Here is a 65,055-nt window from a genome sequence, read left to right on the forward strand (position 1 = left end):
GTCTGCAGTGCTAGGTGTTGTGCCTGCACCTCAGAAAGATAGATCTGAAAATGACTAAAGCCCCCACATCATCTCCTGTGAGAAAAATCAAGAAATAAAAGGGAAAGATAAACAAGGCAATTAGAGACTCCGGGGAGGCTCTATTGGATAGGCCAAACTTCTGTCTTCTCTACAGTGGTGTGCATGGTTGTATGCATGCATACTTGTGTATGTGTGTGGGTTACATGTGCACATGTGTGTACTAGTCTAGAGGTCAGAGGTCAATGTCAAATATCTTTCTTAATTACTTTTTTTTTAAGACATGGTTTTCCATTAAATCTGGTGCTCATGTGCTGGCTAGACTACTAGTCAGCAAGCCCCAGGGTTCTTCCTACTCTACCTCCCCATCACTGGAATTATAGATGTGCACCTTTTACATGGGTTACTGGAAAGCAAACTCAGTTTCTCATGCTTGTTCAGCAAACACTTTGCATTCTGAGACATCTCCCCAAATCCCTCTCCATAGATTTTGCTGATGAACTGCAAACCTCCTGGGCACAGTTCTAAACACAAGAAAAACCTATTTATACCGACTTGTTGAAGGAACATAAGGGACTTGGTAGAGATAACACTAAACTAAACCCATGCAGCAGCTCACAAAGCAGCTTCCTTATTCTTCAGTCTATCGCAATTAGGTGGTGAGGTTTTGGTGAGAAGGTGACAGAGCTCTGAACCCCAGGAAAGCACCAAGTTGTTGTACAAAAAACTGGGGTTCAAATTCCTGTTCTTCCCTGGGTCTAGCTATGTGGGGCTCACTGATTTTAAGACTTTATGGTTCTTGTTTTCTTTACCCATAATACAAATGATTACAGTAACTTCATCAATGGGATGAAACAATAAGAAAATGAACTCAAATGCAGAGAAGAACTCCATGAAATGCAATGCATACCACAGACTTAAGAAAAAGGTGCTGTTGTCACTCTGAACACTGCAGGCCTGGGCTGGCAGGAGCAAACCTCGCCCACCACCTACCTGGTCACTGCCTTAATGCTGTCTCAGAGGTCTGCTCCACACCTTAGCGGAAAGTCTGGCCTCCCTAAAGACAATGTCTCTGATGATGACCAAGAGGAATGTCCAAGTCTTTCTTTAGGACTTGTCTTTGGTTCTAGAATAAAGCTGCTAAATACACTTTGAAGTTCCTACCCATACAAGCAGGGTTTATACCTCTGGTCTTTATTACTTACCTTTCTTGTTGCTGTAACCAAAACCCTAATACAAACCAGTTTAAGAGAGTAAGGAATTATTTGAGTTTACCATCCCAGGGAGATATAGTCCATCATGTCATGGAAGCTGGAGGTCAGCTTTTTACATTGTCACAGCAGCCAGGAAGCAGAGAGCCCACAGGAAGTGATGCCGAGCATTAAACTGCAAGGCCCTGATCCTTAGTGACCCACTTCCTCCAGTAAGGCCTCACCTCCTAAGTGTTTCTCAGTCTTCCCAAAGGGCACCAGCAGTGGGGAGCCAGCTGTTCAAACAGGAGCCTGTGGGTGGGTGGCCCTGCACATTCAACCTCATCATAAGTGTCCTATCTGCATTCTACAGACAGGAAGCCTGAAGTTTGGGATTCATTCTCCTCCCTGAGTATTTGAATCTTGGCCCTTATGTATGTCCTCTGTCTGGCAATTAAATTGAATCGAATGAATTGAAATAGGAGGCTAAATGAACTGAATTAGCTAGCCCTATCCCTTCTCAGCAGAGAAATCTGAGCCTGGGGCCAGACTTCCCATCCTTCCCAGAGAAGCAGCAACCACTCAGCCCCAGCTTAGGAGCTCTTCAAGTCAATCAGCTCCCTGGCCCCTCTGATCCACATCTAAACAATAAGGCAGACAGGGCCTTAATAGGAAAAATATTACTTTTAAATATTATCGGTAAAATAATAACATCTGAGCCAGCAGAACCTTCATTGATAAAGACCAGTTAGTGATCACGTCTGTGAATGAGCTGAAAAAGAACAGAATTAATTCCACCCCAAACCTGCTGCATAGATATTTTCCTTCTAGGAGGTGAGACAAGCATGACCTTATACGATACACATGCATACTAAGGTACTAGGTAGATTATTTCCAAGGCTCATTTAATGGATATAGGCTATAAATCTACCACTGGGACTGATGGGATATTAAAAATTACTTCTGTGGTGTTTGATATTTGCAAAGTGACTTGCAGTATTTATTAGGTCATGATTCTACATTGAACAGCATTTCCCTGCACTAAAGGAGAGCAAGCAAGGATGAAATGGCCATGAAGATGCTCTGGGAGGGCTTTGCCATCGTCTTGGTCGGGCTTTAACTGTTAACTTGACACAGCTTAGAGTCTCCTTGCAGGAGAACCTCAGCTAAAGGTGGGAACTGCCTGGATCAGATTGGCCTGTGGACCTATCTATGGGGTTTTGTCTTGATTGTTAATTGGTGTAGGAGGGACCAGCTCACTGTGGCAGGTAATCCTGGAGTGCAGAAGGAAACTAGCCGAGCATGAGCCTGTGTGAGCCAGCAAGTAGCATTTCTGTGTGATTTCTACTCTCTTCCTTAACAGGACGTCCCTTGCTCAGAGGTGATGCTGTGCAGTACAGCAAACAGAAATGGCTCTTCAAGTTCATACTGGAGTTCTTGTCCTGACTTCCCTCCATAATAGACTATAACCTGAAGGATAAAACAAAATCTTCCCTCCATAAGGTTGCTCTTGGGCATGATATTTGTCGCAGAAATAGTTTCTGCTCTGGGAGAACCCAGCTCTTCTCTCTGCAAAAACAGGGCACCATGTCAAGCCATTCATGCCACATTGGGTCAAACACTCATTGGAAAGGGCAGAGCCATATGTATATGTGGAAGAAGATGAACAGGGTCACACATGGTGACAAACCTGTGAGAAAGGACAGACAGGGCCATGTGTTCACTGAGAGGTCAGACTAGCAAGGGCTGTCCTCTTTCTTGCTATGAGCCATGACAATTCCCCAAGACTCTTCTTTGCTCCTCAATGTTCTATCATCCTAAAAGTATTCTAAAAATAAATTTATCAGTTAAAAAGATACTATATGATAGGAGAATGGTAAGAAATTCTGATGACTTATTTTAGAAGACTAGAACAATGCCTTCCAAGTTGTGAAAGGATAGAGTCTGCTAACCACCTCTCCATAGCCCAAGGGAAAACACCTTTCCACAGTGAAGGTAAAATAAATAACTTCCTTCTCAAACAAAGCTGAGAAATGTACTTAATACACCACAGAAAATGATAAAGAATATTGAAATTCTTCATTTAATCCACAATTAATCTTTATAAAATAAGGAAATTAGCAACAAAATAAAGTAAGTAGCAACAAAAGGAGATCGTGCTAAGAACAAGAGAAGATCATCAAGATGTAACAATCTCAGTGTGAATACCACAAGTAATAGGTATGAGGTGAGAAGTAAGAGAGGAAGCATGGGACTGGGGAGACTGCTCAGTGGTTAAGGCCACTCAGAAAAAGGGAAATCAGTACATCTGTAGACTTTATGGGCCATGGGTCTCTGAGATTAGAGGAATCTTTGAGTCTAGATGGAATTTAAGGTTTTAGGACACAGATTCTATTGTCCCACTTTACCTTGGGGCTTGGAGAAGGTAAAGGTAAGATGTACAATGTGGTCAAACCCTTTACAGGAGTCTCAGGGATCTCACAGACCTACTGGAGCTTTAGAGGCAGCCAAGGTGTGAGCTTCCAAGACTTCTTTAACAGTGAGTCTTAGAGTCTTAGAGATTCTCTTTCTTCTCATGCCCATAGTTACTCAAGTCAGTTCCCCCTCCCCTAGTTTTTACTTTCTTCCTCTGAGACAAGGTCTCACTCTAGCCCTGGCTCACCTGAAACTCTATGAAGATTAGGCTTCAGACTTACAGAAAGCCACATGCTGGGTTTAAAGGAGTATGGCATCATATCTTAGTCCCATTCTTTTCAATGAGATCCTTTCACATATCACCTTTTTGGTTTTTGTGGGTTTTTTCTTTTAACGTGTGTGTGTGTGTGTGTGTGTGTTTTCTGCATGAGTATCTGCACCACTTTCCTACTTGGGGTCCAGAAGAGGGCATTGGATCTACTGGAACTGGAGTTATAGCAGGTTGTGAGCCATCATGTGAGTATTAGGAATCCTAACTAAAACAAGTGCTCTTAACTTCTGACCTATCTCTGCAGCCCCATTTCAGACATTCCTACTACAGTCAGATTGTCCCGTCACATCTCACAACTTCTCTTGACTTTCCAAATACTTTGGCTTCCAATGTGCATATATTAAGCCTTATTACATACAATGTAATATATAATACCGTGGATCCACAATTACAAAATTTTTAAATAAATGACAATTGAAAGAAGTTTCTTTCAGATTGTTTTCTATTTTAATAATGCCAAATACATGTTTAAAGACTGTGATCAAAGTTGGGCAAATTCTGCTGAGATTTTGTAAACGAACTGTAGGATCCAGAGAACTTGAAACTGTAGAATCTGGTGCCATACATTTCAAACATTGTCGCCTCTCAAGAGTCACAACTTCAAGTGAGTCCACACAACAGAGAGGGGAGGGACAGTATTCTTAAAACCTGTCTGGCTTTAAACCTATTTATAAGAACCACATCCAATATTTCATGAGTTCTAACCAACCATAGTTTAAATATCTTACATTTTGAATTTTTTTTTGAAACTATGTGATAATGTAGACATGTGGCTAGGACTCTTGGCAAATACTGAACCAAAAGTTTAATTTATTGTCTTTGTGGACATCTGTTCATGAATCAGTTGGATTCTACCTTGGTTCATTCAGAAACTATTCATTTTACACCTAAATAATGTGAAAACAGATGTTAAATGAGAAACAAGACATACTCTGTCCTTTCTAATAGATAGAAAAATGCAGATATTTTTGCTAAGAAGAAAATAGGCCCTTAGGAAGGTGGCATTAAGGTTCATAGTTGAAGGACCAAAAGGGGGCTAGTTGGGCAGTGAGCTGGCAAAGTGCCCTCATTCTCTGAGGACACAAGGAAGCTCAAATGAGCCAATGCCAGAAAGAGGTCAGTCTCCCCCCAGAGGCAGGTACGTTGAAACTTAGCGAAGAGAAGGAAAAAGAGCCATGGGTGAGACTGGGCATGAGGACAGAAGACTGACCCTATGGGGCCTCCTAGAAAAGACTGAGTGGTAGCAGAGGGATAGCAGTCATGAGTATTAAGTCAGGGAGTAACCAATTACTCTTTTTAAAGAATGTATACAATCTTGGATCACAAAGAAATAAAATAAAAGAAGCAAGAAGACCAACACCTGGGCTCTGTGTCCTTGGTTTGATTATTTGATCTCTTCTAGCATCTCCCTACCCCCATCCCTGATTCCCCTGCCCTGGTTTTACTCTATATACAGTTTTGTTTTTTTAATTTTTATTTGCTTTATAAAATGTTATTGTTTATTTATTTATTTGCCTGAGACAGGGTCTCACAGTGTAGCTCAGCCTGGTCTTAAGCTCTCTTAATCCCTCTACCTCAGCCTCCCATGTGCTGAATTACATGTGTGCCCCTGTCTCTGGCTTGTCAACTAACAATTCTACAATAATGTACAGGATTATAATGAAGACTAAATGAGGCCATGCAAATAACGTGTTTAACACCATGCCTGGCCACTAAAGATGACAGGAAATTGTGGGCTCTTATTACGGCTGCTATTCTTTGTTCCCAGAGCACTGGTTACTCAGAGGTAGAGGACCAAAGTTGATGGGAAATTATGAGAAAGCAGAGGGCAAAGGAGCGTGAGCCCCAGCTCCACACTGGGATCAGAGAAGCCCAGGGAGGATACATAAGCAAGACATTGCTCTCCCTGCACAATCAGGATGGTATTACACTGTGATGTTGGGGCAGAGCCAGCTGTTAATGCTCAAGGAGCTGAGTTGGAGTGGGAGTGGGCAAGAGCCCATTCTGCCCCATGGGATCCTCATGAGATCTGAACCATCTTAGAGTACAAAGGAGTGACTAAAACTTTTCAAGCAGGCCAGGGGCTCCCAGACATCACCAAGGCAGCAGCCACGGAGTGAACAAATGTCTAAATTTTAAGTGAAGTAATGGTAAGAATAAATATTTATCATTCATTTATATTTGTTGTTGTTATTTGTTTGTTTGTTTTTCAAGACGGAGTCTCACTATGTAGCTCTGGCTATCCTGGAACCTACTATATACACCAGGCTGGCCTTGAACTCACAGAGATCAGCCTACCTCTGCCTCCTGAGTGCTAGGACTAAAGGTATGCACCAATGCCCCCAGCTCAATCATTTATTTATTTATTTATTTTTCTGTTGGTTTTTAACAGTCAGGAAGGGAGATAACTACAGTTTTCAGAGGCTTAGTTGTGGGGATAGGTTCTGAGACATGCGCCTTGTTAGGCCATTTTGTCATGTGAACATCAAGGCATGGACTTATGCTAAGGTATTAGGACATTAGGTGACATGATCTCATGATTGTTAACAATGTCAGCTTGACAGGACCTAAGATCAGCTAGGGAACAAGCCCCTGGCCCTGTCTGTGAGGAAGTTTCCAGACTATTTTAACCCACCTTAAATGTGGGCAGCATCTTATAGTTTTCTGGAGTCCTGGGTGAACAAAAAGTTACTTTGGTGGGGAATTTTGTCATAGCCATGAGGGAAAGAAATGTAAATCTTTGGGACCATCATCATGTATGTGATCTCTCATTGACCAAATGTTCTTATGTGGTACATAAAAGCTGCTTAGGAAGGAACTTCCCCATTGTGGGCTGAATGGTTTGAGTTCGTCAGAAGGAGATGGGCAAACCCCAGCTGCCTCAGGTGGCAGTGCCATTTTTGCCAGTCAAGTCAAGAAGGGGTAGTTTGTAGCTAGGTAGCCACACTCTACAAGAGAACCACACAGGTAAAAGAAACATCCCCATAGCTGGACACTGGTAGAGATGAGGCAGGGCCAGGAATTCCCTTCCTGAAACAACAACTGAAAACAGTTTTTTAATACAGGGTTTCACTGTGTCACCTTGGCTAGCTTGGAACTTGCCATGTAGATCAAGCCAGGCTTAAAGTTGCCTACCTCTGCTTCCTGAATGCTGGTATTAAAGGCACGGAACATTATGTCTGACAAAAATCAGTTTCATAATCATCAAATACTTACTGCATACTGCCTTAGTTCCAGGCTCTTCTATTGTTGTATCAGGCATCCAGGCATCCATGAACAAATAGCCTTGTCCTGCCCTTATGGAAGTTTAGTCAGTGCAAAAGGCATCACTGAGCAAGCCAAATACACCAGGTGGTGCCACTCTGAGGACAAGCACAAAAATTTCCTTAAGAATTACTCAAGAGGCCAAACTGGATTATGCCTCTTTGCCTCACAGTGTAAGTACTTGTTCCAGAGTCCTTTCAGATACATGCTTGGGATTCTTGAGCCCATGCAGCCTAGGGTCTCAGGAATCAAAAGTGTCTCATAGAGAGTTGGATGTGCTGGTGAGCAGGGCCTAAGTGGTCTCATTCTATGACTGTCACTAAGTGGAGTGACTGCTCCCATGGGCATTCTGGTAGTAAGTTTATTTCAAGCACAGAAACCACACACAACAGCCAGAAATGGGCATCTGTGGTACTGATGTGCCTCTGTTGTCCTCTTGAGCAAGGGTCTTACTTCGCATGTTTCCTCCACCTTTCTTGGGAAAGGCAGGGTGCAGTAGACAATGTCCAAGCTCCCTTTCTCTCAGGACATAGTCATTCTGCTGGTCCCATGAAGACGTTATTTGGGGAGGTTGGAATATAGATTGGAAAGTAGCTCAGTGCATGCCTCATACAGAGGCAAAGCCACTACATCATTCAGATGTCTTGTCTCTCTAGTGGAGCCCAGGTACCCAGAGTCTTTGGTCATTTGCTCGAGAGCTACTCATCTATCTAGTTCCTGTGATTCAGTGATGTGGTGGTGTCTCGGCATGTTTTGCATGGGAAGTCATGTACATGAAAGGTCTCTTGAAATCATAGAGCTCTTCATGATGAGGTTTTCCGAAAACTCAAATTTACATCTGCAAATGTCAGTGTGCTTCTGATTTTAACCTGCGTTTCACTGGAAACAGCATCTCTTCTCATTCCTTCTGTGTTGAACCACACAGACTTGCTGCGTCTTCTTTTGAAATGCACACATGATCCCAGATAGATGGATGGTCCATTTGTCATTTGCTTGCTCACCTGTGTACTTGTCCCTCTGTGACTTGCTTTCTCATTGCCCATGCCTTTTGGTTTTTTTCTCTGTCTAATCTGACACATCATTCCCAAGGATAAGGCTGGAAGACACCTCCATGACTTGGATGTATATTACCTACACTTTGGGGGTGTTTGTTTCTCATGATGAAGCTTTGGAACATGCTTATTGCAGTGGTAGTTTTGTACAAGGATGGTCATGGAGTTTTCAGATGTGAAAACCTAGGCTTAGAAACCAAGAAGTTCTAATTAACATGTTAAGGCATCCTCCAATCAGACCGCACCTTGACCTAACCAAAGTGAATGCTATGAGGAACCAAATACCACCAGCAGCTCAGTTCAGGCCCACAGCACTCTTCTGAAGGGACTAGTGGATGGTTTGTCCTGTGCAGATACTCAGAGAGTGAATGTACAACACTGTTTAGTGAACCGGGCAGATGACTAACTGGGAAAAGCACAGATGTGAGGGCCTGAATTTGAATCCTGAGAACTCATGTAAGGTTGGGAGTCTATAACCCAAACTCTCCCACAGAGAAATTGAAAGTAGAGACAGGAGAATCCCCGGCAGTTCCCACGGTAGTTAGTCTGGCATCTGCTTCTCAGTGACAAACAACAAAGAGACATTGTGCCAAGGTGGAAGCAAGGACTGATGCTTGAGCTCTTTCTCTGGTGACGTGCACGCACATACACGTGCTCTCTTCCTCTCTCTCTCTCTCTCTCTCTCTCTCTCTCTCCCTCTCTCTCTCTCTCTCTCTCTCTCTCACACACACACACACACACATACACTGTTTGAGTTGTAAAGCTTTACTTCATACACATTTTCAGAGGCAATTCTAGCCATGCCCTACTTGACTCCCCAGCCGAATATCTTTTATTTTTCCAAGCTCATTTCCAGGTGCTGGTCCCCAAACACTCGCAGCCTCTTTTCTTTTACCTGAGTTGCAGATTCATTAACCCAGACTTTCTCAAAGTGTTATTATTAGAACTTTAATCACCCATGTCCTCCTTTCAAGTTATTTCTAAAATTAATTTCTGGCAATAATAATTATGTCAATCAGGGGCCAGCCAAATATACCTGTGGCCCCTGGGCCAACTCAAGACGGGAGTTTCCAGCCATAATCTATTTTTTTGGCTCCTATTGGCTGTGCCACTTTCTCTGCTTGCTCCCCTCTCTCTGCTCTGCAGCAGGTGGGTCCGTGTCTTTTCATCTGTGGAGGGCAGACTCTGTAAATTATATCTTAGGTGAACTTAGACAACAAAGAGAGGGTAAATAAATCAGAGCTAAGTCAAGGGCTGAAGTGAAAATGGCAGTGGTTTTGGCAGGGGCCCCACGAGGAAAGTAATAGTGAAGTGGGAAGAGAGAGAAACCAAGGGAACCTTACAAAGATGTTCTTAGCCACCTGTGGTGTTCTGGAAGAAAATGGCCCACAAACAGAGTGGCACTATTAGGAGGAGTGGTCTTGTTAGAGTAGGTTTGGTTTTGTTGGAGGAAGTGTGTCACTGTGAGGTGGGCTTTGAGGTCTCATATATGCTCCGGCCACACCCAGTGTCTCAGTTCACTTCCTGTTGCCTTTGGACCAGGATGTAAGGACTCTCAGCTCCAGCTCCATGTCTGCCTGCCTGCTGCCTTACTTTCCACCATGACAATAATGGACTAAACCTCTGAACTGTGAGCAATATGTCCCAATTAAATGTTTTCCTTTGAAAGACTTGGCCGTGATCATGGTGTCTATTTATAGCAATAGAAACCCTAACTAGGGCAGAACCATTGTTTTTAATGTGCTCTAGGAGAACACTGATGGACACACAAGACTGGGTTAAAGAATATCAAGTTCATTTCAGTAGTGTCTTGCCTGTCTTCCATTCTGCATAATGCCCCACCCTTTACTAGAGGTTGCCTCCACCTGTACACACAGAACAACCTTAAGATGCAAGACCACCTTATCTATAGTCAAGTAGTATTTTACTGGCCATGCTTTTGTCAGCCCTGGTCAACATAAGATCATCCAGACTGACCCTTTCTGTCTTGACATTATTTATTCACCCAACAAACATGTAATGGGTGTCTGCTATTTTCAAACCAATGTGCCTGATGTTAGGGTTACAATTACTCTATTCTTTTTTAAAGATTGATTTATTTTCATCATATGTATACAGATGTGCCACAGGCATGTCTGTTGCTCTCAGGGGCCAGTTCTCTTGCTTCCATGTAGTTGTTGATGCCGAGAATTGCCTACTCGTCCTCACTTCTATGTCATGCCTTCTGCATCAACATGCTCCTCATCCCATCCTTCAGTGTGCTCAAGTCCTGCATTCTGGAGGAAGACGGAACACAGGCCCTGCAGGGACTCCTTCACCACTGTGGAGCTCTTTGGTGCTCTTCCCTGTCTCACTAGAGTTTCTTGAAGAGTCCTTGTTGCTCTTCATGCCCTCACCTCCCTGCCACTCTACAGCTGTTCTCTTGGAGAGTCTCTCTCCTTTGACCCATGCTTCTTAGCAACCCTTAGCCAAAATATATCAATGTCTTCCTCTTCTTCTCTCTCTCTCTCTCTCTCTCTCTCTCTCTCTCTCTCTCTCTCTCTCTGTGTGTGTGTGTGTGTGTGTGTGTGTGTGTGTGTGTAGGGTCCCTCAGTGAACCTAGAGCACTGGTTCTGGGGATTTGAACCCAGGTCCTCATGCTTGCATGACAAACACTTTACTGACTGAGCCCTCTCCCCATCTTCTCTAAGGTCTTCTTCCCAATCCTCCATACATTTCTTCCCAAGGTCTTCCCCTTCCACAAATGCCTGAAAGACATGGCCACTGTGATCTTTTCTAGAACTGTCATTAAATGTATGTTCTTGGGTGAGTAATTTCTGTCTTGTCAAAGAAACATTTACTGCATGCTTTGTAGATGCTATTAGGCATGAAAAAGCCATCAAGAGATGTGGATTATATCAGGAGTCAACTAAACAGTATCCCAACCAGCTACTGCCAACACTTTGTAGAGTGGGGCAGAATATAATTAAGAAAATAAATATGATGGGGGTGCTTTTTTATTGAGCCATCTAGCAGATGTATTTTGTAATTTATTAGTTCTTAATTAAGACTAGTTATAGCTTAACCACTTAAACTGGCTACTGGCTTCCTGTTCAACAGAGCAGATTTAAATAAAACCTATGTAGTATATGGACCAGATCACGGTCAAGGGGTCTGGGTTGTATCTCAGGGGTAAGGTGCTTGTATATAATATGCAAAACTCTAGGTTTGAGTTCCAGTACTGGAAAAAAAAATTTAAACCACCATAACATTGGATGGAAAATGTAGAATCTCTGGTTGCACTTGACCTATAGAGCGTTCCTCCTTCAGTCATCTAGGTTCTTTAGAGTTGGACAGACATGGGCCCAGATAATGGGCCAGTAGCTTCAGTGTAGCATAACCCAGTGAGGATGTAGATGAATACTGTATTCATAGCCAGGCACACTGCACACCCCCAAGAGAGAGCTGGGGGAAACAGGGACATCAAGAGGCTTTGAAAATAGAAAGAGTTCTGCTTTGCTGTTTGCTTTCTTGAACCCTGGTCTCAGTCAGAGAAATCCAGTGTGTGGGGCTGTATGCTGGGATTTCACAAAGACTCCACAGCATGCCAATTAACTCAGGGAAGCAGAGGTAATGAGAACTAGCAGCAATAAGATGTCAACAATAATACTGGGACTTGAAGCGGCTTTCTTTAATGCATGATATATAATTGGGAAAGCAATCTGTACTTAACTGTGGGAACTCCTGACAGGTTCAAAATCCAGAATGCTTAGGTTAAGAATAGATATGCACTTGGGGAAAGGAAAATATTACTATCTTCCTTCCCTCAGGCAGAATGGGCATAAACCGGAGGCTGTGAAATCTATCTGTACTTTTCTGTCTGTTCTTCACATTGCTTCACAATCCCATGGCCAGAAAACTTTCCCAGATTTTCTATTTTCCCCTAATAAATGGTAGAGATAGTTGTTTGTCTTCTGTGTCAGTCCTAAGTTTGGTAAATGTATCTTCATCATCCTTTCAGGGTAGTTGTAAACTCCTGGAAGTTAAAAATGGTTCATGAACTCAGTTAAGTATGTTTTTAGCAGGGCAAGGTAGAAATGAAGGACAGAATACAATGCTCATATCTTAGGCTTTGTCGTGCTGCCAAAGGGGAAGAAGAATGAGTGGGTATGAAAAAGAGTCAATAGAATGATAGATAGATAGACAGGCAGATAGGTAGATGGATGAGAGATGATAGAATCTCTTTCCTCTCATCTATCAGAGAAAGAGAGAAAAATTTCCATGGATCAGCTTTTGCCATATGAAAGATGGTGAAACTCAAAGGAATCTGTAGGGTCAGGAGGTCAGCCAACAGGGTGGAAGCCTAGGGAAGTCAATGTTGGGACTGAATTCAAATGCTTTCTGGCAGAACTCCCCCTTACTGAGGGAGACCAGTACATTGATTCAGACAGACATTGGGTTTATTGGACAAAGCTCACCTACATTCTTGAGAGTGACCTCTTTACTCAGAGTCCATCAATTCCGATGTTGATCTCATCCCCAAACATCCTCACAGAAACAAGCTGAGTCACATCTGCTCACAAATCTGTGCTCTGCAGGCCTGTCAAATTAACCCATAACCCCTAACACCTAAGACACTGGTTCTCAATCTCCCTAATGCTGCAACCCTTTAATACAATCTCTCATGTGGTGACTCCCAACCATAAAATTATTTTCATTGCTACTTTGCTACAGTTATGGATGGCAATGCAAGTATCTGATATGCAGGCTGTATCTTCATTGTTACAAATTGATTCAAAGCAAAGCAGTTGGGACTCTCAGGCTGAGAACCACTGATCTAGGGGAAACACTGGCTGGATTGAGCTCCTGAAGGGAAGAAATCTGCATTCTTACAGTAGTAAGGTACAGAGTTCCCTCTTTGAACTTCTAGGTTAGAAGTGACTCTGAGCATGTCTGCTCAGCATTAATTCCCTCAACTTTCCTGAAAGCCCATTTCTGGCCTCTTTCATCTAGGAAGTCCTCAGTTCTGGGATTAAAAGTGGGGACTCACATCAGAATCAGAACACTCTTCCTAAAGACCTGCCTTCCTTCCCTGAAGCAAAGGCTGTCTGCTGAGAACCCTCTCAGTAAGCTTCAAGAACAAGAATGCTTAGCTGCCAAGAACAAAACAGGCCTGTCACCAGACATGTGGTTAATTACATCACAGTGGAGTGATGGTGCTCACTTTATGGTGACCAGGAAGCAAAGGACAGAAGACAAAAGGAATAGGCATAAAATATACCCTTTAATGGCTCACTCCTGATAACTTATACACTACAACTAGGCTCCACCCCCTAAGGTATCTACTACCGCCAAGTTACCCATTGAACCATTAAGAGTTAATCCTAATAAGAGGTCAGAATTCTCATGATCCAATCAACCCAAAGCTCCTGGGACTCTCAGAAGATCAGTAGAAAATGAAAGAAAAATAGACAACTTTTATAGAGTTGATTCCATGTGCCCTGGCAGTCTGGAGGCTAAGGGATAAGGAAGATATCCACAAGATCAAGAAGAGAATGGGTTAAATAGCACAGGGCACTTGTAAACAGCTTTTGTGTCTCTGGTTTCAAAGGCTCATTCTGTTGTTTTCTGGCTGCAAGAGTTTGGGAAAATCACTTAACCCTTGCTGTTCCCACATCCTCATCTTCAAATGAAAGCTGCTTTAGCAGTGAGGCCCATGTGGAGATTTAAATGAGTCCCATGTTTGTAAATAATCACAGTGCTGCTCAGCAAAGAGCAACTTGCCCCCTAAATGTGGTTCCTTTCAAATCTCTTCTCCTAACCCTAGATCTTCAAAATCAGGTCAGTTGATACTTGCTTATAAAGACAACAAAGCATATTAGGGCACACTAGGACATCTAGAGAAAATGTTACATCTGCAGGCAAGCAAGAGTTGCTAAGGTTAAGTTAGCAAACAGAGTAGACTTAGGTATCCGGAACTCAAAGTGCTTGAAAACAGGTTGTTAGGGTTTCTCTTCTTTTGGGGGGTTGTGGAATACTTATCTACAAATAATGAACTATTTTGGGGATAGGACCTGATGTGGTTTGAATGAGATATATCCCTCATAGGCTCAAGCATTCCAAGACTTGGTCTCTAGTTGGTGGCTCTGTTTGGAGACATTATAGAGAGTTGCAGGCTTGCCAGAGTAAGTGCATCAGTAGGGTAGGCTTTGAGAGTGTTTAAAGCCTTGATCCACTTCCTGTTTGCTGTGTTGTATATTTATGGTTAAATACGTTAGCTCTCAACTTCCCTTTCTGCCAAGCCTGCTGCTTGCTGCCATGCCTCTGCCTACCATGATGGACTTTATCCCTTTAGAATCGTGAACCCAAATAAGCTCTCTTACCTTAGTTGTGGCGTTTGATCACAGCAACTGAAAAGTAATCAATATAGCCAAATCTAAAACCATGAAATTTCTATATTGCGTGTGTATGCCTGCTCGTATTTGGATGTGTTCATCCTTGATGTGTGGAGGTCAGAAGCAAACATTTGGGCATTTTTCAAAAATGTAATATATATGGGTGTTTTGTATGTATGGATGGCTGGATGAATGTGTGTGTGTGTGTGTGTGTGTGTGTGTGCGCGTGCGCGCGCACGCGAACTGTGCTGTCTGGGTGCTAGGAATGGAATCCAGGTTCTCCAGAAGAGCTACAAGTGCTCTTACAGCTGAGTCATCCATCTCTCCAGTCCCTGGGATATCTTTGTAACTCACTTCTCTACCTTACTTTTTTGGGGGTGAGGTTTTCAGTTAGACAAGCTGACCAGTGAGCCTCTGGGATCTGCCTGTCTCTGTCCTTAACCCTGGGTTTACAGGCACACACTTACATGCCTGTCCTTTTAAATGGGTTCTGGGCACCTAAACTCAGTCCTTGTGCTTGCATTCAAGAACTGGACTATTTCCCCAGCCTTCGTTTATGATTCCTAAAGATTTTAAGTGTGTGTGTGTGTGTGTGTGTGTGTGTGTGTGTGTGTGTGTGTGTGTTACTACCATGTGCTTGGGAGGAAACATACTATGGGTGCACATGGCAGAAAGGACAGAAGCAAGAATTCCCTATCCAGTCATTCACAAAAGCTGTGCCCCCATTGTATCATCACCTCAGAAAGGTAGTCTACCCCTTGACACTATCACACTGAGGATGGAAGCTCAACAAATGAATAGACCTTCCAGGCCACTTCCCCCAGGGGCTCCTGCTAGCCTTGCCCCAGGCAGGCTAGCATGACTATATTCCCCTTCTGTTCCTCAGCACAGCTCCTACTTTGTGCTGATTGAATATTGTCTTTATTTTGGGATTTCATATTGCCAAATTTCGTGTAAGCCCCCGCCCCCAACTTAATTCCAAAATCTCCAAGAATCTATCTTTTCCTTCAGGATGATTTTGAAGTCTTCACCATTCTACCATCAGACACCTGACTTAACCTTTAGAACATGTACCCCCAAAGTATCCGTTTTCTGTCTCAGATCTTGGCCACGGGTTAGCTTCAGCCTTCAGCTCTAATACACAACCCAAGGCTATGGTAAAAACATGTTCCTTAGAGTTTGTAGGAACAAAGCTACAAACCAACACAAGCATATTACAAATCCCCAGGCAATGAAGACGCTTCATGCTTTCTCTGGGATTCAAGTCAGGCTGTGCTGTGTATTTGATATAGGTTGTTATCATGGCCCTTGGCTGATTGAGTTCACAAATTTAAACTTAAAGGCCAAATTTCAGAAAACATTTTCACACTATGACTCCAAATCAGGAACAAAATCAACAAGGTACAAAAGCATTGTAGAATAGAGTACAAAAATCTGAAATCTGACTTCTTCCTTGAGCCTAAGCTATGTAAACTGTGCTGCCTAATTTAAAAAGCCTCCATGTCTTTGCATGTGTTAGTAATCTAGTAATTATTCCATGCTTCAGGTTTGATTGATGATGAGTAGTTTCGTCTGTTTTCCCTTTTTTGTTTTCCAGCCTGGATGACTTAGATTTCTATTCAAGGGAATTGCAATAACTTACTAGTTTGAAACTATAATAAAACAATCATCTCATTAAATGAATTACATTTCTCTCTCACATAACCCCCCTCAGGGCTTTGTGAATCACAATTTAGAGGTTGTAAGTACCTCTAGGCAGAGGCGCCTCCCTTCTAAAACAAACACACCCCTTTTAATGCCTTTAATCAGCAGAGAAACTGCCCCTGTCATCCCCATCTCTCCCAACAACCTTATCACCATTTTGTTTTTGTTTTTCCTGGATGGGGGGATTTGTTTTATATACACGCAGATAAACAAACACAGGGAATCTGGCTGGACAGACAAAAAACATACTCAATACTTAGAACTCTAAACCTTGAATTGGAGGACCCGTGCTCCAATACTCAGGGACAGTCTGTGACATTTCATGTACAAGCCTGCAACATTTGAATGGGGTCTTTCCTGGCCTCTATGGCAAGCACAGACAGGCTAACTCGCTAGGCGGTTCTTAAAGATCTAAAGACCAAATGTTGTGTCCTGGACACTCATGTGGTGACATTCAGGGGTATGTGTGTGTGGGAGGGGCAGGGGAGGTATTTGTGTATTTGTGTAGAAAACGGCTACACAATCTTTTTGCAACAGTGAGCTTGTGTGAAAGAACTCAAGGGAGTTACTGTCAGTTGACAGAGGGCCAGCGAAGGTGATGGTTGGATACCTTCTGATTCTAGATCGATACATCAGTGGCCAAAGAATGTCTGGGGTCTAAAGCATGCCTTCAAACACTTCCCATTATTAAGGACAGCTGAACCTTCTTCCGCAGAGCAGATAATGTTTTATTCCACTTCAATTACTTCACATTTTGGTCTTCCTCTCTGAGCTAGGAGGGGGTAGGGAGGTATAAAAAGCTCTATTGCTTTAGGATTCTTTGATGCATCTTCATCGTAGTTCATCTAGGCTTTTCCACTCCTTTGAATTCCAGGGTCACTCTTCTGCAGCTTCCCTGATATTTTTCTGGCGAGGCGCTGGCAGGCTTGCCCAGCTTCCCAGTTCTCTTCCCCGGACACAGGCCGCGACCAGCGACCCCTCTGAAGGCCAAAGTTCGGGGAACCGGGAGATAGGGCGCGGGCTCCTCCACGCTCCTCAAGCGCCGCTCATTCTGGATGTTCACCCTAAGCTCGGGCTCCTTCCCACCCGTGCTTGCAGTTCCAGGCTGGCGCTCCTTGGCTCGCCGAGGGCCCTGCGCCACCGAGGGCCGACGGCCCAGCACGATGGGGCGGATGGACTGAGAGGAGCGCCAAGACACCGTGATCGGGGAGGTGGCAGCGGAAGAGGCCGGGATCGCGGTGGGCGGTGGTGGGGGCCGGTGCCGGGGCTGTGGCGCTAGCTGGACGCTCGGCGAGCCCGGCCACGCCCAGCCCTGCGGGATGGCGCCCACGCCGCCGCTCAACACGCGCCCCCAGTGGCCACTGGAGTAGAGCCAAGCCTCCTCCTCCGCGTAGCTCTCCGGGGTGCCACCTTCGGGTTCTGAGTCGGGCTCCTGCGAACAGACTGGGGACGGCGGGGGAGTGACCGGGGCACGGAAGCAGGGGAACAGGAGCACGGCGCGCAGCCGCCGCGCGGGAGAGCAGTAGGGCAGCCGGAGAGGCAGCGACATCTGCGGGCCGGGCCGGGCCGCGCGGGGCTGCGGGGAGGCCGGCCCTGTGCGCGCTCACGTGCCGCGCGGCTCTGTCACGGCCATGGAGGGACCCGGCTTCCAGTCGCCTCCGGCCTCGGGAAAGTTGGCCGGACACTTCTGAGCCTCCACCCGCGAGTCACGAGGTGGAATGGAGACCCCGAGGCCACTGCACCAGGTGGCGTGGGAGGGTCCGGTTCGCAGGGGGAACCAGTTTCAGCGGGAGCGGCCAGTGTGAGCCATTGACACTTCAGTCTCGGGAAGGGTTAATCGGGTCCTGCCGCCTAGGTTTACATGTAAATAGAGAGCTGCTGCTCCGCGCGGGCCCGGGCTGGCTCTTTTAAGTTTTTGATTGGTTGCCAATGACATCACCGCCCGCGTTCTAACACACCAAACCCACAAGCGCGTCTGAGCGGGCCTCCTTCCCGCGACGAGGCCACGCCTTTCTCTCCGCCCCCTCGACCGCCTATTGGCCACAGGCCACTGTGAGGTAGCGGGCGGCGGTCTCTGGATCCTCATTGGCGCAGTGCGACGTCGCTCGGCGGCAGCCCCGCCCCCTCAGGAGCTTACATTTACGCTGTAGCAAAAGAGAAAGTAACTCTGTGTTGCTGCTGGGGATCAATGAAGCTGAGTGAATGGGGGCGCACTGCACGAGCGCATAGCTGGAGCGGGCGCCAGATGGTGGAGGGCTACGCTTATTGATGAAGTAAGTGGAAGTCATCACGGCCACTCAGAGCCCTAGGCTGAAGGGTCCCGTGTGTGGTGTGTGTGTGTGTGTGTGTGTGTGTGTGTGTGTGTGTGTGTGTGTGTGTGTGTGACAGAGAGAGAAATGCACATCAGGTAAGGAAAGGTCCTAAGGTTTAGACTTTTGGATCTGGTTGTCCTGGGATGAAGGGGGGGGGTGAGTTTTGGTGCTGTTAAGATGCTTTGTGGCAGTTTTCAAAGCCCAAAGCTTAGCTGATGCTCAGTGGTGGCGAGGAAGGGGGATGCTAAGTGCCCCAGGAGTGGGGAAGGAGCATTCTCTAACCACTTAGGTTTTGTTTTTTTTTTTTTTGTTTTGTTTTTTGTTTTGTTTTGTTTTTTTCCTTCTTCAGTCCCTGTTCAGTGGTAGAAGGGAGACTAGTGAGGAACAGGGTAAGGGAGAAGCGCTATTTTTGAGGGAGGTTTCCCGGGGCCAGACTGGATGGCTTTGGAGCTATCTGCTGCAAGGATGCAGATCTCGGTGCACTCCGTGCCTGTGTGCGAGCCGCGCACTCAGTCTGGAGGTGCTGGTACCAGCCTGTCTCTGGGAACACGTTCTTGGGTCCTACTCCTAGGGAATGGGCTACTGATCCAGGACGTCCCCTACCAGGTAACATAATAGCAAAGACTTTGACTGCATCCATGATATAGCTGGGACACGGTTAAGCGTCTGGAATAGTACTCGCTCTGAAAAAAAAAAAAATACTACGCAAGGGAGACAGGGAGGGAGGTGGGGAGGGAGGGACGGAGGAAGGAAGGGAAGAAGGCAGGAGGTTGGATCCTTTGCTCTCATCCAAAGGTGGGTGAGAGAAACCCGAGTCAGTGGGGATATGCCGACACGGGTGGGTACGTGCTCCTGTTTGTGCTTGTGTGGATTCCGCTGGTGACACTTTGGCTCGGTGTCAGAGAATGGTGACAGTTGTGAGTAGACCACTGATCCATGTTTTCCCAGACAAATCTTAAAGTTCGTTTAGGTGAGTGGCTCTTGCTTGGGGTTTGATTTCTTTGCTGTGTACATGTCTAGTAGAGGAGTCAGAAGGGCTGTGTTGCAGAGTGGCCCTGTGCCTAGGAGGAGGAGGGAAGTGACCGACCCATTGCAGGCACCCTTGGGGAAAGGCAGAGGTAAACCCTGTGGGCACCACTTCCCAGCTTCCTAATTAGCCATCCTGGGGTGAAGGGGCAAATGAAGTTGCCTTCATGGAATCCATGCTGTCTCCAAGGGACATGAGTATGAGAATGAAAAAGAAAAAATCTTTTAGAGTTGCCACTCCAATGGAAATGCAAAGTCTGTACAACCCAGATGAAATCCAAACCGTTATTTGCTTAGGGGCAAAGCACAGGGAGGGGTCAGGGTGAGTGGGGCCAGGGAAGGATGGTCATGATGGGTCAGCACCCTGGGTTGGGGTTCCCAGACCTTACTCCTTCCAAGACTTGGTTTTAGGACAGTTAATCATAGTGAAAGGAAGACATGCGGGTTGGTTTGGAAGTGGCTCACAGAGGACAGGAGAGCTTTGAATAGGACTGTTGAGCTTTTCAAAGGGGTCACCAGAAAGGAAAGCAAGCAAGATTAGCTCCTAGCCCTGGAGACTGACTTAGGAAGACACGTTCCTTCCTGATTTGCAGAAAGTTGACATCTGCCCTAATGCAAATTTAGCTGCCATGTATTTCTGTGCATCTCTGTGAGCTTGTGCAATTCTCTTGCACCTCTCTTTGCCTTGGCAATGGGTACAGAAATGAAATAGAATGCATTGCCAGGGTGGGCAAACATATCCATCACAGGTGAAATAGACTCCTGCCCAGAGGAGCCCAGAGGAGGCTAGGAATAAATCTAAGAGCCTCCCTGTCTGTCTTCATTGTTCCCAGTTCTCTGTGCCTTTACCTTGGTGAAGGCTGAACTTTGATTCAGTCTGCGAAAGGATGCCAATGACCATTTCTAACCTCACTTCCTATTTTAACTTTCAACTTAGCATCAGAATAGATGGGGTCCCTTAAGGATGCATCCTCTCTGAATACATCAAAGTGAATTTCAGGCTTTGATGCTATCATGACCAAGGGCACATAGGAGGACATTGCCTTTGCTCAGAGATATGCAGGAGCCTTTCCCAGGGATTGGATGAGACTGTCTTTTGTGTCACATGACTTTATTCTTTCTTTCCTTCTTCCCCTTCTTTACAGACTCTTGAGTTCTTCTTGAATTGCCAGTTCTCAGCCTCCTCATGCCTCCATCTCCTCTAGAGGACAGGGTAGTAGTGACACTGTCTAGGCCTGTCCGACCTCAGTATCTCAACCTTTGTTTAGACTCTAGCTACCTTGGCTCTGCCACCCCAGGCAGCAGTAGCCACTCTCCTGTCATTGCCACCACCGTTGTGACCCTCAAGGCTGCGAACCTGACGTATATGCCCTCATCCAGCGGCTCTGCCCGCTCCCTCAATTGTGGATGTAGCAGTACTAGCTGCTGCACTGTGACAACCTACGACAAGGATCACCAGACCCAGACTCAAGCCATTGCCGCTGGCCCTGCCACCACCGCCATAGGAACCTCGACCACCTGCCCTGCCAACCAGATGGTCAACAACAATGAGAACACAGGCTCTTTAAGTCCATCGGGTGGGGTGGGCAGCCCTGTGACAGGGACTCCCAAGCAGCTAGCCAGCATCAAAATCATCTACCCCAATGACCTGGCAAAGAAGATGACCAAATGCAGCAAGAGTCACCTGTCCAGCCAGGGTCCTGTCATCATTGACTGCAGGCCTTTCATGGAGTACAATAAGAGTCATATCCAAGGAGCTGTCCACATTAACTGTGCGGATAAGATCAGCCGGCGGAGGCTGCAGCAGGGCAAGATCACTGTCTTAGACTTGATTTCCTGTAGGGAAGGCAAAGACTCTTTCAAGAGGATCTTTTCCAAAGAAATTATAGTTTATGATGAGAATACCAATGAGCCGAGCCGAGTGATGCCATCCCAGCCACTTCACATAGTCCTCGAGTCCCTGAAGAGAGAAGGCAAAGAACCCGTGGTGTTGAAAGGTAATGATCCCCAACTCCTTTCCCAAATACTGTCCTGATCAGCTAGGTTCCCTCCTGAGATTCTCTTAGAAGTGACAGCCTTCTCACCTCCCCCCCCCCAAACACCATGAACCAAAATAGTCTTTCTTGTCTTTTCTTCTACCCTCTTCTTACTATTTCATGCAGTAATAAAATCTAAGTAGCGATGCATTGATATCCAGATCTGAGCTCCAAGTCTTGATCTGACTTCTGTGTTGCTTAAGACATTTCACCTGATAGGGTTTTCAAAAGGCACTTTGTACAACTAAAGTGTTATCTCAATTCATGGCTTCTCTGGGAGCTCTATTTCAGCCTGTGAGTGGTTGGAAAGTCTTGTTTCTCAAGAACTAATGTTGATGGCCCAGAGGAGGCAGTGTGTATATGGTACATATCAGATAAATCTGCAGGTGCCTGTTCTTCCTGTGAGAAATTCTTGCTGTTTCTCACCTATCTGATTGTTTTGACTTTCACATTGCTTATAAAGTTATCTTCAACAAAGACAGACATTTTTATTTTAAAGCTGCATTGAAATTGTGACTTCTCCAAATACATCCACTCCTCAAGGAAAGTTCCTGGGGGATGGAGATATGAACTGCTCTACAACCTTTTGTTCTTTCTGGTGTCATATGACAATTGGCTTCTGGCTCTTCCCAAGAAGGAGTTATGCATCACTTTCCCCTAATGTGATGATTGGAACCCCCAAAAGGAATGAATGATCCATTCTTCTCTGATCTTCTTCCATATAGTTTTGCCCTGACCTCATGCACAGCTCACTTGCTCATCTTTGTCCTCCAACACTGTCCTTTTGGGCTCTGAGCATCACTCTTCTGATAGCATCTACCTGGCCATCATGGAGAGTGATAACTATCTTTGTTTGCATTTTGAGCCATTGGGGAATAGGGTGTGTCACATCTCCAGCTAACATCCTAAAGCGTTGTTGATGGCCAGTGTTGCTAGGCTCTTCCCAGCACTTTTCACATTTAAGTTGGCACAGGCTGCTTAGGCCAACAAGGTAGGATTTGTCTTAGTGGGATAACTCTACCCATTCTCCTTCCCTCCCAAGTGATGTAGTCTACAGGGCTCTTAGAAACATGGTCAGGTCACCATGCTACCCTTGCCATGTTACATGCTTCCCTAATCCTTTGCTGTCTTTGCAGACACCTGTCACAAAGACATAGCTTTCCTTGGGGCTTGTGGGTTCAAAGTTCTACATGGTTCTGGCAGCTCAGGGCACTGTTATGATGGTGGCAATAAGTTTTCTTAGAGTCACAAATATGTCAGGGTTGTATGGTGTCGCTGTTCTTTACTACTGAATTCTTGTTTGGCTGCCTCTTAGAATACCCCAGTGGCTTTGACCCTGCTGCTTTTCTCCCAGCATGATCTTCTCTTGTCTCCTTTTGCAGATGAGAAAATACCATCTACAACAAATTCCCAACAGTAACAGTTTGTCTCAGTTAACCAAGACATTTGCTGGCTTTTATTTTTTTTTCCCTCCTGTAGTTGAGCTAGGTTTGGTAAAACAACAACAACAAAACAAACAAACAAACTAACAAAAAAACCCAGTCCTTTTTTATAGGTGATCTAAGAAGAGGTAGCATAAACCTCACTTTTTGATGACTCTGAACTAGAACCTGGGGCTGATTGGGAGGTGTAGTAGATCTATCCTCTCTCTTGCTATGAAACTTGGTGGGTGAAGGGTTGGCCCATCAGTTGCTGAGAAATGTCTCTCCTGGGGACCAGTATCCTCTCCTGTAGACATATCTGAGGATCCCTGAGCCTGGGCTTGCTCATCAGTGTCAGAGTAAGACTGCCTCAGTGGGGCGGGGCTGGGCATGCTGCTGACCTCACCACCAGGCGCCCTGGGCAGCTGCGCTGAGGTCTCGTCATTTCGGATTGGTGCGACACCGTGGCGGCCAGCTTGGAAGACGCTCTGGTGGTAGAGGTTGGGTTATTTGTAGTTTTTTTGGGGGGGATTTTCCTTCAAATATCTTGGGTTTTGGTTGAAAATATGTAGTTCATGATCTATTGTTTTCTCTGGTATCATTATTAGTTTGGTACCTTTGGGAGGAATGGCCGGCCTGAAATCAGGACCAAGTTAGGGAAGGGGAAATGGAGGTGAGCTATTGAGTCTCTGTTATCCTCTAGTCTGGTCAAACCAGAGTGCCCTGGAGGTGATGGATGAGGTGCATGTCTCTCAACAAGCATGGTGTGCAGCTTCCCCGAAGTTCTTGAGTGGATGGAGCAGACCATCTTGGTCTGGCTCGTCTTCTGAGGTTTATTTTAAGACTCCCCTTGTTGGTGATCTAAGATTATATTTCAGCTAGTTCAGGAATGGTACCATTTTGGAATGAGTGAGTTTTGTAGGGAGCATGCGGCTGCTGGGGTGGGAGTAGATGTTTAGAATATATGGTCGGAAGTCCCCAGGCCTTGTTGATTTATTTTCAGAGATGCCTGATCCATCTGAGACTCTGGTTCGTGTTTGTAAACACTGGTTGCTACCCTCCCAGTCCAACTTTTATGTCCCTCACTCTCAATGCCATGTTCTCCATTTTTGGAGCTGCCAGTGGTGTGTGGGTTGCCATTTTAGTCAAGCAGTGTCAGGTTGGGGTGAAACTGATCAGAGGCACAGAAACCCTGGGTTAAGTTACTGTTCTAATTTATAGTCCCGCCCTGGTATGACCTAGGTCCAAGTCTGTGTCTCACTCTTACCCACTGAAGGGTATATATCAGACCCTTGCTTCTGGTCAGTTTCATCTGAGTTATTCAAAAGAATAAATCTTTAGGGATTTAGACTTTGAAAGAGCTGACCCCTTTCCCACCTAATGTTGGTTATTTTCTGCAACTTGGTTTATGGCCTAAGAAAGATGACTTGACAATCCTTGACCTTCTAACATGAGAGCTCTGTCTTTGCGGCCATGGTTCCTTCCTTTTCAACAATGCTGGGTTCAAGAAACTTATTTGCCCTTTATGTAAGAGGGAAGGGCAAGTCTCCTACCACACTCTCCCTCAGAGCAATTTAGGCCTTTTAAATTTAATGATGCAAAAATTTCAAACATTTAGAAAAGTATTAGAGTGTACGATGAATACCTTTAAACCTACCAATCAGATTAAATGTGTATTTTCCCTATTTGCTTTATCTTGTTTTTGAAATATTCTATATCATAGACAGTAGTTTAGAGTTTAAGGCTTAGAATTAGCATTTTATGTTTAATTGAGCTGGGAATATTTTACAGGTGGTAAAGACATTTTTTCCTGCTAAATACTTAGTGTCATACACCTGCCCATGAGTATTCTTCAAATGTGGAATGCCACTGTTTGTGACTGACTTTTGAGTCTGAGGAAAAGCTTTCCTCCCCCTTCAGGAGACCCCTCAAGGCATCTCCCTGCCTGTGCAGTGGAATGTCAGTGGCCAGGCCTGTACATGCTATGCTGCTACAAAGCAATGATAGAATGTCCACTATGGCGTTTTACATCTCTGCTCTCTACCAGAGACTTTTTGAAGGGGTTGAGGGTGTGTGTGTGTGTGTGTGTGTGTGTGTGTGTGTGTGTGTGTGTGTCTGAAGAAGACTGAGAAGTCACTTATACAATTGGTACAGGAGGAGGAGAGACACAAGGAATTAGATTAATATGAAAAACTTCTATTCTCTGTGCATTTTCATTTTCATGTTAGAAATATTTTCTATTAAAATATACAAACATGGTTGCACTAGTTGACAATATAAACATGACATGTACATAAAAATCTAGTCTTAAAAAATATGTAAGTTCATGTTACATATACCCCTTCCAAAGCTCCCAAGCCTTCCTTTTTAACTCCTGAACAAAGGGCAAAGTTGGGCTAACATTTTCCCTTGGTTACAACAGATTCTGAAATAGGTGTTAGAAAGTAGTGCCAAGTTGCACGACACTGAATGGCTATGCTCAGAAATTGGAGACCTTGTGAAAATATTCTTACTCTGCTTTCTTCTGGGGGAGAACTGTATCCCCCTTTCTTTGTCTGGGATATAATGATGCTCTTTTAAGACACACCTACATTTCAAACCTATATTATTCTTGTTATTCTGAATTTCCGATTAATGCTCAAGGCTAAATGCCGAACACTAGATTGTAAGAAAACATGGAGAAATATAGGAAGAACGGTGAATCAGTAGGCCTGAGGTCTCTTGGTTCCTCCATTCAGTGTCCTTGGGTAAGTTGCTTAAGTCTTAGATCTCTGGCTTCCTCATTTGTAAAAGGAGGACACAACAGCACTTAGGAAAGTCTCTCTCTCTCTCTCTCTCTCTCTCTCTCTCTCTCTCTCTCCCTCCCCTCCCTCTCTCTCAATATCTCTCAATATCTCTCTCTTCTCTCCATCTCTCTCAACCTCTCTCTCTCTCTCTCTCTCTCTCTCTCTCTCTCTCTCTCTCTGTGTGTGTGTGTGTGTATGTGTTGCTAGGGCCTAAAAATAGCTTGATGACTGTTACCTAATTTAAGTAGCATACAGTTGTGCCAAGTAATTGCAAAAACATGTTGGGTCAAGAGGTTGAGTAATTTGGGCATACCCTAGAATTATTTTTTTGTAGGGGAGTTAAGGAAAATGGGATGATAAATCTGTCCCGCTAATGTCCTGGATAGTGAAAGTATAAAAGTTTTCAACTTTGTTTTCTCTGGCATCTCCTTGATTTATTTTTGGAAGAAGGATTATAGTCTGACTATAAAAGGGTAGATGGGAGGAGGAGGGGTTGTGGGCTCTGCAGCCCTGCCTGAGTGGCATAGAGGAGCTGGAGTATGAGGGAAGGAGAAGGGGAGTTGATGCTGCTCATTTTTTGGAGTGAGTCTCCCTGAAGGACCACAGATCTGTGAGACCTCCCGCAGCCTCATCACAATGCAAGTGAAAGATTAATGGACATGAGCACTGCTCCCTCTGCTCCTTAGTTAGGTTTTCCCATGAGACTACAGGGCACATACGTAAGGAGCTTGAGTGGTCCTCAAGGGTGATCTCTAAGAGGCTTAGGTTTGCTCTGACAGCAGGAAAACAGTCCACCTAGTTTCTAAGCATGTTTCTCTAGGAGGCGCGAGCAGGGAGAAGGGTGAAAAGGTGTGCTTCCCTGCTTAGTCCATTTGGGATAGTCTATGGCAGGTCCCTGGGCAGACCCTCAGAGGCAAGGGAGCAGACCATGTTTCCTTATCATCCCCTGCTGTATCTGTAGTTATCTCTGTCCTCCAAGATCCCCAGAGGGCAGAGTGGGCATAAATTGTATCAAATGGTAGTGCTTAGGCAATTTCATCCACTTTGATAACAAAGACTAACCCCACACTAAAGGGATCCTGTTTGTTTTTGTTTTGAGACACCATCACAGTGGAGCTCAGGCTAGCCTTGGCCTTGCAGCCATCATCTTCTTGCCTCCTCTCCCAAAAGCTGGGATTATGGATATGTGCCACCACATTGAGCTGAAGGGTAGAAATTCTGATCCTCAGAATGGTCATCTAATCAACTCTGGAAGAGCCTTGATTCTTTGACTGCTCCCCAGGGCTGCTCATGCTGTCACATGACAGTCTATAAGATGGTACCCCCCAACCAAGATTTTGATTCAGTTGGTCTAGGGTGCAGCCTGCATGCACCAAGATTTTGAAAAGCTCCGCAAAAGATTCTACTGCACAGTGAAATTGGAAAACCGTTGATCTAGTTCAAGCTCATTATGGAAATGAAGCCTGGAGAGGTTCATGACTAATCCAAGGTCACGTGCATGATTAATTTCACAGCCTTGGTCCTTGCTGCTAAAATAGGTCTTGCTAGGTCCTGATAGGTGTGTGTACATTATTATCACATAGTAGCAACATCTACTGTATAGCATAGTAGCAACATCTACTGTATAGGGTAAGAAATGTAATAAAATAATTTACTTAGTCATTTTGAATACTATCTTTTTTGTTTTCAAGTTTGCATTCAGAACAACAACACCAACAACAAAAGACTTAAGGCAAAGGATTCTGGAAACCAGTACCTCATGGCTCAGCTTTTACCTGGGTCCTGGGAATATGGGCAAATTATTAGACTTCATTTAATTCCATTTTCTAAGGAACTTAATATTTTAAGAAAGAGCTAGAAAAAAAAAAAAAGCAAACAAACAAAAGTATATGCCAAGATGCATCCAAGTAAAGGGCTGGGAAAATATGAAATACTTGCTCAGCAGGTGCAAGGCCCTGGGTTTGATTCTCAGCCCTGCAAGCAAGCAAACAACAAACAAACCAGTACAGTCAAACATCTCAGATGCTAACAGCTCTTAGGCAGATGGCATTATGGCTGTACATCCTGGTGGATAGGAAGGTTCAACCATAGTCCCTTCTTGTGTGAGGTGCTGGTGAGGTTGGGGAATCTGTCATGTCAGTTGTTGCAATCTAAGTTCTAGGAAGAGAACATCCAGACAAAGCCAGGCTTCCTGGACCCTTCGCCTTAGAGGGGTGTGTGTGTGTGTGTGTGTGTGTGTGATCATCCCCCAAGCTTATTTAGGGAGTACTTTGTCTTCAGGAAATGCTCTGCTAAGTGTCTTTGAGTTTTCTCAGCTTTCTTTGTCACAAATGATCCCAACATTCTCTGAATACTATGGGCCTACAGAATTTCTTTCCAAGGCTGTGGCCTGAAAAGAAACAATTTGCTGTTTTTTTAATGGAAATGCTCCTCCTGCCTCTATAGTTGGGGTAGACAGGGATTCTCTGTGTAACTGAGTGGAACTTTGTCATTTGAGCCTCACTGCTTTGGATGTGTTTCTGGTAGGGGCAAGACCTGTGTTTAATTTCACCATGTGTCCTTAGGTAAACAGACCAGCTATACAGTGCTTCAGAGACAGATTTGGCCCGTTTTTATTTTTTTTATGTTTTCAAGTACCATTCTGAGGTACCAGCCTTTGTTGTTTCCTCTAAATGATGAAGGTCCCTGTGTTAGTTTCTTTGTCCTGTTGCTATGAGAAGATGTTCTAGCCTGAAGCCAGGAAAAAGGCTTATTGACTCACAGTTTAAAGGTACACACAGTTTATCATGGTGGGGAAGGTGTGGTGGCAGGAGCCTGAGGCAGCTGGTCACATGCCATCTGCAGTCCGGAAGCAGAGAGCTCATGGATGCATGTAAGCAGCTTGCTTTCTCCTATTTCTCCAAGCAAGGACCCCACCCCCACCCCACAGGAGTGGTGGCACCCACAGTTAGAAAGAGTCTTCCTGACTATTTAACCTAATCAAGTATCCCTCCATGGGCATGCCCAGAGACCTGTCTTTTGTTGACTCTAAATCACCTCAAGGTGGCTGCTGGGATTAACCATCCCTCTTTGGTAAATTTTCTTTGGCTATGTTTCTACATAATAGATGTGCTACCAATTTAGATTCCAATCTTACTAATTCATAAAAGCTAAAGAGAAGAACAATGAGTATGCATTTATTTTCAAATTTTTTTGTAGATAGTTGAAATCCTGTCTCAAAAAAACCCTTTTATTGTACAATAAATACAGGCATGCTTCACCTTCAGCTTGCTAATGCTTTCAAATCATGATATTTTTCCATTACATGTTTTCATCCAGAAACTAAGAACAGAATCTTAGCATCATTGTCCTTTTGAAAATATATGTATACCGGATATCACTACTTAAAAGTTAGTAAATTTGTATCCCCTCCTGTCAGCAAGACCCATATTCTGTGTGGCTTGAAGAAAAGGCAGGTTGAATTTACTTTGCATAGGAAATAAGCTGTGACATCTGGGAGATTTTACAGGAGATAAAGGAAATAACCTAACTGTGTTATACTTCTTACTGCTGTGATGAAATACCTGACAGAAAGAAAGCAAGGTAAGGGAGGAAGGCTCTATTGTGGCTTACAGTTTGGGTGGGTCAAGCAAGGCCACTGTGTTGAGGGAGTCATGGTGGCAGGAACATGAGACTTGATCCCCCTTTCATATGGTCTAGCACTCCAGCCTGTGAGATGGGGCCATCTTTCCATAGTTATATATTTCTAAAATATCCTTACAGACACGTCGTAGGTGTGTTTCTTAGGTGATTTGGACACATCCTCAATCTAGTCACATCGACGACACAGATGAGGCCTGAGGCCTGTCCCTTGTCAACTTGGCATCCATCACATCACTAGCAAACCATGAATCCAAGTTCTTCCTGGCAAAACATAAGTGCCTTTGCAGAAAGAAAATGGATGTAGATTCAACACATTCTCCGACTTCTTTAATGTTTTCTTCACATCAAAAGCCTCCTCACAGCCCCACCCCAGACTTGAATTTCATGGAAAGCAAAACAAAGTCCAACTGTTCTTTGTATTTCCGAGAAGGGTTTTGTCTTCTTGTCTTACACAATGAGTAGGGGCCCCTTTGGGTGCCTGTTGCTCACTTCTAATATCAAGTATAAGGAAACATGCCTGGTCCAGGGGTGGTGTCAGGCCCATTTTGCGTGTGAGAGCCTTTAGGTCATCTCACATATTGCAGTAGGCACTTCACTGACTTTATCTTGTGTCTGAAATAAGAAACAGGACGTTGCTGCCCAGTTCAATACCTCTATTCCATGGAAGGACTAATCTCACACCCTTTGAGTCATGGCCCTGAGGTCCACTACTGTTACTAAATAGTACCAGATGTTGCTACTGGATAAAGAGGAGAAGAAAAAGAAATCGGATGGAAAGGGGGTATGGCAAGAGGAGTGGTGGGAAAAAGCCATAACCTGAAGATCAGAGGTGACAACCACAGACCTCGACCTCAACACGCTTGAGCTCTGGACCCCACGGTTCAAGGCTGAGTTGTCAATTCTCCCCTCTTGAAATGATAAGACTAGAGTAAATATCTCAGGGAGCCATTACTGAAGAAAAGGGGGTCATTTTCTTGTGTTTTGTATTTCCACTCTTTATTACACTTGTTTAAATAGTAAAATTTTGAAAAGAATGAGCCATATGATTACCTAAATGTGATATTTTAATGTGTCATCCCAGTCATTGGCTTGTACCAGGTTTTGAGTTCAGTCCCCCTGGGGCGGGGAGTAAGAAAGAACAGGGGTGGGACTAGAATTTGGTTGTAGAGTATTGGGCATGTGAAGGACCTTGGTGTGTCCCTGTCACTGGAAGATAGACAAAGACATAGCTGTTCTTTTGAGTTCAAGTCTGAGTACCCTTCAGGCCTATCACATTGCTGTTTAAAAGCAGGGCTCTTTGATGAACATTTTCTCTCAAAGGTGTCTTCAGTTAAATGTTGCTCCCCTCCCCCCTATTTCCTTGGCTATCCTCAAGTGAAAATGGCCTGCTCTGTCCTCAAGTGAATTTTGCAATCTATCTTAACCCAGGCTAACTTAAAATGTGTCAGAAGCTTTTGGGTTTTTTTTCTTTGTTTTGGTAACTCAGAGAAACTTTGGAAGTGGCAATGTTATTTCTTGTATTTATGAAGCATTTCTATGCTTCTTGTCCTATGTCATGAAAACATCAGGGCTAAGACTCAAGAGGTTCAGGCCCTTGACCTGGTACATGGTGGAACCTGGGCATTTTATGATAGGACTTCTAATTAGTGTATTTTTAAATGTTTAGAATCTTAATAATGTAGGTAAAAGGATGTTAAATATTAATATATCCCACTCTCCATAATGAGCACTAGATGAAGGAGAAGAAAGGCAGGTGTAAAGCTCGGTAGAGAGAGTCAGCAGAACATGTGGTTGGTCCATAGGGCTCCATCCCCAAGTGCCAGATCTGTGGCTTATGCTGTTCAGGTAGTGGGGATTGGGAAGTTAATTACAAGTTCTACATCCTGTTTATGAAGCCTGGATGAAGTCTATCAGGCCTGTGAAATCTAAGATAAGCCCCCAGAGACACCATCAAACTGTTGCCTGGCTGCTGGGCTTTGCTGTCTCTTTTCTTGTCCCTTCTTACCTCTGTTCTCCCCTCTGCAGTCCAAGGCAGAGATCCCACCAGTGATTAGAGGGGCTGGGTAGATAAATGGCCCCTGGAGCCTATGTTGAGAGTAGTGTGCTCTTAGGCAGGCTCCTGCCTCTGGATCAGGCACTCAGCTTCACATATTGGAAACATGGAAACTCAAAAGCCAACTATAACTGTTATTGGCTCACCCCAAACACCTCAGGCCCTGCACAGGTAGTGTGGAAGGGGTGGGTCCAAGGCATCATCTGCAGGGGGCAAGGAGGTGGGTCCAAGGCATCATCTGTGGGTGGGGGGGTGATGGGGGATGATGGCGGGGTGGTGGGGTGGGGGGGTTAAGGCATCATCTGCAGGGGTGGAAGGTGGGTACAAGCATTATGGAGATAGTGGGACAAGGAAGAAAATCTAAAACCATAAAGTATCTTTAGTCAGAAAAATAAAAGTTACAACTCTAAGAAAAGTTCCCAATAGATTTGGGGTTGGTAAGTTTTCACACCTACATGATGTTTTTCTGGACCCAGGCAGCCTCAGTACAGCTTGTGAAGTATTTCAGGAACAGGTTGCTTGCAGTCCTTCCTTGTGGAGCAACTGGTCACTGTGCCTTAGGTTAAAAAAGAAAAAGAAACTAAGGTATGTGTCACTTTATAGGTATGAAAACAATATTTCCCCCAAGAAGATACAGGTGGCTTGTAGTACAGAATTGTTTAAAGCTTCTGTGGGCATATCATCCTCTTGTGGGTTTCTAAGTTATGCTAACTAGGCAAATCCTCTTAGCCAGATCACTCTGATTTCTTTGCCTTTTTGTTTCTTAGCCCTCTTTCCCTCTCTCCTTTTTTCTTTTCCCCTCCCCCTTTCCTTTTCCCTCCCCTCCTTCCTTCCTCATCCCTTTCCCCCTACTCTTATTCTCTCTCTCCCTCCCTCCTCTCCCCTCCCCTCCTCTCCTCTTAAAGTTTCACATAGCCCAGGCTGGCCTTGAATTCACTGTGTAGCTGAGATTGACCTTGAACCCCTAATCCTCCTGCTTCTACCTCCCAACTGCCAAGGCTACAATCATGTATCATAATACCTGGCCCTCATTAATGGGCTTTTCAGTGAATCCCTGATTCTGCCCTGGCTCATATACACATTCAACCTCCCTATTGTAAATGTATTTATTTTCTTCTGAGGAAGTGATTGGTGGTTAGGAGCCAAGATTCTGGAGTAGATTGCTGACTTGGAATTCTGATCATGTCATTTCACACTTGGACAAGTGACCTTTGCTGTCCCTCGGTTACCATGTCTGTGAAAATGGAGATGGTGATGTTGATGCTGTCATGGAATGGGGGTGGGCAGATAACTTAGGTAGTTGTACATTCAAGTGCTGTAAATAATGTCTGCCTGTGAAAGCTGATATTGGTTAAAAATTCACCATAATTATAGTATAAAATACCTATAGTAATAACCTGCCCACTTTTTCTTTAAATAAGGAATATTAAGTAGCATTGTCCCATAAAACAATCTGACATCACTACTACTGTAACAACAAAGACTTTGCTGTCTGTGGCATCTTGTTTCAATGTTTGGGAAGGAGTCAGTATTTTGGTGAGATGGACAGACAACAATTACCCAGGTAATTTTTATTTTTCTGAACTTGAGCTATACTGGTGAAGTACATGCAATTTCCCTTTAGGAAAACTGCAGAAAAGTGCTTGTAGAAGTCCTCAATGCACACTTAGTGTTAGAACATTAAGAGCATTTTAGAATGGAAAAAAAAGTTACACTATTCCTGCCCTGACCACCCTGCTTTCATTTTTACGTATTCTCTTCATTCTTTACCCATATATGTACATGTTTTGCAAATTCTCATATAGAAACTCCAGTTCATTCTCACTCTATATTGCATACTCTTTTACTTCCTGCATGGACATCTTAGACTTTCTTCTCCAATGTTGGCATATGTCTAGTAGCCATATTCTGCTTAGTCAGTTTGTATTTTGATGGAGGTTGCACTTGTAGCCAGGTTTTTAGAGAAAGTGTTGGAGGGAATCCCCTGCTTCAGAAGCTTCTCCATGTTATCCCAACCCCTTTTGAAGGAATAAACGCTAGCCTTCAGCCTGTTGGCAGATGTCTTTTCTGTTGTCCTAATTAGCTTTCACTTTTCAGTTCGGGCTTTCTCCCTCATAATACAAGATATAGCCACCAATCAAAGGCCTCAGCTTTAAGGAAAGTCCCTGTCCTCGGCCCACTTTGAGTTAGTCTTGTGTGTGTATGACATATCCTCTGATACATGGACTGTGGTCCTGACTTGTCCTTTGGGTGGGGCACAATGGGGCAGTTTGGATATCCGAAACAGCCAGATATTTTATGGAAATAAACAATCAGCCAGGGCCACTGTCCACTATCTAAACCACTCACAGTTTTACACTGTTGATAAAGCACATTAGTGTGTGTGTGTGTGTGTGTGTGTGTGTGTGTGTGTGTGTGTGTACATGTCATAGTACAATTGTGGAAGTCTGAAGACAACCTGTGAGAATCTGTTCTCACTTCCTACCATGTACTTTCCAGGATCTCAGGTTATCAAGCTTGGCAGCAAACACCTTTACGCTCTGAGATATCTCGCTGACCTTGATAAAACACTTTAAAATGTCAGCGGGAACAGAAAGAGTAAGACTCTGTGAGATGCTAAGTATATACATTTATTTCCCCATGCCCATTTTTAGGTGCACCGTTAAAGTCCCCAAAGTCCTTAAGTAAATGCAGAAACACAAGATAAAGTACAAGCTGGGGTAAATTAATTATTATTAGTTTTGTGTGTCATGTAAAAGTTCACTCACCTGCCCTCTTTAGGTTGGTCTCTTCATTCTTGACTAAAAGATAGCTAGAAGCCCAGCCCTCTGTGGTAAGAGTCAATGGAACTGGATGGATGCAGGTATGATGGTGCCTAGCAGCCTCCCCACAAATAGGGGTCAGGAATGTGAAGTCCTACCGTCAACAGGCATCAAGCTTTCAGACTGAGTTGTGTGTGTGTGTGTGTGTGTGTGTGTGTGTGTGTGTGTGTGTGTGTAGGTCAGAGAATACTTTTCAGAGTCTGTTCATCTGTTCTCCCCTTCACTGCGGGGCCCAGGAGTCAAACTCAGGCACTTAGATGTGCACAGCATGCTCTGTCACCTGCTGAACCATGTCACTTCATTTCTTCTGCACTTTTTGAAAGTTGCTTTCTCACTGAACCTGAGGCTCACACTTGGCCTAGATTGGTCCGCTAAGGAACCTCTCTAAGATCTTTGACTCCCCAACCCCTGAGATGTGCACCACTTTGCCTGGCTTTTCCATGGTTGCCGAGCCTGGCAAGCGTAGGTCCTCGTGCAGCTCACACTTTAGCTAAGTTTTTGAGAACACTCTAAGCCTGAGAATCAGGTATTGCAGTGCTGTTCAAATGACCTTGGCATCTATCCCTATCTTCCTTGTTCTCAGTGTATAGCTTTTCCCACACACTGGAATAGGGTGCCTGGCTGGGTATGATTGGCTGGTGGCTCTGACAGTAGCCCAAGAGGACCATGAGCATCATTTTGTGACTCAGTAGGCCCCAGCTCCTTTCTACATCTTTTCTTTATTCCTTCTCTTCAACCACTCAGAGTTCTTGAGCCTTTCCCATCTGGCCACACCATGTCTTCCAGGAGTCTTTGCCCATCCAAAGCTGTTATTCGTGACTATTTGATTTTGAAAATACTAAAATATTTACTGAGGAGATATGAGGGCCTGGGAATAGAATACAGCACAGACAATGGGTATTATTTTCCAGAGAAAAGAGTGGCTATATCATATCTTGGGGAAGACAGCAACTTTCTTGTGCAATGTAGCTTATAAGAACTTCTAAATTTTGGAATTGGTCATTAACTCTAGTGAGTGTTACCATTGGTCATTAACTCATGAGAATACGACACACATACACATGCTCCTTGTACATACATATACATGCTTCTTTCTATTAACATGGGCAGATAGTAATGACTTTGGCACTTAGGAGGGATTTAATAGGGATGACACCTCTACCGAGCCATCCTCTCCTGGTAGCTGTGCCCTACCTGACTTTGCAGAATGTTGAGACTGGGCTAGTTGGCAGGGCTAGTCAACAGAGCTAGTTGAAGCTGAGCTGTGTCATACATGTTGGATTTCAAAAACCCTTTGTGGGTTGCAGTGTGAGAGACTCAGTTGAGTGTTGAAATGACAATAGTTTGGTAAGATATATTATTACCATTAATTTTGACCTGTTTCTTTTTACATTTTTCAGTGTAGTAGCTGGCTTACATTTCTATCCAGTGAGGGTGATCTTTGTATAATGGTTACCACTACTTTTCAGATGAGAAACTAGAGGCTGGGAGCAGTGAAGGGAGTCACTCAGTGTCACATGGCAAAGTCACATGAAGCCTAGGCTGACTCTCAGGTCCACAGTCTTATCGCTATGGAATTGTTGTAAATTTATTTTTCTGCCCTTTGCACCTGATTTGTGAGAGATGTCCTCTCACCCTCTGGAATCTCCTGCAGAGCCCCTTTGGCTCACACCTGAGTTTATGTTAATGAGATGATTCAGGGGATGAGCTGGTCAGCTATCAGAAGGGCCAGACCTGTGGCTGGAGGACAGAGGCTTGGAATGTGTCCAACCTCTACAGATGAGGCAAGCTGGACTGGGGATTCAATTCAGTCATGGGCTGGTGACGAATCAATTCCAATTGCACCTAATAAAGCACTAACACAAACCGTGGCCTCTTCAGCTCCGTTGTGTCCCCTCTTTGCACACAGGGACACACCAGGGGGCTGGGGTGTCTTGATTTCTCAGACCTATTCTTTGTGCCTCTTGACTTTGCTGGTCCTGGTTTGGATCCTTTATAATAAAACCATAAGCACAAGCATAAGTGCTTTCCCATGCTCAGTGAATCGTTCCAGTGACTTCTTGAACCCAAGGTATTAAGGGAAGCAGGGAATTTATAATGGGTGTCTCTGGCCTGGAAAGCCCTGCAATGCTGCTAGCGTTTGGAAGTGAGGGCAATCATGTTGGGGACTGTGGCCTTCAACCAGAGTCAACCTTGGAGTCTGTTGTCAGAGCTGCATTGCAGTATTTTGAAAATAAAATGCCTCTTGGTGTCTGCTTGAAGGCCCTGGTGTTATGAGAACACCACAGCACTTGGTAAGGTATCTAGACTTGCTTGTCTCCCTAACTCCGTTTCCCTAATGCTAACAGCCGGCTTCACCCTAGTGTTACAGAATGATGCGGTCTTGGGACAGCTGCTCCAGACTTGGAGGCTTTTGTGACAGCAGGCAGGCCCATGATACTTCTGGGCCCAAGACCTTCCAGGCTGTGACCTTTGGGGGCCCCTCTGTTTCAACTCCCAGGTATCACTATATGGGTGTGCTGACCAGGACATGCTGGCCTCTCCTTGTTAGCAGAAATTCTTGAATATTGATGTGGAGAATTTGTTCCTTCAAGGAAACTGAAGTTTGGGAACACCCTAAGTAAGGGATTTTCATTGTTTCATCATTTGCATTGTTCTGTTTCATACTTGGGTGGTATATCTTACTAAGTTTCATAAACAGAGTCAAACCCAATAGTGCCTTTTCTTTGGACACTCATTTGGATATTTTAGCCATGATCCTGTATGTTTGTTTTTGTCTATTTTGTTTTGCTTTCTCCTTCCCAGCTTAAAATAGACATGGTTTCCCTTGTGGTCCTGCTAGCCATTACTTTTCAGCCATGCTCAGACCAATCTTGTCCTGCAAAGCCCCTGGGCACCTGACAGGGCCACCTGGAAGGTGAGTTGTCTAAGAAATGAAAAGAAAAGCACCTTCGCTAATTGGAGGGAGCGTTCCTTCTAAAACAAATAGGCCTTGGAGTCGTGAGGCCTCCTGAAACCCGCACAGTGACTTAGAATCTGTTTAACTTGTGCTGGCCCTGGGCACTTTGTGCTCTGCCACTAGTGTTGGCTTGCCCGCTAGAGATATAACTCATGGCAGCTCTCAGTGAGGGTGAGGGTGTCAGCAGCTCTCCTGACCCTCAGTGGAGGTGAGGTATCAGTGCCTCCCCCCACCCTCAGTGAAGGTCAGAAGTCAGGGTGTCTCTCTCAGTTTCTAAAAGACACAGCAGATGATTGGAACTGACTAAAGGCCCCAGGGTTGGATGCTCCCTTTCCCATGGCACCTCCAAATGCTTGCTTCCTGTGGACCACAGGCTTTGGGATGAACTTCTCAAGGCAAAAGCTTCTGCCCTGTGAGAAAGGGCTGTAAGAACCCTTTTCAGGGAAGAAGAAACCCTCATCACTCAAGTAAAAGCTCATAGGATACAATCCTAGTATTGTATTTATTTCTATGTATGTGTGTATGTGCATATGTGTGTGTGGGGGCATGCCTACCTGGGTATGTTCATTGAGCTCCTGGGATTCTCCAGTTTCTACCCCCCTAGAGATGCTTGGATTTTCCCGTGGTGCTGGGATCTGAACTCACATCCTCATACTTGCCCAGTGAGTATTTTATCCACTAAGTTTTCTCTCTGTATATTTGATAATGTGATTTTAAGTGACCTCAAATGTAAATAACCAGCACACAAGTTCAGAGATAACAAGGCAAATAGGAGGGACCCTGGAAAGTTGCCTAATGGCAGATCTGGTATTGTGGTGCTTCAGTTAGAAGCAGGAGAATGGCAGCCATCAAGTCAGTGAAGACTGTGACCCTGGGATTATTGACCCTATTTAGGTGGAGGAGCTGCCAGGTCTGAGGTGCCAAAGCAGACTTAGACATGTGCTCCGAGATGGAGCTCTGAGTCCCTAAGCCCACAATGAGCAGCATTTCATGCATGCATGCTGAACTGAACGGAGGGCCACCTGGCCTGTTCCTTGACTTCTCTTAGCCTGTGTGTCCCTCATAAACCTTCTTCCTCCTAGCTTCTTTCCATCCATTTCTGTCATCCATTGCTCATGAAGAATGTCCAAAGATGGGAGGATAGGAGAGGAGGGAAGGGCTTAGAGGCCAGTAAATGTAGTTGATGTATATAGATCTCAACCCCACGGGGGTGGGGTGGGGGTGGGGCACATATAAGGCCTGACACTGGCTATTTGCTTCTTCCTCAGCCTGGGACCAACAGGATTCACCTGTCCCACAGCTGCTTGCATGAGTCATGGCCCATGGCATCATCTGGGCCAGTCTCCCTAGTGTTCTCAGAACATTCTGGCATTGACACTTTGCTACAGTTTCTTCTAATGGTCCCTCATCCTCATCCCTTCTTTTCTCTCCAATTAGATTTATCTTTGGGGACTATTTTTAATCTCCCAGATCCCTAGCATAATGTGGAACAACACATAATTAATGGCCCTTTCTGGCTCATTCCGATGTTCGTTTCATCTAAAAATATTTAATGAGCACTTGCTATTCAGAGCAGACGGTACAGAGTGAATACTCACAATTTCTCTGAATAACTCATTTAGTAGTAGTTCATTTAATTATTGCATCAACTCTGTTTCCCATTGATGCTCTACTTTACCCAGATGGAAACTAGGATATGAAGATGCCAAACAACTTTCCCAAGCCTGGACTGAAAGGTGTGGGATAGCCTGCTACCAGCACACTGGGCAGACATGTCCTGCTTCCTCTGAGACTAATAACACCTGGGCTTTCCTGGACTCCACTTTTTAGTAATAATAAAAAGTAAAGGGTGACATCAATAATTTCAGATAGTAGCAGGTGTTCTGAAGGCAATAAAATGCCACCATATGGTCAAAGAGTGAGCTAAGAGCATAGTTGTAAATCAAATGGCAGGGAAGAGCCTTCTAGACCACATTTTCTGAGTCCTTTATCACCTGTGTGGGTCCTATGCTGTCTACTCTGCTAAAGTGAGGATATGGTGGAGTGTAACCCCACCCCCAGGGTCCAAGTGTTCCCCAACATGATGATGTTGCAAAGTTGTGGCACTTCATATAGGGTCACTGCCCTTGGAAGAGCATGGGATTGGTTTTGTGGACTCCTAAGAGAGTTGTCATAAAAAATAATAGAAAAGGAAGAGGAGGAAGTGGCAAGCCCAGCCCCCTCTGTTATCCTGGTTTTCTGTCCCTCTTATTCACTGACCGATCTTCGATGCCACCTGTCATGGTGTGACACAGCCAAGGTGACCTTCACCAGAGGTAGTGCCATACTGTTTAGATTTTAGTCCCCAAAACTGGGAAGTAGACAAACCTCTTTTATTTATACTCTGCCTCAATTATTTTGTTCTGGGAACAGAAAAAAGACTTATACCCCATCCCCATCCACAATGCTTCTGAGAGAGGCTTCCTCTATCCTTCAAAAAGTTCCACAGCTGAGAGCAGCACAGTACCCTAACATTTAACACAGTTCTAACACTGTATCCTTGGAGATAGTGTCAGATTTCAGGCCCAAACCCACAAGGACCCCCAACTCCTGGTACCAGTTGCAAATCCCAGGACACAGCTTGTGATTCTGATGGACTAGCCGAAAGTCACAGTTCTCCCAACTCCTTCTCTAGATCTGGTTAATTTGTCATGAAAGCTCACAGAAACAGGGGAAATGTTTATATGACCTTTCTTATAAAGCATGTACACGAACAGGCAGACAGCAGACATGTGTAAGACGAAGCGAGGGAAGGGGCATGCATGCAGCTCTTATTTACTGTGCAGGCATTACAGGCATGCCACCTCCCCAGTCCCCTCCACACTGCCCAGCCATCTGGAAGCACTCCAAACCTTGTTCTTTTGAGTTTTTATGGAGTTCTCAGTAAGTAGGAACGATTGATTAAATTTTTGGCCATAGGTGAGCACTTCAATTTCATCTTCATTTTTATGTCCAGATTGAGGGCTGGAGCTGAAATTCCCTAGCCTCTAACCCTGCTTTGTACTTTCTGATACCAGTTCTATATAGAGGTGTTAAGGTCTCCTAGACCACCAGTCACCCTATTAGCATACAAATAGTCACCCATCTCTTTGGACATTGCAGGGTTTTAGAAGTTGGGTACCAGGAGTTCGAGTTGGGTGTGTATTGAGGGAATCCTGGAAGAGTGACCAGCAAACACAGAGGCCCTGGAACAGTTATGTCATGTTGCCCCAACTGACCGTTTATGCTATGGCTCACTTCCTCCTGGTTTGTATTGAGGCAAGGCTTTGTTGCACTTAGGCAAGGCTCAGGGAAAAGAGACTTAAGGATTACCCATGGGCTTGATTCCACAGAGGTTGGCAATAACCCAATGTCTCTTGAGAGTGCAAAGAAGAGCTGCTCTGTGAGTCCCTGCCCTCAGGGAATCCTCTGCTCAGTGCTGTGTTGGGCATGGCCTCCAGGGATGTGCCTGTGATGTCCAATGGTGCCTGATAGGGAGCGCACACAGGGTTAGTTCTCTGTTTTTGTCTCCCAGGCTGCAAGGACTGTTACTTATATGGTTCACCAGTAACCTTGAGCCCATGACGATAATATATGATTCCAGCTCTGCTCCATAGAGACAGGCAGGCTTTTATAATTGGGCCATAATGTGGTTTACCATATGAGGACATCCCAGCTTTTGGCCTATACTATAGCCTGGCACTACAATGCCCACCATCAGAGGTTTCCAGACCCTCACTCCTATCTCTTGGATTGGAGACCCTGTTTGGCTTCAATTAGACTTTGTCAAACTCAGGCATCGTGGGGTGATCTGACTGTGGCAGGAGGCTGCAGAGTCAGCTCCTGCCTTCTCTTTCTGGCAGTTGATGGTTAATACTTAGCCTTCTTTACTAGCCTTGCCAAATACAGACTTTAGCCCTGACTTAAGGAAGTTGTTGCTATACTTTTTGTGGACTGAAAATACTGGCTCAAGAAAGCACTTGAAATTGTGACAGGGCCATTTGAGTCTTTTCCTTGTCGCTTCCTGAATTCCCCAAGCCAAAGCCCTTTGACCTGCAGAGCATTCCAAAATCCATGGTTGTAAAAGCCATTGTTTGCATGTGGGGTGTCCTTCAAAACAAGTTTGAGTGGTTTGTGCATTTGACTGGCCAGTTCCATACATTGCCATAGCCATGGGTCCCAACCGAGAACTCCCTTCTAAAACCTTGTCATATGTCCTGATTTTTCCTTCCTTCCTCTTCTTATAGATGATTTTCCATGGCCTGCTCTGAATATAATTTCCAGTGGGAATATTTCACGGTAGAAGAATGTACTCTCTTGAGGCTTGCTCTTGACGTTTCTAGGGATTTATTTAATTGGACTTTATTTAATCCGTTGGGAAACATATTTTCACTGTGCTGTTGTGATGTGTTTAATTTGGGGTCTAGGATAAATGTAGTCCTGGGAGAGGAGGAGGGTTTCGTAGATGGTGAAGAAGCAAGGTTTCCTTTTGGGCTGACAGCTGATTGAACGAGTTGTTTTATCTGTTTGTTTGTTTGCTCAGCAAGGCTTTATTCTTTAAGCTTCCTCTTCTCTGAAAAGCAGAGAATGTTGGCCCCTCTTCAGAGAATTAAAGGACCAGCATGGAGCAGAGTATGTGGTTCAGCTCTTGGGGAAAGTGTGGCTTTGCTTTACAGAACCATGGTAATAGCATTGCTCTCCATCAGCCTTGGAGTGTCTCCTTTATTGTAATTTTTAAAACGCCATGAAGAGAAGTCAGCAGTACTCATATACGAAGTTTATTGGAAGAGGAACGAGAAGAGGCAGATAAAGGGACAGAGAGAGGGGCAGAGACCGGTCCCTGAGGACAAGAGTAGTGGAAGAGAAAGGGAGAGTGGGAGAGAGAAAGGAAAAAGGAGTGGGTGAGGGGTGGGACTCTTTTAAAAAGGAACACAGTGAATGTGCACAGGTGGTGCTCTTAGTGGCTGCAGCTGAGGGAGTATCCTGTCAGAACCCCAATACAGATGCCTGAATACTAACACCCTTATCGTGCCCCCTTCTCTTGATTAACCAGGGAAGGTAGAATTTAGACACAGTACAGAACACTGTCTCAAACACACAAAAAGTTTCCATGGAGGACTATTCTTGCCTAAGGAAGATGTCTCAGGGAAGGCTTGATTGTCCATGATGAAGCTGAGAAATGTCTTTGAGAGAGGATGGCTTCTGTGGTTGCTGCCAGCAAGTGGAACTAAAGTTCTAGAGGTTTCTATGAGCTTACTTTTTATGGGCTTGCCAAGTGATTAAGGCATATCCTACCCCCCCATCTTGATCTTAAATCATTTCTGGCTTGATAGTAAGGTATGGTATCAACTTGGATTGGCTCCCAGGAGACTTGTTCTTAGGTAGCATACAGGTTCTAGTGTGACTCTTAAAAAGTAGATATAATATACATACATATATGTAGATAGAGTTATACTGGTATCTTAGTTAGGTTTTCTATTGCTGCGACTAAATATCATGAACCAAAAAGCAGGTTGGGGAGGAAATGGTTTATTTGGCTTACACTTCAGCATTGCTGTTCATCGGTGAAGGAAACCAGGACAGGAACTCAGACAGGGCAGGATCCTGGAAGCAGGAACTCATAGGGAGGCCATTGTGTGTTGGGGTGGGTGGCTGCTTACTGGCTTGCTTTACATGGCTTGCTCAACCTACCTTCTAATAGAACCCAGGCAGGACCACCAGCTCAGGAAGACAATACCCACAAAGGGCTGGGTCCTTGCCTATTGAGAAAATGCCTCACAGCTGGATCTCATGGAAGCATTTCCTCAGTTGAGGCTCCTTCCTCTCTGATGACAATAGCTTGTGTCAAGTTGACACAGAAAACAGGCCAGTAGAACTGGGAAGTCAAGTAAAAAGCAACACTGTAATATTCTGCTTGAGTTATGTATCAGTTTTCTGTTGCAATAACAAAATGCTGGGTGCTGGATTCTTTACAAAGAACATTTTTAAAAAAATTATTATTGATTTCATGGTTTTAGAAGCTGGGTGTTCAGGATCAGGTAGCTCTCTCTGTTGGGCTTCTAATGAAGGCTTTTCTGTGGATAATATTTCCATTGTGGAAATATGTGCAAAAGAGATCATATGCCAAGAATAAAAGCCAAAGACACCCAGGGCTGAGGCCTGCTCTCATTGGTACTAACTTGGGTCCTATGAGAAATATATTTATCCCTTCCATCCCCAGGGCTTGTTGACCTTATTCCCTACCCTCTGTGCCCTGCCTGTTAAAGGTGCTACCACCTGTGGACATCACCACACTACAGACAAAGCTCCTAGTGTTTGAACTTTTGAGTACTTGCTCCAAACCATAGCAGCTTGCTCTGACCAAATACCATAGGGTGGGCAACCTAAGTAACAGGAATCAGTTCTCTCTCTCACAGCTCAAGGAGGCCAGGAGTGTGGGATGCAAGGTTGGAGAAGCCAGAACTTGACCATCTTCTGTTATCTTCTCATTCTCTCTCTCTCTCTCTCTCTCTCTCTCTCTCTCTCTCTCTCTCTCTCTCTCTCTCTCTGTGTGTGTGTGTGTGGGGGGGGGGGGCAGGTGTGCATATATAACAATGTACTGTGGAGGTCAGAAGTGGGGCAATGGGGAACAGGCAGCTGCAGGAGAATGGGAAAGGGCCCCGGGGCTGCACCCCTTAGAATCACACTGATTTGTGCAAAGCCAAAGCCTATTCCTGGCAAGGGGACTCGGAAATCTTACAGTTTGAATCCGGTTCACATAAAAGTCATATGCTCTCGAAAGCAGGCCTGGGGCAGTTTAATTGTCGTTGTTGTGGAAAGTTACATGTCTGTCGTCAGCTATGGCTTCTGGCTGTGCTTTCTGTACTAATGTAAATAAATGAGGTCATGGGTTTAAAGGAGCAGGCTGTGTTCACATACTTGGGAAGTAACCCTGATCTGCCTGTGTTATTCAAACACACACATGAACTGTGTACCTTCCTGAATATAGGTTATTCCTTAAAGCCTGGAGGCTGTGTGCTGTAAGGAGTAGCAGCAGGGCCCTCCCTTTATGGTGTTTTGACCCTTTTAGTGAGGACTGGCTCTCCCCCCTCCCAGGCTCAAGTTTAATCCCAGCCCTTTCTTCTATAGCAGTTCTTTAAGGAGTGGCCCTGGAGAGCCCAGGACTGCCTCAGTGCTGGGAGGGTGAGGTGCTAAGGCAGAGGGGAATCGTGTAAACTCTGATAAACATTCCAGGGTCAGCATGCCTCGGAAGGCTTCCAAAAAAGGTTAGAGTTTCAATTTTTAAAAACCATAGGAGCCTTATGACTCAGTTTCACATTTGCAGGTAAATATTTAGGCAAGTTTTTCTTGGGGGGGGGTTGTGTGTATGTGCAGTTTTGTGTGTGTGTGTGTGTGTGTGTGTGTGTCTGTGTCTTTTCCTCACTCACTCTCCACCTTATTATTTGGAACAGGGTCTCTTGTAGAACTTGAGGCTACACCGATTCATCTAGGCTTGCTGGCCAGGGAACTCTGGGAACCCTCCTGTCTCTGCCTTCCAAGTTCTGGGATTCATGACACCCAGCCATGCTTCTTATGTGGGTTCTGGGAATCCAAACTCAGATCCTCATGCTTGCAAAGCAAGCACTCTTTACTGACTGAGCCATCACTCAGCACCCTGGGCATGGCTTTACCAAAAAGCATACCCCTATTGAAGGTTTGTAAAGATGCCATCAAAAGAAACTTATGGAACATCATGAATAAAACTTAACCAGCCAGCCCCGGATGGCTGATGGGTAGGTATATGGTACCACAGATTTGGAAGCAAGCCTCTTGGTAAGAGCACAAGTGTATCAGGAAGGACCAGGTGGTGGTTTGGAGTTTCCCAGTACATTCATAGTCTAGTTTCTTTTCAGAGGCAAGTTGTTGTTTTGTTTGTTCACCCTACACAGTTGAGGCAGAGGAGTGGCAGGTGCTCAGAAGGGAGCAGAATTAGACAGGACTAGAACACTATGCAGTGGTGTCTAGTTCCTGTAAGGTTCTAGGTCATATTCTTTTGTCCAACTCAAAAATCCAAAGAGATGATTCAATGAATTCCAAATTCAAGCAAATTCTAATACAGATTTACCAGACTTTTCTCCCCTTTCTTCTCTCAAATGCTAGAAATCCAACTGAGTCAGATTAACTAACCTGAGGGACAAGAATGACCAACCGTTAGGCTGACATAAGAGGATAATTTGTGAGGGGTGTTGTTTTTGTTTCTGTTTTTGAGACAGAATTTCAGGTAGCCTAGGCTGGCCTTGAACTTCCTACGTAGTTGAAGCTGGCTTTGAACTCTTGATTCTTCTACCGCTAGCCTCCCTTGTGCTAGGACCACAGGTGTGTGTCACCATGCTTGGTCACATTTTTGAAGTCATCTCTACTACCTAGGATTTGTCACTAAAGTAGACACCAGGGAGAGAGACATTTATTTTGTGTTTTAGTGTTCATAAATGATTTTCTTGAGCTCAAACCCATAGCTCACTACTTCCCCTATGGGTCCTGGTATACCTAACATCGAAGCAAGTTATATGACCCTCTTTAGGAGATGCATAGATCCTATGTACAAAGAGAATTAAGAGCCCTTCTCCCCAAGAAGCTAGCTTCCACCAAAGTTATTAATATGGAGACATAAACAAGAGACTAATACAAAAATAGAATATTCTAGCATCACTTTAGTTCAAAGTTACATCACACATCTGGCTGCTGAAGTTCACTCTGAGAAAAGTTGGGAACCCCCAACTATTGAGGATCTAGAGGTACGAATGCTACCTATATAAATATTTTGTCTGTGTACATAGTATGTTTCTGTGCACCTTTTCTCTAGATTACCATGTCCTTAATGGGCTGAGTTTCTGGCAGAAGTTTATAATTGTGTGTGTGTGGTGTGTGTGTGTGTGTTGTTTGTGACAGTCTCATATTCCACAGTCTGACCTTAAACTCACTTTGTAGCAGAAGATGACCTTGAACGTCTGATCTTCCAGCCTCCACCTTTCAAGTGCTGGGATTGCAAGTATATGCCACCAGACCCAGTTTTGTGGTGTTGAGTATTGAACCCAGGGCTGTGTGTATGCTGGTGAGCCTTCTACCAACTAAGCCATCTCCCCAGCTCGTCATAATTTCATTTCTATAATTTCTAAGTCAATATATTGTATTCTCATGTATAATTCTAAAAATACACACTTTTTCCCATGCCGTCTAAGCAACTTTGTTAGGAGTGCAGATTTCGCTGCTCCCTCATCTCTGCTGTCTTTGCCCCTTCTCAGCTCTTCTGCAACACTCAGACATAAAAGGCTGACTGTAGAGATGAGACGTTTCCAGGGAAGACCCCCACACACAAACCACAGCCCCACCCTGCCTCTTTGATTATGTCTTTTCACACGTTTCACAGTGCGGCAGTCATGCTGGTTTGAAGAAGCCACCAATTTACTCACCCACAAAGCCATGGACTCCATTCCCTTCCCTTCTGTCCCTCCATTCCCATTCTCCTTCTGTTTTATCCCTTATGCTCCGGAGACAGCACCTTACCCCCTCCTCTCTCTCCAGGCTTGCTTCCTTTCACTCTTAGGAAAGAAGTATAGCTTTCCACAGGTTAGGATCCTAACAACTTAACTGATGCCTCCTGGTATTGACCTTGAAATAACTGGTGCTGTCAAATAGCCAAGCTCATCTGTGAAGTATTGTGAATGAGTTCATAGAAAATGAAAATGAAAAATCCTTTTTATCTCTGTACCTGGAACTCCATGTATTTTTCATATTAAGGTGGGTATGACATGCTCTGCCCTCATCTCTGGACATTTCTACCTTAGACACTTGACACCAGCCAAGCCTTACTCTTTCATCTTATCTTTGTGCCTATAGATGTTTAGGAGACTGTCCTGGTATAGTATTGTTTCCATCTGGGGTCTACAACATATTTATTATGTGCCAATTATTCTGTCATCTCTAAGATGTGTTATGTAGTGTGTCTGAGTTGAGATCTGTGGGATGGGTATGCTCAAATTACTGATGTGGGAACTGAGATGCAGGTGTGTTAAATAACCCGCTAGGGTCAGGTTTTAATCCAGACTTGCTCCACTCAATCATTGATCTTCACTGCTACCAATGTTCCAACAGGGACTACAGTAATAAAAGCAAAGCTGCCGATATGTGCCGATAATATCCTTACCCCAAACAAAGAGTCCAGTTTTAGATTAGCAGCCTGCACCCTTCTGTAGACACTAATTCTATTTGTTGACCTTCAAGCCACGTTCTCCTTCAATTTCTGGCTAAGCCTCACTTCTGACACTGTTCTCTGTAGAACGTGGCCGTCTCCTGCTTATGGATTCCCCACGTGAGCCTTGGTTCTTTAGCCCTGCAGTCAGAGAATCACAACACACACAGAAGGCACTGCAGTAGCAAACAACAGAAGTCCAAGTGTGCCCCCAAAAACAACAAAAGTGGTTTCCCCACCAAAGTGAGTCTGTCAATCCCAGGCTGCCCCCGAATGCGCCTGGTGGCACCCAGATTATTTTTTCTTTTGAGGTGCTGAGCATTTTCTCATCACCTTTCAAACTCATGGACTCAAAGCCAAGGAAACCTGATTTTCAGACAAGGTTTGAAAGTGCTTGTTCTCCACCTTGTAGTGCATATCTCAAAAATATTAGCATTGACAACCTTGAGCCACTTGTTTGTATGCAGGAAGCCTGCCCGCCTAGTTTGGGGTGGGGGACTGGGGAAAAGGGTAAAAACTATTTCATTTCTTAAAAGCTCGGTTCATGGCAAAAACAGGAATCCCAAGATTATTGGGAAAGCTAATCTAGGGGAAGAAAATCAAATCTGCTGTTGAGGAAAAACATGACCTGTTGTTTATTTAAGATAGAATTATGTTACTCAGGCTTTTAAACTCCTCAGATATGTTTGCTCCTCGTTATTACATAAATAAAAATTTAAGGTGGGCATGATGGTGCAGGAAGGAGAATTGCCATGAGTTTGAGGCCACCTTGGTCGACACAACACCAAGCCAGCCATATCTACAGAGAAATATCAAATAAATAACTATTAAAATGTGAAAATCTTAGAATGTTCCCTTGTCAGAGCTTTTGTATGATATTAGCTTCTTTTTTTTCTAGTAATGAATAAAATGTCCATCACATTCCCCTTATGATTTCAACAAACTTCCTATTTATTAACGAATTTGCTCTTAGAATAACATCGAGGTAGGCACTACTATTATCCCTGTCTTTGGTAGGGGGAAAAGGAGGAAGAGACAGATCTCATAGCAAGGGTTTGTCAGGTCAGGCTCCGACTCCAGCAGCTTCACCTCATTACCAGATTGAGTTAGGTGATTGTAGGACCACGCTGAAGATGTAGACATAATAAGATGGGATTATTGAATGCTGTGTAATGTATCTATAAGCCTTCACACAGGAATCCTCTACCTCAGCACAATGCATAGGCTATATTATCTCTGGGTCACAGTAGACTGAGCTTCCCCCAGGGAAGAGGTTCACATAAGTTCCTAGGAGGCTGAGTCCTCACCCTAGGCTTGGCCCATGTGTCTCCATCTACCATATTGTATTCCCTCCACTCCCTCAGTCTGTTAGTGATGCTTTCATTTTTGTGGTGTGTGTGTGTGTGTGTGTGTGTGTGTGTGTGTGTGTGTGTGTGTGTGTGTGTGCGTGCATGAGGTACAAGGGCTCTCCCTGTCTTCTCCTCCCCAGTGCGGGGTGGGAGGGTTACAGACACATTGCTCCTTGTCATCACAGGGGTGTTGGGGATCCAAACCCAGATTGTAATGCTTGTACAGCAGGCCCTTTACTAACTGAGCCATCTTCCCAGCCCTTTGTAGCTCTTACATAGTAATGTCAAACATAATTAAAAACCCCTCATTAAGTAATCATTTGATGGAGTTGGAGGGCCAAAAATGACTTCCTTAGCTCTACTCTTCTCTTCCCCTGCTGCTACCAATCCAAAACCACATCACATCCCCACTCTCACCCCTAAGAGACACAAACAACCTCAATGCAGATTTCTCTGAAACACCCCTGTAAGATAATACTGCTCAGAAGGCCTTAAAGGCCATCCAGGAGAGAGTTCCCACTTCAGCGCATGGTGGCACATCTCCATCCTGTGAGGATGAGTGTCTGGCATGAACAAACTTAAGGGGAGACTCTCTTCAGACAGATCCTCAGTGAGAACTTCCTTATCCCCGGAGTTGTTTGTGTCACATGGCCTTTCCCTTCTCCTCTCCCTACAAACAGTGCACAGGCGTCTTTCCCACAAGGCTCACATGTACAACACACATCATTTCACAGAAGCACACAACACCCTAAGGGTAGAAGAAGCCTTCTGTGAGTGGGTCTTAGACTCCCTGTGGCCCACCCCTCCCCCATATACCCCCCCTCAGGCAAATGGAAGGCCCCTTGCCACCTGTTAGCATTACGTCATCTGCTCCTCAGAACACAGTTGTACCCGAGGCCTTAAACAAAGTAGTTCTTCTTGTATTGTTTGCATTCAAAGAGCTGATATCATGCCAACTGATGTCATTGTGTGTCTTTGTGTGACTGCTATGGCAACTGGGCAGGTGGGGAGCCTCTGGCTGATGTCACTGGGAAAGGAGGGGCAGAGGCTGAATTTTAAAAAGCTCTATGCTGGGTATTGTGGGGAGGGGTGGGACGGGTTTGGCGTGCTTTTATTTTTATTATTTTTTTTTTCTAACTAGCTGCTTTTTTAAGACAAATTACAGCTTGAATACACTAAATAAGAGTGAGAATGCTCCTCCCCCACATCCTAGTCTCTCCTTTTGAGTTTAGTTCTCCAGTCCTTCCTCTCAACTTATATGGAAAAATGTTACAAGGGCTGCTTTCTTATGGGGAAAAAAGTGAATTAGGTTCCCCTGGCAGGAACAGTGTGGGGCTGTTTACTGGGAGATTTATGGAGCCCAGCAGGTTTTAAGACAGCTCCTTCCAGTGTCATCTGGAGTTTGGGGCAGTGGCAGTGGGTAGTTTTTACAAGTTTATTGGTATTGTTTTTCTTTGTGGCTGGAAGGGTTCGCTCTGGGCTAGTCACCCAAGTATAATGATTTCATAACAGAAGATAACGTAAGGGCAGAGTTTAATTACATAAATGAAATCAAATGAATCTAAAGCTTGTATGAGCTCTCCTCTAAACATTTTTAAATTTATTTTTCTCCTTTTTGACTGATAGTCTGAGCACAGGCTGGCCCTCCTGAGTTATCTGTGGATCGTCACCACTTCCTACTGAAAATATGATCTGTCTTCTGGCATACATCTGGCTATGCACATTAGTTGGGGACATGCTCTATTCAGGTCCCCTGCTCTCTGCTCTCGTGGTTAAAAAAAAAAAAAAAAAAAATGAGATGAAATGAGGAAGAATGTTGTGTTAGTTCAGAAGCTGGTAGACAAATGGACTTCCTGCCCTTCTGTTAGCACCAACATAACCTATTCAGGTTTTGTGCTTTCAGCTTCATGCCTGGGAGTGATCAAGACCTTTGTGACTGACAAGATATTACTTCTGGGAACTTCCCAGTGCCTCCCCCTTCCCCAGAAGGCCTCAATGTCCCATCCTGTTCTACTGGGGCAGTTGCTCATTGGATAACCCTGCCTCCAGAGCTTTTAATGTCTCTCATGTACCTTGTAGAATTTGGGCTTCATAATCCTTCAGGTTTGTCCATGTATAGTTGTAACATAAGAAAGGAAAAATTAAGTGACAAATTCTGACCCATAAATTTCCTTAATTCTTCTTTTTGTGTGTATGCTTTAAGTTTTTTTCCAGAATGTTTTGAATTAGCTTTTCTTACTTAACATTAAACAGAAACATTTTCTTTGATTTTTTTTATATTCTTTACATAGTTATTCTCTTAATGGCTATATAATATTCCATGGATGAATGTAATTAAGTTTTATTTGGGTATTTACTTAGCCTTTTCTTTTTCTTACTTACTACTAGTGTGTGTGTGGTGGAGCCAGGTCTCTGTTTCCACCCTTAAGCAGATGGTGTTGTGTGAACGTCCCATGTATTTAATCACACACCTGTGGCTGTGTGATTTCTATAAGTGTATGTACTAACACCAGGCCATGTTTGCATGCTGACAGTCAGGAAACAGGTGCAGCCTAGGCCTTTGAAGTGTTTCTGCCTCAGCTTTGGAGTTAGAGCAGAGCTTCAAGCTCAGAGTGTGCATTAACAGATCCAGCAGAGGTCAGAGGTCATCATGAACGGGTTAGTGTGCTCACAATCCTCCAAAAGCTAAGTCCAGGAAAGTGGGCCATTCACAGATGTCACCCTCCTGGATGTCAAGATTTGCAAATGTCAATGACCTATGTGGACAGTCTCACGCTCCCAGCGGTGACTTCCCATGCCCAAGCTTCCCTCTGCTGTTTCCACCTTTGGGCAGCCATAGAAATAAGATGAGTAGGAATAGCTGATCCACAGAGTGACCATGCAAGCCTGGGGGTGGAGGACATACTGAGCGCTTGACCTATGTTTATCCCCATCTCAGACTCACATGCAGAGAGACACACTATATGCTCACTCAGGGTTACTGAGACACACAGAGAGAAATGAGCTTGTGCAACTCAGCAGGCAGGTCAGTGGTGATAGTAGGACAACAGCCAGCATAGCCTGGCCTTTCCACAGCACCTGCTTGCAATTGCTTGGCTGCATCAGGAGTGAACTTAGCTTTCTGTAAGGTGAGTTAAATGACACAGGATGCTTGTGCACAACACCAGGGCACAAGCAGAAGCTATCTGTAGGACAGTGCCATCCTGCTTTTCTCAGCTCCCAAAGTGCAATGCTTTCTAGAGCCGGGGACCTTATGTCTGTTAGAAGCAAATCAAATTTGTAGCTGATGAATTGCTGGGTGTTGGGTGGCACTTGTTCCCAGGCACCTTGCCCCAGTTTGTGCAATAAGGAGTGCAAGCCCTCTGAAGCTGTCTCTGTGTGTCCAAATAGACTTCTGGTTTCTGGTTTTATTTTAGAAATGTCAAAAATGCACTCATAGGCACAGTGGCACTCATCTTTCTGGGGAAGCTGACATTTTCCATAGCCTCTGCCATCTAATTCACACATGCTTTCTGTGTTTCCCTTGCAGGGGGACTCAGTAGTTTTAAACAGAACCATGAAAACCTCTGTGACAACTCCCTCCAGCTCCAAGAGTGCCGGGAGGTGGGGGGCGGCGCATCTGCGGCCTCGAGCATGCTACCTCAGTCTGTCCCCACCACCCCTGACATCGAGAACGCAGAGCTGACGCCCATCCTGCCCTTCCTGTTCCTTGGCAATGAGCAGGATGCTCAGGACCTAGACACCATGCAGAGGCTCAACATCGGCTATGTCATCAACGTCACCACTCATCTTCCCCTGTACCACTATGAGAAAGGCCTCTTCAACTACAAGAGGCTGCCGGCCACTGACAGCAACAAGCAGAACCTGCGGCAGTACTTCGAGGAGGCATTTGAATTCATTGGTAACTATCTCCCAGGGTATGGGGCAGCTCTCCCTTCCCTCCAGCTCTGGGTTTGATATAAGGCCCAAGGTTTGCTCCTCTGTTAGAGGAAGACAAACAAACCATAGTCCTTCCTTTAGGTCTCGGAACTATCTAGATGGACATACAAGAATAGTTGAGTTAGTGAGCTTTCCATTTCCATGGCTGAAATACCTGAGAAGCTGACCTGAAGGACCAGTTATCTCGGCTTATGATCTCAGAGGGTTAGGGTTAGGGTTAGGGTTAGGGTTAGGGTTAGGGTTAAGGTTAGGCCTTGGCGTTGTTGATTCTGGGCCTGCGGTGAGACAGAACATGACAGTAGGTGTGTATGATGAAGACTGCTCAATTCATGGTGACTAGGAAGGGAGGGGCCAGGACAATATATTGCCTTCAGTAACACACAGTGTGTGACCTGCTTCCCAAGGCAAGGGTCCCTGCCTAAAGTTTTAAAGACCTTTGGAAGCAATACCACCTGCTGGAGACCAAGCATTTGACACAGGCCTTTTGAGCCATTTCATATTCAAACTAAAGACATAATTACTGTTTTTGTCTTGCATCTGTTCAACCATAAGTTTCTATCTAGCCTCCAGTTAACAAAGCAGCTACGGTGGAGTCTGGACATTAGATATGGTATGACCAGAAGAATGAAGGGGAACTTAAGAACTAGTCAGAGCGGGTCCTGCCTAGTCTATGCAGCTCCCCCCCACTCCCCACACACCAAATAAAGACTGTGATATCACCTTTAACTGCCTCCAAACCTCCATACTACCAGCTTTATTCACTCAGCATAGGGAAAGTGATTTCCATTCAGCACCGTGAGTTATGGCCCCTTCACTTAAGGCCAGGGCAGAGGCAGCATTTGTGAAAGAAAGGGTTGGTCCTGAAGAAACTTCTTCAGAAAGCAGACCATTCTGTGATGAGTCCCTTCACACACTGCATCCTGGCAGACATGGGGAGGAAGATTGGCAGGAGTTGTTTTCTTCTACCAGACTGACCTCAGTTCTTAAACATTGTTGTCAGTGCTTGAGGGAAGGTACATGTTGTCTTTGGCACTTCGTCTCAGGCTCAGAGAAGCAGGAAAGATCAGGTCCCCGTAGGACCCAAGAAGGAAAATTCTAGCAACCTCAGAAGGAAGCAACCACCAGCTCGATGACAACCTTAGCTTTTGTAGCTCTGGTAGTATTGTGGTGAGACGAGAAGGGTAACTAGAACAATGACAAATGCTCAGTGTTGTTTCTAAGAGACTCCAACTTTTATCAGCACAAAGAGGTAGCTCGTGCTTTCCACATTATTGGCTCAGGTTGTCACTGCTCTTTTTCTCAAAAATAAGAGTCTCAAGTTCAGCAGCCACAAGGGTGGTGGATTTGTTGGCAAGCTAGTGGCTCTGGACACTTGCTTGCCTGTTTTCCTTTTCAGTTTGTCCTTCAGTGCTGGGCCCTACCATGGCTACTCTGGAAGGGTAGCCAGAGTGTTCTGTAAACTCAGAAGAAAGGTGACCTTTCCATGTCAGGAATCCTAGTGTCAGGAGGGGACTGGGGGCAGAGGAGAAGGCACAGTAAAGGAAGGAAGACCTGAGTGTGAGTTCCCCAGAACCCAAGGAAAGTCAGATGACTTATCTCTTATAGCAAGATGGGAGGCAGACAACCCCTAGCCACTCACAGGGATAGCTAGCTTGGTGTCCACAGTGGCACAAGAAATCCCATCTCAAAGAAGGTGGTAGGCAAGGACCCACATTGACTTCTGCTTGTGTGCTGTAGTGTGCCTATACCTGTACAGAGAGAGGGGGTGAGGAGGGAAGAGGAGAGGAGAGAAGTAGGGAGGGGAGGGGAGAGAAGAGGAGAAAAAAGGAGGGGAGAGGAGAAGGGAGGGGAGAGGAGGGGAGGAGAAGGAATGAGAAAAAAATAAAAACTAAAAGCTAGGGACCTAGTGTCCTAGTTCTCTAGACTCCTAGCCAGGACTCCTAAACTGACACTCTGGGCCTATGCTGCATTAATTAGTTCCTAGCACTGGGAAAAAAGATGCCCTGGATCCTTTATTCATAAAACACAAACCAAGCCTGGAATCCTGAGTAGGAAATGCTTGTCACCAGGTAGACCAGGAATTTCCTGGTCGATAGAGGCTGTTATAAAGGAGAATCCACCTGACCTAACGCCAGGTGGAGGAAGTTGGGAAATTGTTTTCCATTTAGCGAATAGCTTGGGATAGGCTTGTTCTAAGATTACAGCCACGGTGGGTGCTTACATTCCTTCTGGATTATTCAGATTTACCTGCTCTTTTAGAAGAAAACAAAACTAATATCAAGCAACATTTAGCCTGAAGAATAATTCAGGATCACTTGTTTGGGCTCAACTTTGTTCTTCTTGTCCTCTGATTGGATAAATTGAAATGTTATGGTGTGGCCTCAAGGGAAACACATCATAATAACATCCACCTGAGTTTAATATAAACTAAGCAATGCCCAGGTTTAGGGCATAACAATGCCAGGTTAACCGTTGGTGAGCTAGTGTCCAAGCAGGAAGAATGAGGTCCTGGGGGTGGGGCGTCAGAAGACTCACAAGGTTGCTCAGCTAGAGAGTTAGTGGAACAGCTGATCAAATCCATGGGCACCTTGATTATTCTCTTACCACCGTGTTTGATGTTCTCATTTGGGAGGTCATTTAGTGTGCCCCAAAGAGAAGCTGACCAAGGGAGATTTTCTTTAAGTGTTGTTCTGGGATCTCTTGATACAAATTTGTCTATACAAATTTGGTGAGAAAGAAATTGACATTGTGCCCGTCTTTAAGTCTACTATTTAGCAGCCAGTACAGATGACATAGATGATGTGTTCTTCTCCTCATCACTGACCTACATTCCTCCAGGGACCCATCCTTGGGAACATGTTTTATCTAGAAGTATCACTACAATGTTGTCCAGTGCTGGCAGGCATCCGAAGCTTTTAATATTAAACATGCCACTTTCTGTTGCTCTTGGTTCTAACCTACTTGGGAATCCTACCTCCCAAATGATTGCCCTGCAGGAACAGTGTATGTGTGGGTAAGGGGTTGATTACCTGGGAGAGGGGCATGTAATAATAGGTCAGCCCCCTACAAGTCTACCTTTGACAACAGTTGGGTTCTCTGGTGTGTAGGAAGCTGGGTGTAGAAACTTTCTAGCTGAGCTTCATTCCTTCCCTTCCATGGAGATTTAGTAAATGTTATGCATTAAATGCTAACTCTTGTAGAGAACAATTTTCTATAGTATAAAGAAAGATAGGTGTGTGTGTGTAGCGTGTAGACTCTACATTGCTAAAAGCACTAGTTTTTCAGTCATATAATCATATAACCTGGAAAGTGGAATTAACAGTGTTAATCAGAAGAATTTTATGATATATGCACATTTGCATATGTGATATAATTTCCATTTTTTTCTGCTGTCCTTTTCTTACTTTCCTTCCCTTTTTGTCAGTGGCGTGACTTTAGAGAAAGTAGAAAAGGAACAAGATAGTTGGGAAAGAGAGCTTCGGTAACATTTATGTTGAGTGTGGTAGCTTCCTTGTCATGAGTGTACCAGTGTGTTCATACCCTGGGACATGCGCTGTTCCCATGGATGACTCCCTTGCCCTATCTTCTCTGTAAATGTAGAACCGTAGGTGGCTGGGAAGATGGCTCAGCAGCTACAGCACTTGTCATGCAAGCATAAGGATGGGGGCTCAGATCCCTAGAACCCCACACAAGGGCCATGTAGCTGCAGTAGCCTGCTGTGGATCCCATGGCATGAGGGACTGAGATGGGGACCCAAGAGCAAACTGGCTATCTGGGCCAGCAGAAACAGTGAGCTCCTGGTTCAGCACGACACGCTGTGTCATATAACATGGAGAGTGATCTGTAAGACGCATTACATTAATCGTGGCCTTCCACAGACACATGTGAATATGCACTCACACATACGCAGACATGCACCCACAACCACATGTACCACATACACACACACCTCAAAAAGAAAAAAAGGAGGGTCAGGGACATGGCTTAGTGGGTAAAAGGTGTGTGTTGCCAAGAGTGACAACCCAAGTTCAATCCCCACAAACTCGTTTTGTGGAAAGAGAGAACTGACCCCTCCAGGTTGCCCTTTCACCTACTCTTGCACACTGTGGGATGTGCACCCCAAACTTTTTTTAAAAAATAATTTAAGAAAATGCAGACCAGCAACTGCTGCTTGAAGCCAGTTCTGTAACTCATGACTTGAACATGTAGAATGCACTGGTGCATATACTTTGAAACCATCTGAGTCCATTCTTTCTGTACAAAAGTTGACCCCCTCCTCCTCCCCCTCACCACCTGTCTGTCTGTCTGTCCCACAGAGGAAGCTCATCAGTGTGGCAAGGGCCTCCTCATCCACTGCCAGGCGGGTGTGTCCCGCTCTGCCACCATCGTCATCGCCTACTTGATGAAGCACACACGGATGACCATGACTGATGCTTACAAATTCGTCAAAGGCAAACGACCAATTATTTCCCCAAACCTCAACTTCATGGGGCAGTTGCTGGAATTTGAGGAAGACCTAAACAATGGTGTGACACCACGGATCCTGACACCAAAGCTGATGGGCATGGAGACAGTTGTGTGACAACAGGCGTGATGGAAAGGGCCATGGCTCTGTTCGGAAATGAACAGGCGTGAAGCGGGGGAGGGAGTTCTGGTTTTGTTTTCTGTTTTTTTTTTTTTTTTGTTTTTTGTTTTTTTAAAGTTGGGGGAAAGTTTGTGAAAGGAAACAAACTTGTCTAAAGACTCTATTTTTAATAAGTGTGAGGAGACTATAACTTCTGATACCACTGAGATTCAGTTCTCTTAATCTGGTATTGCAAGGAGGTTAAAGAGGTCATTTTCTTTTTTTAAGCCAACAAATAAAAAGATTATGAAACTTGTTTCTCCCCAGTTTTCCTTGTTAGCCTTTGTAAAGTTTATGACTAAAAATCGTCTGATCGTCTGTGCGGGCTCATAGACCAAAGATACCACACTTCAGTTACAAAGAACCAGAAGGAAGTGGAAAAGATATTGATTCTGGAAGACCTGGAACCTCCTGGCCAACCATGTAGAAAACAAACCCCGCCAAACCATGCCCTGTTGTGCTCACTGGTGCACGACGAGAAGAGAAGAAAGGGCAGGCAGCCTCAGTGGCCTCAGATCACTTCATGCACTCTCTGGAGAGACAGAGGGTATGTTGATTTTGTGTGTTTCATGCTCTGGATAGTTTTTCCCTTTCTCTGGGTTGGAAAGATTTTTTTTTTAAATAGAAAGAAACTGACCATTATACCATGTGCCTTTGCTGGCACTTGTACAATGAAAAATATTGTTTTGTTTTGAGTGTGGGAGTGAGTTAGAACTGGCAGCTGAGTGACAAATCAAACCAGCTTGGAGATAGAAATTCAACAATACCAGTGGCTTTCCCACCCATTTCTCACCCTCTTTTTCTTTTCTTTCTTTCCTCTTGTTTTTCTTTTTTGATTTGATTCTGGTTACAGTGCCATAAACCTTGTTACATATGTATATCAGAATGTAAAAGAAAAAAAAAAAGACAAAACTCTATTTAAAAATATTTTTTGAAAAAAAAAATTCTTGCTGTGTTTTTGTTGATGTGTAAAGACTTATTTTCATTATATTCATGAAAGTCACTTGGGGTATTCATTCTTTGCACTTCACCCCTCTTATTTGGTTAGGCACATGCTTCTCTTGCCTCTGGTATTGTACGGGTTTTCATATAAGGAGATGGAAATGGGCGTGTAAAGCAGAGAGAATGATCATGGAGGCTAAGGATCCCAGCACCACTGGCCTTTCTGTTGCCTCCCAGCCTCTTCTGGCAGGACGGTGGACTTATAGACTTGAGGGGCTCCCATCAGACACCATGACAAAATCACTGCTAAACTCAAATTAAGGATTTAGAATACAGTCATCTCCCTCGTGGCTGTATGTAGGTGTCAGTGCCAATCTGTCACTTGTGGTTTTCACAGTCCCACTTCCCGATGCCACCAGCTCACTTGACAGTCTTTAGGGTCATTCACCGTGTCAGGTAAAAGTTGCAAGATGTGCTCTTCCCACTTGTACCAGTCATTAGAACTCTGTTCTTCGTGTGCACCTTGGTGGTGACAATGAGGGTATTCAACCCACAAACAGTTGGAAGTTCGATGGGAGAGGAATGTAATCCACATGTTTTCTCCATTTTATTAGCCACCAGGAAGATCCACAGTGCACCAAAGCTTGCCCGCCATGAATGAGCATTGAAAATTCCAGCGTGTCTAGCTCTATGTGACTGCATTTGACATAAATATTTTTGTGAACATGTGCTTGCAAATGTTACACATGAAATATTTTGACATTGATTTCTGTTTTCAAACAGCTTGTCTGTCAAGAGTCATTTTAAATTTTTCTTTCATTAGAAAAGTGGAAATTGGACAGAACAGGATTAACTGAGAGCTAGCTGGAATTATTTTGGTCTAATATAAAGTATGAAATAGGCAAAAAGTAAGTCTCTAGTGTTTCTGTAATGTCAACAGTGTTTTTGTTGTTGTTTTTGTGTTTCTTTACTGTCAACTAGAGCATGCTGAGAGAGTCTGCTTCTGATCCAGAGAGACTTAGAAACAGCAATGTGGCAGGTCATTTCTAAGTCTAAATGTTAAAGTTTGAAAGGATATAAGATTCTCTCTCTCTCTCTCTCTCTCTCTCTCTCTCTCTCTCTCTCTCTCTGGCTGTCTGTCTCCTCCCTCTCCTTCCTCTTCTTTCTCTCTTCCTTTTATCATTTCTTCTGCAAAGGAAGGGAAAGAATCAATAGTTATGTGGACATGATGTATGTGTTTGGAAGTTTAGGGGCTTAGGAGGCGGTCTGTCTTGAGGCAGACAGAAACCTTGCCAAGCAGCATACCAAGGATTCTGAGAAGGATTCAGGTCTTTTCTCCTAATCTGCTCTGAGTCACTCAGCCTCTGTTCCTTCATGGGGAATGTTAATCACTTCACGAACACACTGCAGCAACCCTGCCATTGCACGGGACAGCAGATTCCTCAGCATTCTGGGTCTCAATCACTGCCTAGAATGTTCAGGATGGAGTTGGGAAATGATTACATCTTCTGAGAAAACAGTCTCTATCCTCCTCCTGTGTCATTCTCAAGGTCTCTGGTCCATACTGAGAGGACACAATGATTTCCTAAAATGAATCCATGATCTGTCGAATGACATAGAAAGATTCAGTAAGCTTCATTACCTTGGTATGAACAGAACAGCTCCAGATCCTCACATGGATTTCAGTTGCTGACAGATACTTTTCCTGTCAGTGAGTACCAGTCAGGAAGACAGCACAGAATAGTGCCTACTAGTTGCATCTGGACTGATGTAGGTGGGGTGAGGAGTGAGGAGGGAAGCTGACTGAAAGGTGCTTGTCAAATGACATAGAGGATAAAAAGGTCATAGGACTCCATGATCCCATGTTGGCAGCAAATGAGAGATGACCCCTGAAAAGATAAAGAGGCGAGAAACACGAGAAAACAAGAAGGAAGAACACTAATGTGGAGTTAAGATCCAAATCATACTCTGGAAGTTGGGAGAAACTTTCATTGGGAGAACCAATGGCAGATCAAGCAGTCTTAGCCTTCACCTTGTTTGTGAACTGAATCTTGGACATGAACTACATAGACATATGTGGTATTATTTTTAATCTTAAACTAAGATGTTTCCCCATCTGATCTGGCATTTGTTATTGGTACATTCTGGGACAGGGCGAGGTAGAAAATAAGAAGCCTTGATACTGAAAAGGATATCATAAAATATTCAGGAACCATATGACCCCCAGCTTTACCCACCTGTAGGAGAGCTGCCCTTTAGCGGTGGTAGGGAATGACAGCAACACTATCAATGGTTCCTGATTTCTGTCTCCATGGTTTCCTCCATGAATGGTGTGAAATAATCAGGGTTTGATCAAAGAAACATGGAAGACTCATGACAGAGTATTGCTTCTCTATGACACGGCCTGAAGTCTCTGTCAGTCATGCCATGAGAGAGAAAAATTGGACATGAAATAGCAGGGTGCAAACATAAAATTCCAAAGGCAAGCTAGGATGCACATCAGCCCTTTATCCACCTTGATGTGGGATGCTTGAAGGACCTAGTGCTTTTTGCTAAATGTGTACACCTGGCATATGATGAAGATGGCGAAGGAGGAGATTGGGAGAGAATATATATAGGAGCTAGAACCATGGCTTCTGCTGAGCCAAGTTACAGCATCAAGGGTCAAGGAAAATGCACGCTCACTATAATTCTCCCAGGTAACACCTCTAGAGTGTGGTGGCTACTTATCTTCGGTTCTTCCCCGACTTGATGCTAACTTCTTTTAAGACTTCTTGACCCAGTGTTACTCTGGCAAGGGAATTCCAGGAAAGGCAGTTCCTGTCTGGACTGAGTTTATTGTCATGGTATTTATAACCTCCCTGTTTCATTGCTCATCTCATCCCTTTGTCCTCAGCAAGAAAACCCTTGATCATGATTCCTTACCTTCTGAAGGGCTCAGACCTTGACAACTGAGATTATTTTCCATTTATTTTATTATAGTAACAGAAGCAATTATGGAGTACAACAGTCCAAGAGACACTCCAGCATTCCACATGTACTTTTACTTAACCCTATGGTCCAGTACCAGCCCAATTTACTTGTGGCAGTCACAATCATGTCAGATAGTATAGCAAAATCTACTTTATTTTTGATTCTTAAAAATAATACATTTTGTGTGTGTGTGTGTGTGTGTGTGTGTGTGTGTGTGTTTTGTATATGTGCATGTGAGTGCAGGTATGTCCTAAGGCTAGAAGAATGTCTTGGATTCCATGGAGCTACAGTTATAGGCAGTTATGAGCTGCCCAACATGGGTGCTGGGAAACAACTTGGGACATCTATAAGAGCATTATGTGCTTTTAACAGCTGAGCCATCACTTCAGCCAGCCCTACTTTTGATTCTGAGTGCAAGGTACCCAAGGTAGCCATCAGTGTCAACTTCCAGCATAATGGATCCATATTGCATCTTCCAGTAGAAGTGTTTTACTTTTCAAACTAAAACATAAATTTGAGGCTAGAAAGAATAAGTCTTGTGAGTGGATCATTAATGACTGCAGCAAGAGAAGATTGACTATTTCTATCCTCTGGATCATGGATTTAGGATGTTGGATAGGGAGAACAACATATTCTGGTTGATGACTCAGACTTCACAGTGTCTTATGGGACATTAGTCCTGTTAAGTATTTCCATTCACTTGCATTAGCAACAGATTGATGAGACTCACCACTCAAACTTTCTACCGCTTCAGAGTGACAGATAACATGATGAGACTAATTAAGTCTACAAGCATGAACCTGTTTCCATACACAATTCACCACAAAGCAAGCTCCTCAGTCAGATGCAAAGCAGGGAAGATCACGACAGCGGGTAAGAATAATTCTGTGAGTGTCCAGTTGCTGAATTTGGCAAGATACTGTAAGTAGGAGAGGCAAACCCATATGAAGTATAAATTTATATGGATTCAGAAGAAACTATTGCCTTCCAGGAGATAATTGGTATTGTCATCAGATAGCTGAGTAATCACCCCCCCCCCGGGTAGTTTACTAGTTCAGGAAATCAGTGTGGGCTCATTTCTAGGCTTGGGCGAATAGATCTTCATGTGCCTGATTGCATGTATGCACTCCATGTTGACCACCATAGCTATTTGATTAGGAGCTCATTGTTCAATAGAAAAGGGAGACTAACAAAGGTCCTCAGAATTAGTTCAACTAGTCTTAAGATATCTCTATCCTAACATTGAGTCTTGAAGGTGGGGGAATCTGTCTCCACATGGAAAAGTTGATCCCTTTAATTTTTCCCCTTTCCAATTTTGTTTACCTTGCCATCTTTGTTCAAAGTCTCTTGTAAGCTATTAAAACTGTCAATTATTGGCCATGACGCAATGTAGCTTCATATCTTTGCTTCTATCTCATTTTAGAAAAAAAAATCAACAGTGAGATTCACTGGTGGGAAATTCTACTTACTGGGACATTTTTCTGTTACATATCTTTCTGGATCACTATAGAGTTATAGCCTTTTCACTCTGGATGACAAGCTTTTCAAAGCTTTCTTTAAACAAGGTCAGTTTGTTTTCAAGAACTCTTTACAAGAACTTTCCATGACTCTATAGATATAGTTCCCAAAATTTCCTGGAGCAGAACCATGGACCTGTGGGTCTGTGGGTCAGTGGGTCAGTGCTTATTAATTTGCTTGTGTGTGTATTCCGTGACCATTGACGATGAACCACTATTACTCATGCTTACCTCATACATAATTGGAAATTCGGGTTGCATTGTAACTTCATGGTCCCTGATCAAGCCCCTAGTATCAGGCACTATGTAAGGAATGATAGATTTTCTGAAATGGCTATCATGTTGTGGCTCCTGAATTCTGGGTATCTATTCTGTGATTCACTTAAAAGAGAATGGCTCTGTATAGGATTTCTGTTTCACACAGAGATTTTTAGTGTCATGAGATCTACTGAATCAAGATGTAAAAACATCAAATATGGTAACCTTGAGCCACAGTAGAGACTCTGTCTTCTAGATCTTACTCAAAACTAATGACCTTTCATCTCAGTAAGTGGATGCTCTCTCCTAAATCTGAAAAGGCCCTTTATGCTCCCTTCCCTATGGTAGGAGGTAGAAATGTCCATACAGGGGATATACTAGCATTCCTAAAACCACAAGACTTCTATAAGTTCACTCATTGTAGGCCCCTGAATGTTTTAGGGTGTATTTCCCAACCTTTTCATTATCATTTAGAAGATATGTGAGAACCATGCTAAGCTTATTGAATAAGAGGTGATTCAGGTACCAATGGTCTGTGACAATTCCTGCTGAATCTTAGCAACATATCTATATCCATTATTTCATCCTTGTCACCAGGTACAGTCAGTACTGTCACCCCCTGCATGGTGTCTAAGGAGATGGATACATAACTAAGGTTCCTATGTAGTGGATTATGACATAGGGCTATCAAGTTGAAATAGTCCTAAGGTAGGATAGTAATGATAACTATAACAGTTACTATGAAAGTAAATTGTTTCTGATGGCATTATTTAGTGCTCCAAAAACATTTTGTATAAGGAAGTAATAAGTAATTTAGGATTTTGGAGTTGAGCATAACGACAGTCACAGACAATATGTAGAAGAATGGATGTAACTGTTCTAAAAGAACTTTATTTTAATAATACATCCATCTGGAGTTGGTCTATATGCTAAAATTTGCTAATTTCTATTCCTTCTTAACAGTTATATAGAAACCATAGAGAAATACACAATTGCCATATCAGTAGGTACTTACAGATTACAAGAGCCATGCTGAGTGACTCCATCAATCAAACCACACCTGGAGCAGCATCTGAAATAGGAGCCAACAACTTAAAGGCATCTTTGAAGTCCCACTGTCCTCCCAAATTCATCTCTCTTCTGTATAGGACACATAGCTGAAATAAAAGGGGAACATGGGAGGAATCACATCTTTGAATTTTGTTTTGGCTTCTGTTGCTCTCACTAATTCCTACAATCCTTTAGGAGTTCAATATTTCACTTGTGTTTACTACCTTTGTGACTTATGGTGTTATAGTAAACTATGTCAAAACCTAGTGACTTAAAAGAATTCAAATAGTTGGGTTTGTTCATTAATTTGGTTCAAGCATAGTCAACAGACAAGTCATTACAGGCCATGAATTCATCAGAGTAAGAACTGAGGCAGCTTGTTGGGGCTGGAGGACATATTTCCAAGGTCTTGCAAGTGCTGGTCTAACTGACTGGGAATTTAGCCAAAGTTGTATACTAAATACCTTGGCTCTTCTCCTCAAGGGAATTTGGGCTTTCTCAAGACATGGACTTTCTAAGTGATGGAGATGAAAGTTACAAAGCTTCTAAAATCATATAAATACAATGTTTCAGATCACTTCTGCAAAATTCTGTCCTAAATAAATCACAAACTCAAGCACAAATTCAAGGGGAGGGCAACTGGGTTCTACCTCTCAACAGCAAGAGCAGCCCAGAAACTTGCAAACTTGTTTAATCCTCTGTAGCTCCCTTTGTACAACCAAACCAGTGTGTTGAAAATAGTTTACAGGAGG

General features: G+C 44.2%; 2 protein-coding genes across 2 annotated transcripts; one reads left to right on the forward strand and one right to left on the reverse strand.

Moving 5' to 3' along the window:
- Positions 1-17,013: 17,013 nt before the first annotated feature.
- LOC127223734 (uncharacterized) lies at positions 17,014-18,319 on the reverse strand. Its single transcript, XM_051186504.1, has one exon. The coding sequence runs from the start codon at positions 17,895-17,897 to the stop codon at positions 17,190-17,192; it is 708 nt and encodes a 235-aa protein (XP_051042461.1). The 5' UTR covers positions 17,898-18,319; the 3' UTR covers positions 17,014-17,189.
- A 4-nt stretch (positions 18,320-18,323) lies between these two features.
- Positions 18,324-57,819, forward strand: Dusp10 (dual specificity phosphatase 10). The gene is made up of 4 exons (XM_051186495.1): positions 18,324-18,621; positions 20,832-21,683; positions 52,530-52,901; positions 57,256-57,819. Exons 2-4 carry the CDS (start codon positions 20,873-20,875, stop codon positions 57,519-57,521), a joined length of 1,449 nt encoding a protein of 482 aa, XP_051042452.1. The 5' UTR covers positions 18,324-18,621; positions 20,832-20,872; the 3' UTR covers positions 57,522-57,819.
- The last annotated feature ends 7,236 nt before the right edge of the window (positions 57,820-65,055 follow it).

This window comes from Phodopus roborovskii, unplaced genomic scaffold (assembly GCF_943737965.1).
Source record: "Phodopus roborovskii unplaced genomic scaffold, PHOROB, whole genome shotgun sequence".
In the NCBI taxonomy this organism is placed as follows: Eukaryota; Metazoa; Chordata; class Mammalia; order Rodentia; family Cricetidae; genus Phodopus; species Phodopus roborovskii.

Bases quoted from the DNA above. Each gene is read 5' to 3' on its own strand.
- LOC127223734 (XM_051186504.1), bottom strand. From the start codon at position 17,897: ATGTCGCTGCCTCTCCGGCTGCCCTACTGCTCTCCCGCGCGGCGGCTG.
- Dusp10 (XM_051186495.1), top strand. From the start codon at position 20,873: ATGCCTCCATCTCCTCTAGAGGACAGGGTAGTAGTGACACTGTCTAGG. The intron at 21,684-52,529 runs GTAATGATCCCC...TTTCCCTTGCAG, and splicing joins AGAACCCGTGGTGTTGAAAG to GGGGACTCAGTAGTTTTAAA. The intron at 52,902-57,255 runs GTAACTATCTCC...TCTGTCCCACAG, and splicing joins GGAGGCATTTGAATTCATTG to AGGAAGCTCATCAGTGTGGC.